Below are 72,089 nucleotides of genomic sequence, written 5' to 3' on the forward strand. Positions count from 1 at the left end.
GAAAAAGGCTTTTTTTTTTTTTTTTTTAAATCCACACCCATATTTTTGAGTCTGTTTGGACTGATCCATTTATTTTTTTTATTTTTTATTTTTTTGCATTGCAGGCTTAAATTTAACTGACTGGCTTTCATGAAGCTCATAAACTAAAGGTATTTTAAGTATTGTTTATGTTCAGGGGATGTGGCTGTCATAATCTAATGGATCTTTAAAATATTATATATATATACATATATATATATATATTTTTTCCTTAAAAAGAGGTTTCGGGCCAGCAGCATATCAGAGTGAGGGGTGAGGGGTTGAGGGCCAGGGAACTAGATTTGAATTCTGGATCTGCCGTTAAGGTGCCCTGTGGCTTGGGAAGGTTACTTTCTGCTTGTGCTACAACCTCCTTATCAGGCTGGTAGGAGGTGATTGCAAGTAAAGTGCTCAGAACATTGCCCGGCACATGGAAAGCACTGGGGAAGTGAAAGCCACTATTATAGAGAAAAAGTATGATAATCACACACATCTCAGCCATTTCCACTGGGCTCCATAAGCTTTGCATCAGGGGTCTTTTATGCTTTTTAAGTGCTAAAACAACTAAAACCTCGATGCTCCCATCCCAAATAGATTTCCAATTTCTCTTATTACAAAAGCAGTAAAACAGATTTCTCAGTTGGTCCCCGTATCGGGGAGTCGGGTCAGACCAAAGGGCGGGAGCAGCAGTATCTGTGAGCCCTGGTCGCTAGCAGCTGGGAGAACTCTCCGGCAAATGTGCAAACGTGGTAAGTTTGTGGCATGTGACATCGTCTTCCCTCTCCTTCTCTCTCCAATTGCATTTTTAAAAGTAATGCAGTTAATTTTCATGAGTATTTTAAGCCCAAATTAGATCTCATATTGTAAACACGGCAGAAGCTGAGAAAGATCTTGTTAACAAAGGCAAATTATGAAACTCCCACAAATCTGAATCAGACCCACAGAATTCAAGCTGAGACAAAGTACATGCCCACAAAATTCATGCCGGTTCATTTCTGCAGGATTAAAGTAAAGGCTGGCTCCCTAAGCTGCCAGAGGATCTGTGACCATGGCATCTAATTGCAGCTTCCTTTAAACCTTGAACAGGTCAATGGAGGCACAATGATCTCAGGGATAATTTGTCTTTTATGTATTTCTATGGTGTGATATTTAATCCCTTGCTGAAAAGGGTCCTTGTGGGTGTCAGTGTTCTGTTCCCACTTGTAATAGGATAAAGAGCTGATAAATAGGTGATTCTTTATATCTACCTCTTTTGTCCTGCATAATGTGGGCCAAGAGATGAGCCCACCTCCATTAAGGCAGCAATGGGGGCATTCAACCCGTAAATGATTCTGGGTTCCTTTATGTCGCGATTGGACTCAACAGGGTGTGCAGGTGCATTTGGAATCTTGCAAATGACAGTGTTGAACAGCCAGAGAGTGGTTTTCCACTTGACATCTTAAGTCCTACTTTTCTCTGCTTGCTCTTGAGGTCGCTCCGCCCCTCAAATGGGGTAGAGCAAAGAGATCTCAAAAGGCAATTGTGTTATTTTGGGCTGCAGGAGCCAGGGAGGGTGAAGAAACTCATTTTGTCTGTGTCTGAACATACTAGAAGTCCTCTGCTAAAGTACGGACAGTCAGGTAATCAGCACCCTGGGGTCACTGGAAAACACACAGCATAGCAGGGACAGAGCAAAACCCTGCCATAAACCCTATAGGGGTGCTGAGAATGGACAGAGTTTCTGCCCTCTTGACTCCACCATCTGCTGCCTTTGCCCATCCCTGCCCCAGGCTCTTGTAGATTTGAAGTCCTCAGGGATGGGGATGTTCCCAATAGCAAAAGTGTGGGGAACCTTAGTCAGGTGTTGCACCTTGGTGTAGTTTAGGGGGAAAAATCTCCCCTTAAGCCAGGAATATTTTTCCATCGCCCTGCCTAGTATCCAGGGTTGCATCTCTGTAGGTCCACCATGGCAACTCCATGCTGGAAGGCAGCAGAACCAAGAAGAGTGAGCCTCCCAGCCACCCCCACCCCCCCACCGCCCCCGAGTGTGAATGTGAGTCGCTGCGCATCCCGGCTCCCTCCTCCCGAAAGGCAGGATGTGCTCTATGCCTCTGGGCTGTTTTCCCTCCTCAGGGCTAGCTCTTTACCTCAAGGCTGCTCTGCCTCACAAATACCTCCTCCTGTTCTGGAAATCCATTTCCCTCCATTTTCTCTTCCCGAGCTCCTTCCCTCCGGTTTTCTTTCTTTTCTAATCATGATATAATTCAGGTAGATAAATAGCTCACATGTAAGCTATTATGTAAGTAAATGGGAGAGCCAACTGGAAACGTCAGTGATTGTGAAGAAACAATGGGCAAAACTTCAATGAGCTGACACCTTGAGCTTCTTTTAATAAAGTGGGAGGGATGGGGTTGGCTGATAGAAGGAGGAGGGGTGAACTGTGTTGATGGAGATGGTCCAGGGACGGGAGTTAGGGTCCAGGGAGCCTGGGCTCGCATCCTGGCCTCGACAGTTATTTAGCTTTGTGACCTTGGGGAAGTCACTACAGTGCTCGGAGACTCAGGCTCCTTACCCCTGCGATAGGGATCGTCACACCTGGCTTCCACCATTGTTCTAAGGATTATAATGGATTAATTCAATACTTATGGATTATTATGTGCTGATCCCTGTGCTAGGTGCCAGAAGGCAACAGTCCTAGGCTTCGCTTTCTAGGAACTTACAGGAGAGAGAGACAAATAAGTGAAGAAGCATATATTTAAGACTGTATTATGAGCCATGAAGGATGCAACAGAATAATTGTGTCGGTGTTTTTTACAGAGGGGAATCAGAGAAGGTTCCTGAGTAATGCCTATGTGGCACTCATCATAGCTCCCAGCACGGGGTAAAATGAGCTCTTGGTAGTTTATCTTATCCAGGGGACACCTGCATGAGGACGGGAGAATTAGGGAAGGGCTGTGTGGTGGCATCGGGGATTGTTGTACCCGTGGATTCCCTGCTTGCCCTTTTCTTTCTAAGGGGATAAGTTCACGTACAAGCTTCAGGAGGAGAGATTCCCCCTGGAATTTGCTGGTTCACCTGTGTCTTTGGCCAGAACACTCTCTCTCTGCCCTTAGCTTGCTGTCTGTCTATCATGGTGCGGAGCTAGAGAGGGCGCCCGTAAAACATCTCAAAACTTGGCAAGAATGCAGCCACTGTGGAGGAAATATTAATAACACGGTTACTGGGCTTGAATTGAGGGAGTATTTTCTCTCCAGTGCTCTGAGGAGAGATGGTCGTAGGGTTTGGCATTATTTTCTCTCAGGAGAGAAAAAAACAACACAGAGGCGTTGAAGGTGCTTCCTAGAAATTTCATGGATAGAATCAGCCAGTCCTTTCATATAGATCCTCGCCGCCCATTCAGTACGTTAACCACCAGGCCATTTGGTTGAGGTGGATATTAGGGCACCACCTCCTCCTCTGGCTGCTTCTTCCTTGTGACTTCCCGGCACAGCCAGCCTGGCAGCCGTGGCTCCATCATGACATTAATTTAATATAAGGGGGTCAGAGGTCAAATATTTTAAAAAGCCAATCTCTGATTTAGCCCAGATTTTAACCAAGGTAGGGTTTTTTTTTTTTTTTAAGGTTTAGGGGGGCCAGGGTAGGAAAGGGTGAATGGCCAGAATTTTCCATGGGACTTTCCTGAGCATGACCTTGTAAGAGGTGGATTAATGCCTTGCTCAAAAGTGGGTGTGGCAAATGCCAAAAGACCAAGGGAGAGTGCGGGAGGCCTCAGGAGGCTCAGGTGAAAGGCGGTAGGGCAGATCAAAGGCTCACTCAGGGGATGATGATTATTTTTAACATTTGGTTAAAAATTGACAAACTAATTGCTGAGCCCATTGTCAGAAAACTGGCAACCCATTAGGGATGATTGTAAGCAATTTCTCTCTATTATTCCTAATGAGATGGACACAGCCTCCGCTTCTGTATTTATTGCTCAGGGAGAAATGAGGGTTTTGTCTTTCTCTCTCATTCAGAGCGGGAGTGTCGTGCAGGCTGTACTAGGCCTGCTGCACGGGATGCTGGGTTTTCCCCTCCTTCCTGACCTGAGCCCAGAAGACAGATGATTTGTTTGTCTGACTGCCTGAGTGAGTCCCTTGCTGCCTCTTCATTTTCCACCTTCTCTCCCTTCCAAACACCCTTCTTCCTCCTGGCCAGCTCTCAAGATATCATTAATCTAAAAAACAAGAAAACAAACTTGAATAGGAAAACAGAACCAAAACTCTTTGGGAAGTGAAACTTCATGGAAAGCGAAAGTGACCAGGAATTCAGGATTTCACTGAGCTTTGGGGAAGACCAAAATATTCTTTAAAAACCGTTTTCGAGTATTTCCCACGTTCACATATCAGAGTAAGTGCTGGTGCGTCCGTGGAGAGTGCCCTGGATCTTGATTATACAAGAGAAAGTGTCTGCTATCCCTTCACACTGGGGTATGACACCCCTGGCCTAGTCTTCCTGAGCTAGCCTGGAAAGAGTCGATATTTATGAGTCCAGGTCAAAGGCAGGGTTACCCACACCAAGGCAGGCCCCCTAGGTCCCCCGGCTTGGTGAGAGCCTGGTCATTGTCTTCCCTCTGGGCAGGGAGGAATGTGCTCTGTGCTGGCTTCCCCTCATGCTTATTCCCATGGCCCTCTATGAGTGGGATGCATGTATCTCTTCCGTTTTAGCAACAAAATGAGTTCTGGTTTGTCTGGTCGATATGCAGATCGGGAAGTCCATTTAGTGGGGCTCTCTCCCTCATTTAAAACCCGTTTCCGTGTCCATTTCCCGCTATTTGTTAAATCAGGAAGATCAGAGGAAATGACAAAACAATGAAAATGGCTGCCAGACCAGTTTATATGAGTGGTTTTCATCATTCCCGTGGACTCTGCGATGAATTCTTGATAATTTCTTCTATAAAAAAAGAAAACGTCCAGTTGTGTTTGTTTGTTTTTGCTGGTGGTTGACACCCATAGCTATAAAGTACATGTCAGATTTTAAGTACACCCAGGAAAATCATCAACTTTGAGTGTTTGCCCACTGTTACATTGTCAGTCTTTGAGACATGGAAAATGGTAGTCATGATTCCACCCAGAAAAGAACTTGGGGACCATACTGGTTTCTTATTGCCGCTGTAACAAATGATCACAATCTAAGTGGCTTGAAAAACCCACAAATTTATTATCTTACAGTTTTGGAGGTCTGAAGTCCAAAATGGGTCTCACAGAATTAAAATCAAGGTGTCAACAGGGCTGTGTTTCCCAGAGGCTCTAGAGGAGAATACGCTTCTGTGTCTTTTCAGGTGCTGGGGTCCTCCCAAGTTCCTTGGATGGTGGCTCCGTCCATCTCCAAAGCCAGCAAGCTCTTTGCTCTTGCTTCTGCTCCCACCGTGACATCTCCTCTGAATGACTCCTTAGCTTCCTTAATTGTAGAGGAAGCCCTGTGATTACAGTGAACCCACCAGATAATCCTGGATAATCTTCCTCTCTCAAGGTCCTGGACTTAATCATATCTGCAAAGTCCCTTTTAACCATACAGATAACATATTCACAGATTCCAGGGGTAAGGAGGTAGACATTTGGGACGTTATTCTGCCTATCACAGGAACAAAGGGCAAAAGCAGCTAGAAAATCAGTTCTTATAAATAAACAATAACCAATACATTTTTGGATTTCTCTCCCTGCCCCCTTTACTTAAAACAATTGTTTTCAGTCCCATACAGGCTTGAAAATGGCAAACCATTAATTGAATTCCTGTTCAACTATACTCTGTGACTTATTTCATGTGTATGAAAGTATAGTAGTTTTGTAGGATGAAAAATTTACTTTCTAATTTCCTTCTAAAGGTCAAGTGGCAAAGAGAACTAGTTTTAAATGCAAGTTACCCACACGGAGCAATTAAGGAGAGCTATAAAGTGGTATGGATTTTCAGATGTGGCATGGGCCAGATACAAATGGAGGGGAATTGACTAAGATATTAGCTCATTTAGGAAAATTCAAATCCTACCTGTGGGAGAACACTTACATTCATATATATTTATTGTAATTAATTAAAAAAACCCTCTTCTAAACTGTTTTATCATTAAATTTGCAATTTGCTTTCTCTTTGCAGCCAGACATAAACACCAAGAGCCAACCTCTGTGGCAAATTCTTGTCCTGGGCTTCTCTTTGCCGTCAGTGGGCCCTAGTGACTTAGAGCCCACTTTCCCGGATGTATTGAAATTCTATATTAAGTTAAAGGATGCTTTGTAATATTCGATCTCTCCCAGAACAAAAAGGCCTGACCTGGTCCCAGGATCCCTCTTCAGACTAAACTAAAAGGCTCTTAATGTCATTCATGATTTTAGACCATCCCCTGGAGAGGTTGCTCTTAGTTATCAGCTTGACCTTCAGGGCATTTCTTTTTCTGCATTGGTCTACTCTCTCTGTGGTGTGGGCATGAAGGATATTTCTTTTCATGCCTGGTTTCTCTGGAGAGCCCGGCCCATGAAACCACGGTGCTGCCTTCCCCACGCATGGGCTGAGAAACAGAGATCTGCCTCTTTGGCTCTTTCTGTGGGTGACTGGGTGACAGGGGAGTGGATGGTCAGCAGAGCTGGCGGACCCTCTTCAAGCTTCACGCCGGTTCCTTCAGGCAAAAACATAACCCTTTCCATCCCTTGCTGTTTCCTCTGGTGGCTCAGTCAGGCACTCAAGGGAAACAATGAAATACAACCTGTTGGGACTGGCACCTGTTCAGTGGCTTCGGCCTGCGTGGGGACAGTCTGTGCTGGCATCTCGGGCCAGGGCTTGGCAAGACCAGAGCATACTCCATTCTCGCTGTGGCCGGGGCAGGACCTGATGACAAGTAGCCACAAAATGATGACAGAGAGAGGCAGAGAACAATGGTTTAGGGAAGGGGTGGGGGGGCGGGAGTGGGGGCAAGACTAGTACCAGCTATGCGGTTCAGAAGGGAGAAAAAAAATAGGGAAGGGCTAGTGCCTTGGATTATTCGTTTTGCTTTGTTTTCTTTTTTCTTTTTTGCTTGTTTTTGTCAGGTCCTTCTCTATGCACACAGAGAGCTCTGTGGTACTCTCAAGCCCATCAAATCTTGAGTTAGTGAATGTTTCTGCTTAATGAATCATTCCGTGCTATTGACCGATGGAGCTTTTAGAAAGAATGGCTTTGGGGTAAGAAGTACAATTAGAAATTATCGCCAGCAACGGCCAAGTGGTATTTATGATTTTGGCTGGCCATTTACCACTACTTACTGGTGGGAGAGCGCCTTGCACTGCCAAATGATATCCTTTAATTTTGTAGAAAATCAAGGCAATGTGTTCATTGGTAAATATAAGTTATTTTTTCTTGTGTATGGTTTTGTAGCTTCATAATGTTTGAGAATTCCTGAATAGGAAGATCCTCTAAATGAAAATTGAAAATTTTATTAAATTTTACTCAGTGGTTCTCAAAATTTAGCGTGCACGTAAATACCCAAGGCACTTGGTAAAATGCAGACTTCTAGGTCCTATACTCACAGTTTTGGATTTAATGGACCTGGGTTGGGCCCCCAAATTTGCATTTTTAACGAACTCCCAGGTTATCGTGATGCAGGTGTTGGGCTCAAAGCCTGAAGAAAATGCAATCGTGCACTTGGCCTTAGCTAATCATGGCGTGATGAGCTCTCACTCAATCCCTCCTTACCTGTTTTCACATGATAGAATTTTCTCTAAGATAGCAGTCGCGTTTTCGTGCATTCAGGAAGGGGTTCCTGCTAGTGCAGTATACCACCTGCATTATTTTCAGAGCTTTTGGTCTCAGGTTTATTCCTGGTACAAAGATTGAAGGATGATGTGAAATCAAATACATTTGTCTGGGAGCTGAATGTCTGTCAGACCCAGGCATTGATTTCTTGGAGCTCGAATTCTCAGTAAATGTCTTTCCAGTGAGAATTCCAATCAGGATTCTAAAGGTTATATGCAATAGGCCTGATTTCTGAGCTTTCTCTGGGGAGATTGCTTAATTTATAAGCAAAAGGGGGAGAAATCCACTCACCACCGCTGCTTATTTTATAATCAGCACACAGTTCATATTTTAGAATAAAATGCTATGTTGATTAGTGCTGTGAACTAGGCTGAGTCAGAAAATATCTCTGTGCAGAGAATCTTTAAGGATGAAATATTTGCACTTTTGAGGATGAAAAGAGAGCAAAATGAAATCTGGGCGGAACTGTAGGGAAGTTCGCCTAGGAGAGAAGGAGAGAAGCTGGATTTCTGCAGGTGCTCTTATATAATTTTATCACTAGGGGGCAGCATTGCACTGTGTTGGAAAATGCTCATTGCCGCAAGCAGCCCTTTAAAGGAAAATATATCCAAGTGAGCAAAACTAAAAACCTGAACATTAGCAAGAACCAGAAAACCAACAACACAGAACCCAAACTCTCTTTGTTATAATGTGCCCTCTTTGCTTTTCTTGGTGCACAGAGTTTAATATTGTAGAATTAAGACTCTCCAGGGCATACTTTATCGGTCCATTAATACACACTTAGGGGTGGTGGATAATGCAGGGAGATTATTTTTCTTTTTTTCCCACTTTTTGTTTGGCTCTCCCATCTCATCTCACTGTTCTTGTCTTGTCGCCAAGGAGCTACTCTCCTATCTACTTTGCTCCAGGAAGAGACAGACTGGCAGCTGGCCGTACCTTGGTAATGTTGGTCATTTGGGGAGGCCTGGTGGATGTGTCTAGAACTGGCTGGAAAACTCCCTCCCGTCTTCCTGGTATGAAATCAGCCTCAAAATGTGCACTATTCTGGGGAAGTCCTGGGGATTATAGTTACCTTTATGCACCCATACAAACACACTTATAGGAATCAAACCATCATTCTATGGAGAGTGATACAAAATAAATAGATGCTAAAATTTGCATCTTTAAAACGGACTCATATTGATAAGGTAGTGGGTGGGTTAAAAACAAACCCAGTCATCGGCTTTAGGAATGGAAGTTCCACCGATGCAGGGATTTTGTCTGTTTGTTCACGGATGTATCCCGACCTCTTAGAACAGTGTGTGGTGTAGAAGGCACTCAACAAATTTGTTGAGTGAGTGAATGAATTTAAACACAGGCATGGTGAGGGGCGCCTGGGTGGCTCAGTTGGTTAAGCATCTGCCTTCAGCTCAGGTCATGATCCCAGGGTCCTGGGATCAAGCCCCGCATTGGGCTTCCTGCTCCGCGGGAAGCCTGCTTCTCCCTCTCCCACTCCCCCTGCTTGTGCTCTCTCTTTCTCTCTCAAATAAATAAATAAAATTTTTTAAAAAAAGCAAACAAACCCAAAATATCCCACAGGTGTGATGATAGCACTCTCACCCCACCTTGGTTTTGCTTTTGAGCCATGATTCTCTCTCTCTGATCCTTCCGGAGGCTGAAGCAAGACAGGGCACCTGACACGTCCTTGTCTCAGTCTCTGTGTCATTTCTGGCCTCATGGGATTACAATGGCTGATAGTTTCTTGAAGGAAAGTTCTAAAATTCAGATCAACTATAAAACCCCAGTATTTTTGTTTCTCTGAAATTTGCATACAATTACAGTGTTAATTCCACCATTTTTGGGGGGGGGAGGCATAAAGACTAGATTTGAAAATAACTTCCTATTAATGCCCTTCTATAAGGAAGTCTTTCTATTTTGCTTCCTCCTCTCTTTTCTTCTCTTGGAAGAAACGGGCAGGTTGGGAAACTTGATTTTGAACATCAGCAGAAGTAAGCACAGGGCAGGGAATAACAGGCAGAATGAAGATTAATTACCCTCATTGGACTCTAGCTTGGCTGGGCAAGGTGAGACAGTTCAATTATTTAATCATGTTGGCGCTGCTGGCTTCCGAGGCCTTGAGTGCTGGGATAGCCCTCCCTTCCCACTTAATTTATATGAGGAATTGGTCCTCCACTCACCGCTCCCAGTTGAACCCTCAGGCCGAGAGGGAGAGGAGCAATCGATTTGAGAAGGAGATGTTTCCGTCTCTGCCTCCGCCCAGCGCCGCCGTTGTCTCCTGCAAATTCTCAGTGCTCACGCGGGAGACGCGCCCCCAGGCTGCTGCCCTCTGCGCCTTTTCCCTCCCGCACAGCTTTTCAAGGTTTTCTTTTGGCTGGAGACGGCTGCCCCTCTGAGCTACACGTCCCAGCCTGCCATCAGACCAGAATATACCAGAGCGTGCGGTGCGGTAGAACTGGTGATAGCGATGCTCTGCGTCCGCGCCGTCCCATGTGGCAGGCACTGGCCCGATGAGCCTACTGCACGGGGGATGTGGCTGGTGCAGTTCACGAACGAAAGTTTTAATTTAATTTAAAGTTCAAGAGTTACCTATAGTGAGTATATACTGTTGGGCAGTGAAAGACTAGGCTGTACCCATCCCTAATGCTAGGAGAGATGTTTCTTTTTCATTAATGACTTTTTTCTTTCCTTTCCTTTCCTTTTTTCTCTTCTCCTTTCTTTCTTTTCTTTTCTCTCTTCTCTTCTCTCTTCCTTTCCTTTCCTTTCTTCTCTTCTCTTCTGTCTTCCTTTCCTTTTTTCTTTCCTTTCCTTTCGTTTTCTCTTCTTTTCCCTTTTTTAGTGGAGCTTGATCATTGCACTATCATACAGAGAGGCTGGTCTGTACCACGGTCCCTGCTGTTATTAATGTAGTTTTTTCCCCCCCCTTAATCTCATCTCACCATGCCCTCTTGTTTCTTACCATGCTCCTCTGCTGCTTCTGAGTTGGCCCTGTCACTTCTCATTAGCATCTGAGGAGGAACAGGAGAATGGAATTTTACATATTCTGCCTTGGTTCCTTGTTTCCTGAGGTGGCGAAAGGTCTTAATCAAAATGAAAACTGCATTCTCTCAAAACAATGTGTTAGGTGGGCTTGTCTTCTCCAGACCCTTGAGTATTGTTATGTCCTGGGACTCACACAGCATGGCACTCAAACCCTATTTAGTATAGATTTTCAAAGTTGTTCAGAGACCCGTGGACAGTTTGTCTATCAAAATGAGCCCTTTAAAAAATGACCTTATGAACCAAATGTCAATTGTCCCAAGTAGACACAATAAGAAAGGTTTGGGACATGAACTGTCACAGTATTGTAACAACGAAAGACAGTGACTCAGCCATTCCCCCAGTCGTCCAGGTTGAATGATGGAGTAACAGTTAATGACTTCCAATCTTCCCTATTCTCCAAGATCCAACCTGCCTCCAAGCTGATCAACTTAATATTCTCCTGCTGCCTCCGCCACACTGACACTCGCACCTCATGTCCTAGTTGCTAAAATTATACGAGTTAGAAGGAAAAACCGAGTCTGTGAAATCACTCTCTTGGTGTCTGCAGTTTACACTGGCTAGTTAATTTGAGACTTCACGTGGGTCCCTCAGAGTGACAGAAACCATAGCCAGTCTGCTGTTGTACAAGCAAATGCATATAGCCTCACTGCTAACACCCTTGAAAAATGTCCCCAGAAATGCAGCTCACGGAGAGAGTTCTTTAAATTAAGCTAGGTTTGTAAAGAGCCCATTTACTGCCTGACTTATAGTTAAATCCTGTGGCAGACTGGAATTTGAGGCTAGCTGCCAGTGAATGGAAAACAGCTTGGGTACCAAACCATGAGCCTGGGAGTGGCAGGGAAAGGAGTGATGTTAGAACAGAAGGCATCCTGAAGTCTGAAAGGAAAGAAAAATCAAAACAGAAGGAAGTGTCTAGAGGCCAAGTGCAGAGAGGTTGTCCAAGAAAGTTGAGATGCAGAGAATGAACACGGAGAGAGAGAACAAAGAATAAGAAAGGAGAGTTCATGGAAGGAAAGCGGGAGGTAGAGGAAGGAAAGGAGAAATTGAGAAGAGAGAAGTTGTTTTCCTGCTTTATGTCAGTAAAGAGACATGGCTGGAAATCAGGTTGTTTCAATAAGCAATCAGTAGTGAGTGGGCAAAACTGCTTCCCTACCTAGGTGTCAAGTTCTGAGTTTATGAGTGCAAATAAGCAAGCCATCAAACAATCAAACGAACTCTACCCTTATATTCTGCTCTTTCTAGGTTATAGTTGCTTTGAATAGAAAGAATTTTTTTTTTTTTTAATATTCCAATACAGTTGATTTTGAATCTCTTGAAGAAGAATTTAAACAGTGATGAGAAGCCGGGGTTCTCTATAGCCAGCCTATTTCTCATGGCCTCCTGTCCAAAAGCCATCCCTCCTCATTTTCTTCACAAATGAAGACACCATGACTGTTTGATATCCAACTGCAAAATGTTAACTTGCTTTATATCTTGGGACTTTCACTTTGTGGGGGGGGGGGCTCTAGAACTTCCTGTGGAGCTTTATTAAGAATATAGATGCCTGGACTCCACCCCTGGAGATTTGGATTCTCAAGAGAAGGCAAGATCTCTAAGAGAAATGCAAGCTGGGGAATGTTGAAAAACAGGATCAAGCTGTAAAATGTGAAAATTTTAAGGCTTAGAGGATAAAGCAATCTAATTTGATGCTGGTTAAATCCCCCCAAAAGGTGGTCTCATGGAATGACATCTGTATACTTGATTAAAAATTAAGGATCAAGGAAATAGAAGATGGCTTATTTTTCTCCCACCACAATTCTTGGCTAGCAGAGTCTTCTTTTTCTTTCCACTTAGTTACTGAAGAAAGAGCAAACTCCAAACTATGAACACATGTTCGGGATGGTCCAGATGGGAGTGTATCTGTGTTCATAGATCTCTGTGGAATCTGGCTTGTGGTTCCATTGATCCTCTTAGCTGGGACTCTTTCTGAGTCCCCAGTGCCCCCTTGTCAGCTTCTGTCACATTCTGTCGTGTCTCTGGAGGGACAGCCTCTGCCCTGAGCCACTGTAGGAGGGGGAGCTGTAATATGAAAGTCAGACAAATGTAGTCTCCATCCCGCTCGGCTGCTTACTCTATGCTGTGGGGCAATGGCTCTCTGAGCTTCAGGGACCCCTGTTGTTAAAATGGGTGTAATCATTATTCCTCACTGAACTGGAATTCTTAAAAAAGAATTAAAGTATAAAAAGCGCTTGGCGGAATACATGTTCAATAAACATGACCACCCCTTGGGGGGTCTCTCTCCTCTTATCTAGCAGAGAGAGTCATCTCCCCACCACAGCACTCGAGTCTCTCTGTACCTTCTATTGTGTTCTTAGCTGTAAGCCTTACCTCCAACCCTACCCCAGGTGACGCGTCCATGTTTGTAAGCTTTGCTGGCCTTTAGGTCCTCCAGTTTGTTGTTGTTATTGTCACGTTTTCCAATACAACCTGAGAAGCCACAAGGTGCGACATCTAGAAGCCAAGTTTGGGAGGTGGCAGGTCAGCCTGGCTGTGTGTGTCAGGACCTGCAGAGCTGCTCATCCCACTAGACAAAAGAACACCAGGAGTTCACGGGATTGTTTGTTGTGAAGCACGATTACTTATTGGCTGAGCGGTATTTATACCATCATTTCAAGGATTGACATGTAAAATTTTCAACTGCGCCTTGTCCTTGATCCCTCCTGGGCAATATATAAGATGGAGAGTCTAACATCCTTGTGGGAATTCAAACATGTCATACTCAGTGACAGGCAATCATGATTCTAATGAGGGCAGAAGAATTTAATTCAATAAAAAACCTATTAGAATTGACAGTAGAAATGTAAACAGATCCCTGGTGGATAATTTGCTGGGCCTTCTCTGCTGCTGTATTTGTTGACATAGACCATAACCAAACGTGGAAGGCAGATGCTCAAGCCTGTTCCAACAGGCCCAGATGCCTCCACATTAACCAGTGACATGGGGAACACACCATTTGCATTGAAACAATGGACCGGGTTGCTGGGGGTGGTCTCGTAAAAATGGCATTGATATGGGAGGACTGGAGGTATTGTTGGGGGTTACCATTATTATTTTTTTGTCATTTTCAAGATATTCAGACAGTTAAAAGGAGTCTTCAGTTGGCTGCTTTGGTTTTTCCCTGAGACTCTTAACATAGCATGCCAAATAATTGTATGAATGTCTAGAGTTTTTTCCTTCTGTTTTAGCAACCGGATTTTAAAGACTTTTCATTCAGTTAGTTTATGAGCTATTGCCTGTTTCAGCAAATTTAAATTTCATCCAGCAATACACAGCTCCATTTTTAACAGATACAATTAATAATAAGAATTAATCAGCATTAATTTCTCAAGAGACTCTTAGACATAGCTATGTCACTGTACCAATAATTCCTTGTAAAAATTGTGTTTTTTTTTCACTCTTGTTTTCTAGTGCTTCAGAGTAGAGATACTAGGATGTTTGCTCTCTTCCTTAAAAAAGAAAAGGGGGGAAAAAAAAAAAAAGAGGCCGGAGGGAGAGATCCTTTCCTTTCCCCCAAGTTAGAAGAGTGAAAGCTCCGGGTAAAAACTAGGAACCGAGCTTCCCATCAGGCCATGGCTATGCTGGTGCCTGATCTTAGACTTCCCAGCCTCTAAAACTGTGAGAAATAAATTTCAGTTGTTTACAAGCAATATATTCATTAATTCATTATAACATCAGGGATCAATTTACTCTCAATATTTGAATGTTCTCTCCATCTTTCTATTTTTAAAAGTTGGCCTCAAAATTGACCAAATCATTTTTCAACTTCAGCTTTTTTGATGGAGATTGATTTTATTTTTAAAGATTTTATTTATTTGAGATTGAGAGCAAGAGCGAGTGCACGAGCGGGGTAGAGGGGCAGAGGGAGAGAGAGAGAGGCAGACTTGCTGCTGAGCTGAGCAGGGAGTTGGATGCGGGGCTCCATCCCAGGACCCCGGGATCATGAACTGAAGGCAGTTGAAGGCAGATCAAGTTGAAGGCAGACGCTTAACCAACTGAACCACCCACGTGCCCCTTGATGGAGATTTATATAAAAGAAGCAAGGCACTCAGTGTTCCAGGCAAGCGGTTCTTCACGTGTGGGCTTTGCACATCCAGGAGGAGGGAGGTTATGTGTAACCCTGTTGCAACGCATCCGGAAAGCTGTATTCTCACTGTATCCGCTGATGTTGAGGGATCAATAATATTTTACACACAAATGTCATGGCTATTTTTCAGTATATGTAGATACCATGGGGTTAAATATAATTCACATTTAGAGTAGGTTTTTGAGATGACAGGTTTTCTTAATTGACAGTTACGAAAAGGGCATCCTGGGTCATGTGGGGAGTTCTGTGACATTCTTGACACTGCAAAAGAGACTGCTCTCATATTTTTAAATATTGGGAACTCCTGCCCTAAGCTAAAGTCAGATGACCAAGTAAATGTTCTGAGACTAAACTTGGCGTTATACCGTGAACGTATTGGTTATGATGCTGCTGCTGTCCCTGATTCAGTTTCTACACTGTAAGGAAAGATGACCTATGGGTCAGTGGCCGCAGAGCCAAGGTGAGCGACGACCCTTCTCAGCAGTCAGTGGCCTTGCAAGGGCCCCCTGAGTAAGCTCTCAGTGAATTTGTGGGCATTTGCTCTGCCCAGTGTGAGAGGACAGAACTAAATATTAATTACATCTTTGTAGTGACCAAGAACAATTATCCATTTCTTGGGATTGCTTTCCTGTGGCCTCATTTTTACTGATTTAGTTCATTCCTGGGTTTTTGCTCCTGACTGCTCTGCCTCCATAAACTGAAGTTCAAGACCTTATAAAAAGAATTCAGTGCTGCTTCCCCAAAGCCATTCTGAAGGAAGAAGAGACAAACTCATATTTCCTGAGTGCGTGCTATATTCTAGGTTTAAACCTTTACCCCTCTTAGATATTGTGATCAGAGAGAGGGATTTGGGGCCTGGAGAGGGGGAACAGCACACTGATGGTTGCTGCAAAGTAGGTGGTGGGTCCAAGGATCAGTCTCGGGTCTGGAGATTTCCAAAACCCATGCTTTCTTTCCTTCCCTCCATCTCCTCCTTCCTTCCGTCCCTCCTTTATCCATAACACTTCAGTACTTACTAACCACTTTGGATTTTTGGATGGATTTACATTTGTCATGGATACATGAGCTTTATTTTCCACTCAAGATTTCACTTACATTCTCAAATAGGTGCCAATCCTTTGTCTTTGATTTTTTTTTCCATAGCTAGGAAAATCCAAACATAGGATCTGATATTTTCAGGTTTACGTCTTGGAAATCTACTGATAAACGGTACCTAATATATTAAAAAGTAAAGTTCTTTGGTTTGTGTTCCCAGCAAAGAGAGTGCTCCTATGAACAACAGAAACAAATTCCAAATGCAGACTCTTTGATCCAACAACTAACCCTTTGCTAATAACATTCACCGGTGTTTTACTATTACTGTCCCAAGGGACTAAAGTGTTGCGTGCGTTGCGTTTACCTGGGCTCCCTTTCCGTGTTCTGATACTCCCTTAGTCTTGGCACCCCTCCGCATGGATGGCGAGGAGCAGTATAACTAAGCACACTCTCAAGCCTTGCTTGTTTGTCATTTCCCCTTTGTTCTGTCTCCTGGTTCATCATTAATTCTGTCATTTTCCTATTTCTTGTCCACTTGGAGCCGTGAGCAGTAATGGGCAGCTCTCAAATCTGACCTTTTCCGCTTCTCACATTCTTTGGCAGAAGCACTTAAAATAGTAAACAGTCGGTTTGAGAATTCCCATTGGCAGGAGAGCGCTGTGGCCTTGCTCTCGCAGCCCGCGGGCCTGTTCGCTGGCGGTGGTGCTGCCCCGCTCCGGCCCACTCCTCCCGAGCGCCCCCCTCCGGCTGGGCCCGGGAGCGCCGCAGCCCCGTCAGTGGCTGCGGCTCTGAGCGCGCTGCGCACCTGCGCTGCTTGTCTGGGGGGTGGGATTTCCTGCGACCTTGCCCTCTTTGCCGCTTAGCGGAGGGCGAAACGTTAGTGATTTAGGGGACAAAATCCAACGTCTTCCACAGGAAAGATGTGCACCTGAGAGGAAAGGAGTGGTGTGGAGGTCAAAGTGGGGAACACAAAGGTCTTTCGGATCTCTTTGTGAGCATCAGTGGAGCCTCCGAGGGCTTCTCTCTGAATAGACACACTCACGAGCGTAGAGTTGCTGACCGTAGGCTCCTGGAAACCTCTGGCCTGGAAGCTCTACAGCTCCACAGGACTTCCTTCTTCGAGCCTTCCAGAACACCCAGTGTTTCCCTGCCCCACGGGGGGCCCGTCGACCCTCTCTTCTGTGCCGGTTTTCTATTTCTTTGTCCTGGTGGCTGGAAGAGTTCAGACCTTTGGCCACCCAGGATCATTCTGGTGGCTCAGGAAAGTGAGAGCTAGGAGCAGATCGGATGGTGCCCTCATGAAATGGTGACCTGCCCCGTTTGCTAGAGTCGCAGAAGTGATGCTGGCTGGTGGCTGGGGGTGGGGTGGAGTGGGGCCGGGAGAGCTAGGCGCACACAGGAACCCAGCCGAGCTCCTAGATGCCTTGTACTAGTTAGCCGATCATTTCCCTGTATTCATTTGTCACTACGAGGTCCTATTCTCTCTGCTTCTGGTCTCTTCTCCAGCTCCTTAAGGCGTTGTAAGAGCAAAGTTACAAAAGGCGGGAGAAACATGATGGAAGTGTCAGGAAGAACAAATAAATACTTGAGACTATATTGAAGCAAAATTTCTATTCCTTTCTTTAACATTCATTTGTTCCCTTCTCAGATACTTTTTTTTGAGCCTGTTCAGTGTGCCTAGAACCATGCTGATTGCTCAGATTATAAATGTAACCCAACGATATAAAAAGCTTTTAGCCTTCAAGGATAACTCTTTATTTTGTTAGCCAAATAAAGTGACTCCTGCCCTTCATCTTATGAACCACAGGAAGTCCACTCACCTTCTCTGAGGACCACATGAAGACGCCCGTACACCTGCCAGTGTCAGCTCGTTCTCTGGGAGCTGCTCTGGCGTGGGCTCCCCTTCATTGCTGCCCCTCTTTTCCATCTACTTCGGCTGCTCCGGCACTCTGGGCTCTGGTTTGCCCCAAAGCACGGATACATTTTCCTCCTTCATTCCCCAAGGCTGCTATTGGGACATAGAGGTGAGCAGATGACAGGGATATCTTAGAAGTCATCGTGAAAGAATTACAACGTAGAAAAGGAAAGCAGAAGTGAGAGGTTAGCTATCAGTGCTCCAACAGCATCTTCCGCAGCCCTGGCCAGTAGCTGTCTTGCTGTTGAGGTCCGCTCCCCCCACCTAGCTTTCTCTTTCCCCGGCCCCAGGCTCCTCACTGCGGAAGAATAGGGAGACTTTCTTCGCAGTCAGGTATGTCTCTTTGGGGATGCACCAGACTACCCAAAGGCTTGATCTTAACACTGTTTGGTTTCTTATGATCTTAGTCTCTCTTTTCCTATCAGGCTTTGGGCACTTCCTTTGTAAATTAAAAAGGACACTGCAGTGTTTTCCCCAATTAAAAAAAAAACCAAAACAACAAACCTCCAAATCTTCCGCAAAGATAAATCTGTTATACCATCTTGAATGCAGAAATAGCTATCCATAATAGCTTTTAAAGTACCAGTTGCCTCATAATTAAGATGACAGGGCTCCTGCCCACAACCTGAGCATAGTAGGAGAGGCAATGAGAGAAGCAACTTTGTAGTAGAATGTTATGAGTGATGTGACAGAGGTGTGTGTGGGCTGCTATAGCACCACACAGAAGGAAGCATTTAATTCCACCCACTGGTCCCTGAAAGGCTTTGCAGCCTCACTTGAGTTAGGAATTTTCCAGGAAGGTAATGGGCACATAGCATTCCAAGCAGCTAGAGGAGGATGTGAAAATTGCGGAGGCATTCAAAAGCCTGGCAGGTGGGGGGAGTAATAGGTGTTGGCAGGACAGGAGCATGGGATGGAAAGATGGGCAAGGACCACATGGCATGCTCAGGAGTTGATAAGTAACCTTGTATCGGTGGTGCCACCATCAGAATCGTGCTGTAAAGACCGCGGTGGGGCAGTGCGGAGGATGGGCTGGGGACAAGGGAGACAGGGGCACAGATGTGGCGTCTGCTGTGCAGTCAGCTCCAGGGATGAAGGCCTGATCTCCAGCAGGGCATGGAGATCAGATAAACGGCAAGCCAAGAGACTTCATCTCTAATGTGGGGGGGCTGGGGCTCCCCCGCTAACTCACTGCTGTAGCCAATTTGTCTAGAACGGTGTCTGTGTTCAGCACATAGAAGTCAACCAGTAAACATTGGCTGAAAGAATGAACGGTGCAGTTGGACGTTGGTGTCCAAAGATGTCCACAGTGACCGTTATGTCATATAAATGTGGCTGAGGAGTCTTCACTGTACTGACATGCAGAACATGAGTTTTTGAATAAATGTAACACCTTTTACTCTGCCATTTTAAAGGGATAATTTGAGGGGGGTTGAATACACAAGTTACAAAGGCGTGGGTGGAGTGTGGGGAAAGTTTAAGTGATAGTGAAGTGTCTAGTCGTTGTCATCCCTCCAAGCCCCAAGAGACGTGGGGAGGTGGTGTTCCTAGAGCCTGAAAGGAGGAAGCTATGCACAGTGGGCTGCCTTGACAGACCTGCAACCTTTGGTGGAGGTTTGCCATCAGCTGGAAGAAGCTGAGGGAGCGAATACCTTGCCATTTCTTTCCTCTTGCCCTCAGTCTGCTAGCAGGCCTTTCTATTGGCCAAATTTGACCAGAAGCAGAAGGTCAGGGGGGCCTGTGGCCCCTCCCAGACAGAGGACAGAGTTTCCTTGCCACTTCCTACAGTTCTGCCTTTTTTTTTTCAAGATCAGAATGCATGTGGAGGCAAATAGATTAGACTCTAGCCTGCCCTAATCTTATGCTTCAGCTGCTGCCTCAAAGCTACCCAGGCTTCAAGTAGACTTGAGGCAGTTACGTGTTCCTTCTTTCCATAGCTGCAGCCCACTTTCTGACCTCTATATAACTGAGCGGTAACCACCTGACTGACGAGCCCGCGTCAGTAGTTGAGAGAGAGTCCATTTAGTTGGGTGCTTTATTCACACAGTAGCAAAGCAGAGATATCTTCTTATCTGAAATTTGGTTAGAAAACAGAAAATCTCTGACATAATTTAAGGCTTTGTATAAAAATCCATGCCATGATTGAATAGAAACCCACAGTGTGGTCAGCTTGAATGGCAAGGGAAGTGTTATTTGTTGGAGGTCTACTATGTTCAGATTCTAGGTCAGGTGCTTTACAAGACCAAGGCCCTCAGGTAGTTGAACTTGGGGGGTCCACATCAGTCATTACCAGTCTGTCATAGTTCTGTAAAAATGACCTTGATCAAACTTCCCATCTCTGTGTATTACTTCTGTTAAACTAAAAAAAAAGAAAAAAAAATCGTAGAACTTTGAAAAATTAAACTAATGTAAAACCTCTGTGGGGAATTGTTGCCACAGCTGGATGGAATGTGTCAACTGTTAAATAACAACACTTCACAAGGCAGCCAAGCGTAGAGCATGGTGTCCCACTGAAGCCACAGAGAAATCTAAATAGAATGCAGAAACTCAGTAGGAATTTGACTAGGCTAATAATATGGTTGGATATATAAACCTATAATTTAGCCTCAGGATTTCTGCCCTTTGTTATCCTTCTCTGCTTGGTTTTCTCATGTACTTTCTGACAAGGAAAATAAGGTTGTCATAAACCTTCCACCTTGGATGGTGGATTCATTGCAAGCTGCACAGACTTTCACTACAAACCACAATTAGGAGACAGTGGGGGTCAATGTTACTATAGGATTTTATGCAGTTGAACTTGGCGGCCATTTGATTTGTTGGGAGTCTCTTTATGTTCATGAGCCCCCACTTCTGGGAATTTTGTTTTTCCAGGTGAAGCCAACCAAAGAGAATCTAACTTTGATCACTTTCTTCAATAAAATCACAAGAAAGGAGGTGAATGAAATCATGTATCTCTTTGGTAGACTTTCCTACCCTGCAATTCCTTTGCCTGAATGAAGACGACCGCCTACCAGTTTTCGAAGAGACAGAAGTACGCATCTCTTTAACACGGTGTGATTAGAAGAAACATACTGACCAGATGCTAACATTTAATTATAGCCTTTCTGGCTTAGATAAAACCAAATTGAAATTGCATTGCAATCAATCAGGAGCTCCCCTTCAAAAATATTACTCTTCTAGGAACCTTTTCTTTAACTGTGACTTTGGAAGCCCTAGTTACCCAGTCAGGCGTGCACACACACACACACACACACACACACACACACACACACACAAGATCATTATTTTTGGAGACAATGTGTATTGGCTAACTCTTGCTCTTACCTGCTATGATATGTACTCCATGGAGCTCCTTGTGAAATCACTCCCATCTCCCCCAATAATTTCTGAAAATTTCCATGGTGTGACTTAAGTGTTGTCACGAACCACGGCAGTCACCGACTCCTTGGTATCTGGTGGGCACCATACTTCCTGCTCCTGCTTTTTCTGGGCATCCCTGTATCCACCAGATGCTGCTACTTATGTCACATCTGTTGATGTAATGGAACACTTTGTCATCAAAGCTTTACTGCATTTTCTGAGCCATCGGTGTACCCAGCTATGCTGTTTAGGCTGGGAAATAAGGATAATGTTAGTCCCTATTAGCCAGGTAATAAGGCAGCATTGCTTATGCTACAAAAACCAAAAACATTTAAAAAATGAAAACAGCTCCTTCGCTTTTAATTTGAAGTCTATCTTTTCCCCCGAGGACCATGAATTTATAGGGATTGGAAGAAACATCCAGGTGACAGACACTGTGTTCTTTCCCACTGGCCACTAGTCTTCCTGTCCCCTTTGTGTCAATTCACTCCACGAGGGCACTCATTCTCTCAGGTGAAAATAAGCTCTTGGCAGTCCCGCCTCACCAGACTTTTAAGACACACTCGTATGTGAGGCTTAGCAGTGGATACCATTTGGATTTCCTCATTATAGGAGTGCTTTTAGACTCTCTCCAGCTCAGACCAAGTAGACAGTGGGATGAAGTAAACTGGAGGGATGGCGTCTGTTATGGGTGTTGTGTGCCCCTCACCTCTGCTGCCATTCATTTGTTGAGAGCCTAACATCTCAGTATCTTAGAATGTGACCGTATATGAGATGGGGTCTTGACAGAGGTAATTAAGTTAAAATGTGGTCATTAATGTGGGTCCTAATCCAACCTGACTGATACTCTTATAAGAAGAGGAAATGTGGGCACAGAGACACACAGAGGGGAAATGTTGTGTAGACATAGGGAAGAGATGGCCATCTACAAGCCGTGGAGAGAGGCCTGGCCGAGATCCTTTCTGCACAGCCCTTAGGATATAGAGATTTCTCTATTGTATGTTACTATAGGATTTTATGCAGTTGAACTTGGCGGCCATTTGATTTGTTGGGAGTCTCTTGATGTTCATGAGCCCCCACTTCTGGGAATTTTGCTTTTCTAGGTGAAGCCAACCAAAGAGAGTCTAACTTTGATCACTTTTCTTCAATAAAATCACAAGAAAGGAGGTGAATGAAATCATGTATCTCTTTGGTAGACGTTCCTACCCTGCAATTCCTTTGCCCGAATGAAGACGACTGCCTACCAGTTTTCGAAGAGACAGAATATGCATCTCTTTAACACGGTGTGATTAGAAGAAACATACTGACCTAGGGTTGGAGTGCGGGGAAAGTTTAAGTGATAGTGAAGTGTCTAGTCATTGTCATCCCTCCAAGCCCCAAGAGACGTGGGGAGGTGGTGTTCCTAGAGCCTGAAAGGAGGAAGTTATGCATGGTGGGCTGCCTTGACAGGACCTGTAACCTTTGGTGTGGGTTTGCCATCGGCTGGAAGAAGCTGAGTGAGCGAATACCTTGCCATTTCTTTCCTCTTGCCCTCAGTCTGCTAGCAGGCCTTTCTATTGGCTGAACTCTACCAGAAGCAGAAGGTCAAGGGGGCCTGTGGCCCCTCCCAGACAGAGGACCTAGAATCTGAACATAGTAGACCTCCAACAAATATCAGTTCCCTTGCCATTCAAGCTGACCACACTGTGGGTTTCTATTCAATCATGGCATGGATTTTTACACAAAGCCTTAAATTATGTCAGAGATTTTCTATTTTCTAACCAACATACTTCGATCTCAGACTTCTGGCTTCCAGAACTGTGAGACAATGCCTTTCTGTTGGTTAAGCCACCTGGTCTGTGGTCCTTAGTTATGGCAGCCCCATTGCCCTAAAATATCCTAGGAACTGTTTACACCCTTGTGGTAGGGCAGGTCCCGAGAGGCTGAGTCTGCCTGCAGGTGTGGAAGCAAGCCACCCTGCTTGCTATGTGTGGTTTCTGAAGAGTGTGGTGGCAGATTGGAGAAGAGCCAAGGTGGGCCAGCAAGAGGTGGGCAGGTGGTCTGCTTGCAAGGAGGTGGAGCCCAGTGGTGAGGAGTCTGGAAAAGGCAAGATGCTCAGACTCAGGAAGGCATACGATGATTTTAGAGAGTCTGTCAGAGCCCAGCCTGAATGAAGAAATAATGATAGGGCTCTGGTTTTGAGGAAGCTGAGGATGGGGTAGAGAGCAGGCTGGGACTCAGTGGCTGGAAACAGGAGGAATGTGGGCACCTGGTCATGGGAGAGGGGTCATGTTCAGTTACTAGAATCTGATCATGAGGTCAGACTGGGACTACCAAGGTTATTTTCCATCCCAAGCACATTTCTGAGCTGGATGTCCCTAAATCACCCCTGACTAGGAATATATGGGGTTCTAATGTCTAAAGCAAGCCTCAACCTGTAAGAAATAATGTCAGATGGCTTCAGCAATGAGTGGTAGTGGCCCAGGGAGGCAGGAAGGTCATTACGCTGACAATACAATTCTGCTGAATGAACCAGAGGATACATCTTCCATAGGAGCCATTTGCTTGGTAGGCTTATTAATTTCCAATGTGCCATTCTGGGATCTTTCCCAGAAATGTCATCCATGACTCCTGGGAAGAATTTTTCCAAGCAGGTGTCACTGCTTTGCTGCTTATAGAGGGAACTTCTGAAAGCAACAGGAGTTGCCTTTCATGTACCAGGTATCCCAGGCAGAAGCAAAAATGCCCAACATAGGAGAGATTGTAGAAAATGTAACTAGGGTTTCAGTTTAGCTTTGCCTGTAAATGGAAAACAATTCAGGCAGTTGCTCCACTGGTTCGTGAAAATAATCAGAGCTACTAGCAGAGAACACAGCCTCAGAGTTGCTGGGCTTAATACTCTAGAACAGCACTTTTCAAACATTTTACAGCTATAGGATCCTTTGTTCAAATGAATTCTTGAGGGGAACTCATAATACGACAGTGGGGGGAAAAGGAACAGCTTTAGTTGAAGCTGGGGCATGAGGCCCACATCCTTGCCCTCCACCCAGAGAGAGTTTTTGGTAGAGTGCAGTTTGAACACCACACAGAGCATGGTCAAGGGGGTCAATCAAAAAGAGTAGCTTATTCATTAACTGACCAAATTAATATATTACGGATATTGAAAAATCTAGGAAATATTTAGATTTTAAAATATGAGACATGTAATCTTAAAAGAAAAAAAGTTAGCTCAGTCGTTGTCCTAATTATTTTCTGTTCTTTAACAAACCATCCCAATGATTAATGGCTTGAAATAACAACACTCATTTAATTTGCTTGTGCATTGCCATTCGGTGAAAGCTCTGTCCCACTGGCCGTGGGCTGGGGTGGCTCAACTGGGGCTGGAGATTTTACTTCCAAGATGGTTCACTTATATGGTTGGTAAGTTGGTGCAACTGTCAGCTGAGAGCTGCTGGAGCCTTGATTCACTTTCATGCTCTTCCCTAGCCTGGTAACTGGGTTCTAAGAATTAGTGTTCCAGGGTAAGCAGTGGAAGTTAGTCTTGTAAGAACTTGGCTTGGAAACTGGCACAGTGCCATTTTTACTTTATTTAATTGGTCAAAGTAGTTACAGAGCCTACCCACATTCAAGGGGAGGGAACACAGACCACACCTCTTCATAAGAGTGTCAAAAAATTTGTGGCCGTCTTGATGGCACTGTAATGGTCCTTTCTCGTTTTCCTTTTCTCTTTTTAATATCAACATCTTCTTCCTCCTCCACGATGATGAAAATGTATGGAATTATTACTGTCTACCAGACACTCTGCTCAGTGTTCAGCAACACATATGGGAGAAGAGAGAATCACACATTCGCAAGAGAAGCTTTACTTCCTGTACAATCTATCACTGAAGAGAAAGAGTCACTATGATTCCTTACATTTACCAAATACCTCAATACTGCCTATTACGTGTGCTGGCTGCTGGAGGAATAAACAGGATCATTAAGACCCAGGACTTACTTCAGTGAATTTATAGTCAATGGGTATTATGCAAGACAGAATTTGGCCAATTTTGTCATAGATCTATAAGCAGTGTGTCAGGAAAGCATGCTGAAGAGGAGATGGATTTTGGCTGGAGAGGGGTAGAGAAGGATTCATGGGGGAGGCAGCAGTTGAAGGAGTCCCAAATGAGCGCTGAGAATGAAGAACATTCCAAGACAGAGGAATCTGGTGAGCATGTGCTCAGAGGTTGGAAAATGCGGGTTTTTTAGAGAACAATGCTTCAGGTGCTTTGGCAGGAGTTTTTATACACATGAAGGAGAGTTAAGGATGATGATGTTGGAAAGATGGGTTAGGGCCTTGTCAGGAAGTTCCCAGGATTATTTAAAAATTTTTATTATTTATTTATTTTAAAAGACTTTATTTATTTATTTTACACACACACACATACACAGAGGGAACACAAGAAGGGCGAATGGCAGGCAGAGGGAGAGGGAGAAGCAGAATCCCTGCTCAGCAGAGAGCCTGATGTGGGACTTGATCTCAGGACCCTGGGATCATGACCTGAACTGAAGGCAGACACTTAACTGACTGAGCCACCCAGGTTCCCCTATTTAAAAATTTTTAAAACTCTGTTTTGGAATACTTAAAATTTCTCATATTTTATTTGAGAATAAAAATTTGTTCTGAGCTCACAGAGCTGTAGAGTTCCGGAATGCTGTCCACAGCTGTCAAGAAAGGAAATGTCACTTCACAGAGGAGACTAGCTGGAGATGTGGGGCAGTTCTTCCTGCGTCTTTGTCCAGTGCTGGTGTGGCGGTGTGCTGAATGCTCTTGGAGATATTCCATCTCCTACTGCAAAATTTATCGCCTTTTCCTATGCTTTTCTCTTAGAATCTCAAAGGCCTGCCTGCCGGGGTAAAAAAGCTTTCCAGAATAGCTATTGCTCACTTTGGGTGAGATGCCTGTGGTCGGCTAGAGAAAAGTAAGCAGCATATGGACCCGAGAATCTGTAGAAGAGATTGCTGTTCCTGGGTCTGCTGCCAGTTGACAGCAGGATCTTGGAGAAGAACAAAGAAGCAGATAGATGTGCTGGGGATGACATGGGAAAGTATTTTTCAAATTAGAGGTCAGGGTCACTGGGGGTCCTTTGCAGTTTAGGCGCTGAGAGGAGAGGAAGAGAGTCGGTGATTATTTTGAGTTAGAAGACATTGCCATCACCAGAATTGCTGCATAGGGAATTTAAGAAATCACTTCAAAGGGAAATAAGAAGGCCAGCATTAGGTGATTAGTAGGTGATAGCAAGGCCTGCAAACATTTTGAAGGAAAAGATAAAATGCTTCGAGAGCTGTAAAGACACAGAAAACGAAGGAAAAAAGAAACAGTCCTTCAAAACTTTATTTTAATATCCCTAAATTTGGATAGAAAAATTGAGGAGGGTCTTCAGGAATGAGGTAGGACTCATGGTAGATAAATCGTGCATTTTTAAATTTTTATTACTTTCTTGGCCTGTATGCTTATGAGTGAACAAAAATATAATTAATATATTAAACCTCAATTTTTGGCATTTTGTGTACAAAGAGAGAGGTCATTTCATTTGCTGGGGGAACTTCCCACCCCCTGGATGATGTGATCACAAGCAGGACATCCCTCTGCCCAGCAGGAAGGAACACACATGAAGTCACTTCTTGAGGAGTGGAGTAGTCACTGCAGGGTGACTGTGGAATTTGTTATGTACGTGTTGCCGTTGCCTCCTCCCCAAAGTTCTGACCTATTAGGGGCTTGTGCCACAAGTCTATGTGTAGGGCTCATCACAATGTGTAGTTATCTGGTTTATTTTCATTTCCTTTCCTACTCTCTCTCTCTCTTTCTCCGGTCCTCCCTTCGAATGAGGTTGTAAGTTGCCTAAGAGCAGGGATGTTGCTTGTGTCATCCACGGCTGAATATCAAGTTCCTAGCACAGTGACTGGCGCAGGCCCTCACTCTGCCGAGCGTTTTTTTAAGATTTTATTTGTTAGAGAGATCGAGCACGAGCGAGGGGAGGGGCAGAGGGAGAGGGAGAAGCAGACTCCCCGCTGAAGAGGGAGCCCGATGCGGGACTCGATCCCAGGACGCTGGGATCACGACCTGGGCTGAAGGCAGATGCTTAACAGATTGAACCACCCAGGTGCCCAAGAGAGTGGTTTATTGAATGAAAGGGAGCTGCCTTCACACAGACCTAGTTTTTCCATAACTTTTAGAGGAAACACTTTCCCCCTTGCTAGTCATGTGCTGTAACTTTCTAGAAATTGTGTCTCCATTTAGAAACATACACAAGGCCTGAGAATGCAGAGGAAAGGGGAGTGTCGTTGTGGATGGTAATAGAGCCATAAACGTCCAGGAAGAAATGGTAGTTGGACCCCAGGGTGGGTGAGAGGTATTGTCTTTGGAAGAGTGACAAGTCCAAGAGGATAAAAGGATTGGAAACACCATCCTCTTGCATGATGTTGTTCAGAGTCCTCAGAAGGAAAGCAGGGCAGGCCCGGCATCCGTGCCAGTTGACACAGAAGAACAGGCTGCCCAGAGTTAGGAGACGCTGTTGGTGGAGCTTGATTCAGTGTTTTCCCCAGCAGTTAGGACATATGCGAGGGACTGACCTTCTTTCCTACTATATGACACCTTGTGTCTACAAGATGCACAGTGAGAATTTGAAGGAATTGCTTCATGGAGGACGGCAGGAGATTCCTGCTGTCTGTGTGATGGAACAGTTAGTGGTCCCCAGGGCAGAGGGCCAGAGAGGTGAATAATCAAGGAAATTCCTAGCTTTCCGACTGAGCTCAATTCAGACAGGCGAGTGTTGCCTTAAAAATATGAACCCGCTTCTTTCGTTCCCCCCCTTTTTTTTAACTTAAAAAAATATGTCCACAGAGCTGAGTGGGGGGGCATGTGGACACCTGGTTTCTTGTCATTTCTTGCCATTTCCTTTACAAACATGAAATACCCAGGCAAATTATTTGTCTATCATATTTCTCTGCTGAAAGCTGTCGGTTTCTCTGGGACTAAGACCCCAAGGTTTACTCGGTGTTACTTGTACTTGGTAGAAGAGTCATCTCTCCAGGCTCCGTGGTGTGACCGGGCCTGGTGTGAGAAGCAGAGGGAAGCTCTGTGTTTTCACTGGTTGTGCAAAGGCCACATTGTCTGGCAAGAGCTTCAGAAGCCACTATAAATACAAATCCACCACGATGTCACAGTAATCCCATAAATTCAAGGTCATGGAATTAGGGGGGGCAGGGGTTCTCTCAGTTCAGCCAAGTACACACCCTGCAAATGTACATGAAGGTTTCTCTTCCCTACCACTAATAGCCTAGATGGATCCTTAGCAGGAACATGGGAAGAGCTAATTTCTGTGAGGAAATTTAGTACAGTGGTGGCAGGCTAGCAAGTTGGACTTTTATTTTTAAAAAGTTGTGTGGCATTTTAACTTACTAGCAAAACAATTTCAGTCAAGATGAGGTCTTTTGAATTACTGTTGATTTGCATGGTTTCTTTTCGTCACGTCCTCATGTGAAATATGGTAGGGCATTCTCTGTTCCACATTTTAATTAATCTTTCAACTCCATTTATCTGTGAGAGAGCAGAGATTTTCAATTGCTTTAAGCAGAAGACAACATTAAAACCCAGAGCAGGCCAGAAAAGTCCAAGCTAAGTGAGTGTTTCACTTTGAATGAGGTTGTTTAGGATTTTGAAGTCCTCTAACTTGTGATCTTCAGATGTCTTTTGAAGATGAATTGTGGGCATGCCAGTATAATAGGGTCAGTCCTCAACTGACTGTGGGTAATTGAAGTGCACAGACAATAATACCATCACCTCTCCATCCAGTTGTATGTAATCCCTCCACACACCCACCCCTCACCTCATATTTGTTGGAACTCTTAACAGGAAGCAAAATGACATCGTTCAAGTTTCCCGATGAGGTTGTCTTAGTCTGTTCAGGCTGCTACAACAGTACGCCACGACCGTGTGGCTCGTAAACCACATAAATTTAATCTCTCACAGTTTGAGGCTGGGAAGTTCTAGATCAAGGTGTCCGCAGACTTGGTGTATGGTGAGGGCCCACTTTCTGGTTCAGAGACAGCAGAATTCTCTCTGTGACCCCACATGGTGGAAGGGGCAAGGGAGTTCTCTGGAGTCTCTTTTAAGGGCACTAATCCCATTTACACGGGCTCCACCTTCAAGACCTAATCAGCTCCCAAGGGCCCCACCTCCAAATTCCCTCACCCTGGGGATCAGGTTTCAATATAATGGCGGGGCGGGGCGGGGAGGGGGGGCAACAAATTCAGCCTGTAACAAGATTTGTTCTCTGGTGTGCAGTGAAATAGAGGACAGAGTAAATCCTAGGAGGGAGGGGAGAAAATGAGACACAGAGTAGGCGGCTGAACTGTCTACATTGTCCTGGTCACTACCGTGTTCGGTCCTGGTTGGAGCTACCCACACCCCAGGCTTTTCCTGCCTGGCCCACAGCTCTTATCAGCTGAGAGGGGCTTTTGCTTGTCCTGGCAGGAATAACCCTTGAGCACCCGAATTGGGCTGCTCGGTTGTCAAATGGACACACACAAATATTGCTGGCTCTTTGGTGTTCTGGAGACTCTCATAGGCCTTTGTTCGAGGTTTGGACCTTTTGTGGAATCTGAAGAATCAATCTACCTTCTCCTTGCTGCCTGCCAAGCCAGGCTCTGCACTGCTCCTTTCTCTGGTAGGAAAGATAAACGAAAATCCCATTATTCAGCGCATGGTATTGTGATGGCAGTTTCCTTTGAGCCTCCTTGCAAAACCCTGCTTGCTTTAGAACTGTACATCATATTGGATCCATTGAGAGCCATTATTTATCTGACAGGATATTTATAAAAGCCAGCATTAGCTGCAGCTCCAAGTCAATATGTTTCTCTCTTGCTGACACACATCACACCAATAGGATTGAAATATTTAAATACAGTAGTCCCTTCAAGAAATCATTAATTTTTCTATCACCGATAGAAGTGATAATGTGATGGAAATGGATTTAGTTGAAATAGTTGAGCCGACCGGAGTGGATACTTTCAAGTGTCTGGACTTCAGAGAAGCCTGCACCAAACGCAGTGAGGGTCCAGTGAGGACCAGAACCCAGAGCCCCAGGCTTGCCCCCCAGCGCCATCCCACCCACTTCTGTCAGAAGGACTGTGCCCTCCTGAGGGAAACATTTAAATATCAAGGAGAGGAAAAGAAACAGAGGACGAACCACCTCGTTACTGCCCTGTCTGTCTCTTTCTGTCCCAGCTTGTCTCCCTCCAGTTTCTCTTCTCCCTCGCTCTCCTTTGCCCTCCTCTCTCTTTTATCCCCCCTCTCTATTTTTGTCTGCCTCTTCCCCGGGCTTCATCTGTTGCTCTTTGATCTTCCCCTTCCCTTATTCACATTCCCTGCTGTGTGTGGCTGCGCTGAAATTGAGGACAGTCTTAAGTGTCTGCGCCACTGTCAGGGCTCTGGAGAGGGGAGGAGCGGTGTTGGGGAACGGGGTGCGTGTATCCAGGCGATGGCTCGATCCGGCCAGCGTGCCTCACACGAAATGAATGCAGAAAGTCCCCCTGACCCTTCACAACGCGGGACAGGGAGTCAAACTTTGAAACTTTCTGGACTGATGAAGGACTTGGACCTTAACTACATGGGCAGTACCTTGTGTTCCTGGATATGTTTCCTGACCGGAGGACAGAGGTCTGTGCAATCCCCAAGCTAACATTATGTCCTTTACCAAAGCAGCTTCATACTAGCCTTTCTGTACCAGAAATCACTCATCCTTGCCTTGAAGGTGAGGCAAGCAGTAAGACAGGAGCCACGTTTTCCTGTGGTTCTTGATGACAAATCTTCCTTGAGCCAGGAAAAAGGGGGAAAAAAAAAACCCAGTTCATTGTAGAATTAAATTATCATGTTGGGTCAGCCTTGGCATTTTTCTCTCAGCCAATTTTACAGCGAAGAAGGAAACCAGAAGCCCAGAAGAACTGTAAGCGGGACGGTGAGGAAGATCCTCTGTTGCCTTCTGCAATGCTGTCCACCCTGGTGGCAGCGCCACTGGGACTACCAGCCCCGCTCCTCCCCTCGCGCTCCCTTCTCAAAACAATCTTCTCTCGTATCCCATTCCTTTTGTTCTTTCTTCTGACCTAATGTCAACAATCATTGTAATTAACTCTTAGCTCTAGGCCATTCAGAAAAAAAAAAAAGAATAACTACCTAAATTCTGAGTTCAAAGATTGTACAACATACTTGGGATTTAGCTGGAGAGAGAGAAGAAGGCTAACAAATACAAGCGATCTATGATGAAAAGTGCAAGGAGGAAGCAAAGAGAGAAGCTCACTCTACGCTGTAGTGGAAAAAGGTTCGGCTGGGAGGTGGGCATTTGAATAGAACCTTGGAGGGTGGACTGAATTCTAGCACGTGGAGAGGAGAGAGCAGGGCATCTCAGGGGAGGGGTAGGGAGGCAACAGAGCATCAGCAAGGGCCCAACGTTAGGATAGAAAATGTAAACCTCTCCCGGAGTATTTGCTCACAGGGAAGGATTGGAAATGGAATAATCAAATCATTACTGGTGTGAATTTCAGGCTCCAGGACAGGTGGGTGGGAACTATGCGCATGGACAGGTGGTCCTCATTTTAGTGTGTTGACGGTGATTCTCCACCAATGCTTACAGTGAATTCTGCAGAGCAGCCTATCTGGCGAGCCACTTACCATGGCTTCTTATCAATGAAGTCTTGTAAAGGTAGCGTTCCTCCCTCTCCTTGCCTTGGAAAATGTCGTTGAACTCCACAGGGCTTACTTAGCGCCAGTTGTGAGATGTATCTCCTGTTATTCTTGCTGAGAAAGCCATTTAATCTCTGGATTCAACCTCAGAGTCCATGAAGAAAGAAGTGATTTAAGGTTTAAGAGTGTCGACGGTAGCATTCAGGCATCAAACCATCTTTCTGGGTTGACTTACCTCAGTTCACTCAGAGGCATAGAACATCCGAGCTGACAAGGACCTTAGAGACCACTTAATTCACAGTTTCTCAAACTAGTCACAGTCTTGAAGATCTGTGAGTTATGCACAGAATTCTTAAATTTTGAGTTTTTACTTAGATAATCTAAAAAAATCAGGCCATATTCTAAATGACCACCTTATTACCAAGTCCTCTTCTTTCCATGCCTGATGGTTTTGATGACCAAAGTGGCAGTAAGCAGTACGACTTTGATTGTGCTGGCTGGTGAGTAAAGAAGAGAGGTAGCCTTCATATGGAAAAAATACATTTGGATTGGTTGGAGGCCAGGTGGCATTATGAACTCACATGTGAACAACGATTTAATGAGGTTTCAATATAAATGCCTCCCTCCCCTCCAATATCCTCAGGTGAATTTTGAAGATACCTGTTTGATATTACCCTCCCGTCGCTTTCTCTTATAAAGATTGGGTTAATCAGCTGGGTGTAGTAAATGATTTCGAAATGGAGAATTTGCATTAGAAAGAGCTCAGATTGGTCCAACTGGGAAAGAAAGGGGAAGAGGGCCGAAGGAACAGAGGAAATACCTGAGTCTTTGGAGCCTCTTAGAGAGTGTGGGTAGGAAATTGAGGGTGAGGAAGAGAAAAGGAAAAGATTTAGGCCAGTGTTGGTATGAAAAGTCTGGAAAATAAAAGGAATAAAGGAAATGGGATTTTAAAAAGAGCTATTCACAGTGATAAATGGGTTCTTCTTATATATTCTGGGGCCCCAGAAGAATGAAAACTCTCAGCTAGAAGCTCAGCTTCACCAGGAATTAAGTAGTGATTGTGTTGGTTCACATCTTTCACTCATACTATCTGTGTGAAATTTTAATGAAGGCTGAGCTTTTAAAGCTTTAAAGGGGCTTGGGATAGTTCCCTTGCATGGCAGAGGGATGGGGGTGGGGCGAGGAGGGGTGAGGTAGACGAGCTGGCAAGGAGCAGGCTGCATACCAGCGAAGTATGTGGCAGGGCACAACACACGAACATTTATCCAAGGAAAAGATTAAGATGTAACTCAAGTAGAAAGAAAAGTCTGCTTAGCTTGGGGGGATTTTGAACACAGATTGGGGCTCATTAAGTAGATGACCCTTAGATGGGAAAATCTGCCATTTCAAGTTCATTTTGAAGCCCGGTACTTGTCATGTTTCCACTGCTGGTGGCTAGTTCTTCGTATAATGGCATTTTTTATTTTTAGGGGCTTTAAAGAGAAGAGCAGAGTGTTCAAAACCACTGAAACTGCTCCAGGAGGCTGTAGAGCTTTCAAAGAATGGCTTTCTCCAAGGGGAGGGAATAAAAGAAAGCCCTTCTTTTCCTAGATTTTTTAAATTGGAGCCACTATGCTTTGTACTTTTGGGGACTCCATAACTGTCCATAGTTATATGATTGTTTTGTAATCCAGGCAGGTTGACAGGGTTAGTTTGATTCCACAAGTTATCTTGGTCGGAGTGATAAAATGCTTGGCACGGGTGCCTATACCAGTTCTGTTTACCATGGAATGGAAGGATGCTTTGAAACTGGCCAAGAACTCGGCAACAACACAACGCCATACTTCTTGGATAGCTACATGGAAGCTCCTAAGATTCCTCCGCCAGTTATGAAGTGACTTTGAAGTTGGTGATTTTTTTTTTTTTTTACACTATGGTTGATAGTTCTGGTGAGTGCTTTTTTTCTGAAAAGCAACCGTAAGACCATATTAAAAAGCTACAGAAGAAACTAGTTCTTGCTAGACACAATTATGTGGATATGCCCAGTTTTCCTTTTCTTTCTTTTTTAAAGCCTCTGGATTTTTCTGTTTTTGGAACAGTAACACATATTTGTTAATGAAATGCCTACAGTCGGGGATTGGTATTTCTCTAAATGCATGACTCCTCTGACTACTGAGATTCCAAACACTGGAAGCAATAAAGAAACTGTTTCAAATGCCTCTTTGTCATTGCCTGGAAGTGCACATTTTCAAGATATCGGCCAGAGGCAAAACCTTGTCTAAGGATGTTGCAGGCTACTTTATCTACTTTTTCTAACGTTACAGCGTCCTGTGATGTCATTTGATCTTTACTTTGTCCCAGCGTATCATTTATGTCTTGTCTGCCTCCTGGTTTTTTTTTTTTCTTTCCTCAGTTTTCTCATTAGCCGTGACAAAAAATAATGGCATTTGGCATGATTTCCATCATAAATATGGATTTAAACATAGTCAATGAAATCATAAAGCATTTCTTGCTCAAACAACTCTAAGATGGCTGTCTAGTTCAATATTTAATTTATATCAATAAGTTATAATCAATATGAAAACAAAAAATTTTAAATTTAAAAGTTTTTATAGAGAACTTGCAAACCACTGAGAATATATCTGTAAAACCCATTGCTAGTTGCTAACCCCATATCCATTCTACCCTTTTTCCTTGGAGATTTTGATTTTTGAAAATTCACCAGATTACTTTACATTAAGGGGTACCTCTTGGCATGGTTCTGACTAATGAGATAGAAGCAGAAAATTGTTAGAGATTTCAGGGAAAGTTTTGTATTTCTTTTCTCCTTCACTCCTTCTTTCCTTCTTCTTGTATGGAATTTGGATGTGATGACTGGAGGTGCAGTAGCCATCTTGCAACCATAAGGCAACAAGCATGCGAACAGAGGCCCATATGCTGGGATGGTAGAGTGGAAGGATGGATGAGGTTGGTCTCTGATGACATCATCGAGCCACTTCATCAGCCCTGGATTGTCTACTCCTGAATTCTAGTTGTCAAGACATCTATTTATTTCATTTACTATAGTAAGGTTTTCTGTTATTTGCAGCAGAGTACAATCCTAAGTGATATTCCCAGATTGTTTGAATTTGCTTGCAGTTGTTCTTTCTTCAAGGAAAAGAAGGAAGCAACAAAATGATTGATAGGCAGCTTCTGTATTTGATCTTTTCTTAAAGTTATATATCATTAGTAGCTACCCTCAGCACCATTTCTCTGAGTCAGCTGATGCCAGTACCCTTCTGACTTCCTGCTCTTTGGCATGGCACTATCTAATGTCTTCAAACTATTTGTAACAAGAGTCAGGATTCAGGTTAGGAGCTATCTAAAGCTAAGCATAATGGATTGTTGTAGTTTCCACATGCTGTCTAATTGGACACCTGGAGTCATTGTTATTTCATTAAAAGAAGCATTTTGTGGCTGATTGGACATAGCTAAATTATCTTATGGCATGTCCATATGTCATGCTCTGTTTGATTTGCATATCATATTTTTTCTTCCTTAGTATAGTCATTATTTACACATTTAATATTTTATTAATATGTCCTCAAACCTGAATGGATGTAAATACTGACAAAAGATGCATAACTGAGATTTAATCATAGTGATTTGGGACTATAGTTGCTCCATATTGAATGAACTATTATTGTGTTCCTTTGGTTATATTAATTATTAGAAATATTAAACATTCTTATACTCTGACATGATAATTCTCTTATCTTTCTTGTTTTGAATTTTTTAAAAATTTGAGATAACCTTATTGGAAGTGTATACCTTGAAACTACAACAAACATACTTCATTTTAATATGAAATTTTGTTATTCAGTTAAAAAAAAACCCATAAAACTTAGAAGGCAAATCTGATGGTTATTTCCTCTTTTTAAAAAGGGCACATATCAGTGACAGTTGGGGTATAAGGAAGGTTGCAGCAGAATGCTTCTTTTGTCATCAGAGTATATGATAAGGAGGACTCAGGACTGAGGCAGGGGGCAGGAACTGGAGAAGACGGGTTTGCGCTCCATAATAAAGCCAGGGGAATTATTTTTCTGTTGCTGGGGGGGAAGAAGAAAGGGAAAGAATGGGGACTGAGCAAATTAGTGCATGTCTGGAGGCTAGCTTGTGGAAATATCTGAGAACTTTTTTTTTTATATAGAACAGCTTTATTGAGATATAATTCACATACCATAAAATCCACTCTTTTAAAGCATGAAATTCAGTGTTTTTACTATATTTATGGTACTATGCAACCCTCACCACTGGGTAATTTTAGAACATTTTCATTACTCACAAAGGAAAGCCATACCCACTGCAGTCACTCCCTACTCTCCCTCCCCACAACCACTAATTTAGCTTTTGTTTCTATGGATTTGTCTTTTCTGCACATCTCATATAAACAGAATCATACAACATGTGGTCTTTTGTCACTGGCTTCTTTCACTTAGCATAATGTTTCAGGGTTCACCCGTGTTGTAGCATGTATCAATACTTCATTTTTTTTTATTGTAGACTACTATTCCATTGTAGGAATCAATCATATTTTATTCACCCTTTCATCAGTTCATGGGCATTTGGGTGTTTCTACTTTTTGGCTATTATGAATAATGCTGCTATAGACATTTGTGTGCTAGATTTTTTGTGGACTGACAAAGACTCTCTCCTTGACCAAACTTTATAGTTAGGCTCCTCTGAGTCCTCTTCTTGACTAGGCCTTGACCTTGGCTCTGTCCTTGCCAGGCCTGCATAGCCCAGTGGTTGTAAGAATCCTGCCAGCTGAGTTTGGCCAGAATCTCCCCACCCTTGATATCTGATTACCCCTGATAACCGCTCAAGTTCCTCAAAGCCACTTTTGATGTGTAAGTCCGTGATCTACCTTCAGAATAATTATTTAAATTAGTTTAGCAAGAATCCCTCTACCTTTGACACCTCCTCCTGTCTTTCCATCCATTGACTCCTTCGCTCTGCTCATTGACTATAAATCCCCAGCCGTCTTTGCTGGATTTGGAGTTGAGCCCATCTTTCTCCCTATTGCAATAGTCTTGACAGCTATAGCAATAGTCCCGAAGAAAGTCTTCCTTATAGTTTTAGCAAGTGTCAGAATAATTTTTTCTTTAACAGGACATATATTTCCATTTCCCTTGGGCGTACAAGTAGGAGTGGAATGGCTGGGTCATATAGTAATTCTATATTTAACATTCAGATTAGTTGTATCATTTTACATCCCACTAGCAATGCATGAAAGGTCCAACTTCTCTACATCCCTGCCAACACAAATTATTGTCCACTGAGAAATGTTTTAAGGATAGAAAAGCCAAATAATTAATTTTTGAATTTTATGGCTTATCTGTGATATGATTGCCTCTGACCTCATGAACCTTCAGTGAAGTCTTCTGTGTCATAAATGGTGTATACAGTGGGCTTAGGGAAAGTGTTGGGTGCCAGACCCTGCTTCTGCGGAGACCTGGTCCTGGGAGAAGAAACTGGGGCCATGAGTGAGGCTTGGCTGAGGTTCCTGTCAGGAACAGATCCCAGGGGAAGAGTGCTCAGAAAACTGTGGAGCATTGGGACGAGCTGTTTCATTTGGTATCTGGGTGACAACTTTAAGACCTGTGGAAATTCACAGGGAAGAGTTGCTGTTGACTCCTAGCTGCCCAGTGATTCACTTCCCACATTTGCAATTATCCTTAAAACAGAGGTCCTCTCTTATTATGCTGAGCGAAATAAGTCAGTCAGAGAAAGACAATTATCGTATGGTTTCCCTTGTATGTGGAATATAAGAAACAGTGCAAAGGATCATTGAGGAAGGGAGGGAAAACTGAAAGGGAAGAAATCAGAGAGGGAGATGAACCATGAGAGACTCTTAACTACAGGAAACAAACTGAGGGTTGCTGGAGGGCCGATGGGTGGGGGATGGGCGTTAAGGAGGGCACGTGATGTGATGAGCGCTGGGTGTTATACGCAACTGATGAATCACTGACCTCTACCTCTGAAACTAATGGTGTGCTGTATCTTGGCTAATTGAATTAAAATAAAAACAAAAACAAAAAAGACTGTCTTCCTGAGAAAGGTACCTGACCCACACATGTTTTAAATAAAATGACTTTAATTTTGCTTTGCTAAGTTTTTGTATATCTTGTTCTATTGTTGGAATGATTAAATATACTACAGGAGGTAGGCAAAACCGAGATTAAGAATGACTGTTTTGCATAATATTCAGGCACAATCCGACTCTCCGGGTGCCTGTTCTGTTCTCAAAGGACACCAAAGAACTAAGAGAGAGGAACAAAGGCCTGTAGGAATAGGAGTTAGTGCCCTCCCTTCCACATGTTTGCTTTACCAAATGCGCTTGTATGTGTGTGCGTGGACATGCAGGCACTGGAATGTGTTTTCTAAGCACCGTGTGTGCAAGATTAGAAAAACTCTTCATAACCTTCACGATGCTCTCCACCGCTGTGGGGTTGGACACACAACAAACACAGTTGATTGATTCTCCCAGCTTCTGCTCGCTCTGTTGTTAAAAGCCTCAATACCTAAACAGCTTTCTTTCCGTAATATATATTTTTTCATAAGTCAGACACGGAACATTTATTTTCTTTTGAAATGGGCTCTTTTATGGACAAAATGTTGTAGATCAATTACTTCATTTAGAAAGATCTGTCTTTTCAGAAGTTGAAGAAGAGCAACAACAAAAGAACCTATAATCTTATTGATTAAAATTTTTAACTGGGGTAAATTTTTCTGTAGCACTGAAACTCAGTGCCTTTGAAGTAGGAAGTAGATGGTTTTCCATGAAGACACAGAGCTTTTAATTAATATTCATAACAATTGATATGTATAATTTTGGTCCCCGGAGGACTACTCCAGTTTCCCATTGATGCAATAGAAATATACTGAGGACAACGGAAAAAGTAATTAACAACTGAATATGAGGGTCATAAAGTTAAATTATTCCCTAGTTCATAGTAAGCTCTACATGCATACAGAATTATTTTCTGAAAGTAAGACAATACTGAATGTCATGTTTTTCTTCTCTAAACTGTGTATTTAATGCTTTTCTTGAACACAGATGACTCTGGGTGCAGTAAGGATAATTAGATGCTGAGTGGATCAAGCTTGAGTGTTGAGACAAATTTAGGAATACTGATAAGAGATATAATAGATAAACGAAAAACTCTGCTCTACTTAAGTTTCCCACTTCTGAAATATAAATAGTGTTATTATAACTCAGAAATCAGGAGCGTTTTAGTGTTTGAAATAGTCATGTGGAAATCTCTGATCCCATTCAAAAAAATCAGAAATCCCTGATCCTTTTTCTATAACTGACTAAACTGGTGAAAATTGATAAGCTCTTTATGTGTTTGTAGGCCAGCAAATAAATACTCATTCATTTCAATTTAGTTGAATTCAACATAGCTAGAGAGCACCTTGTTTTGTTTGAGGTTTCTGGTGGTTCTGAAAGTCCTTTTCCGCAAGAAGCTTAGGAAGAAGCCTGTGGGATGGGATAGTTATGGTTTACAGTGCCAACAAGCATTCGACATCTTTTCTCCCTTTGGTTTCCATTCTTTCACTGTGCTTTTCAGAATAGTTTTTTTGGATAACAAGGATGCTAGATAAAATATAACTTGTGGCATATGACAGTGCCCATTTGAAAATACGTTCTCTTTTTAGATGCAGATCTAACTCTTCTGTCCCTACGATTTGCTAATTACATTATAAAAAAGGTGAAAAGGCATGATTCTCCTAGGTGCTGGATGCCACACCAGAGGCTGGCTATGCAGAGATCTTCTTACACAGACTGTAATGTGCTTAGAGTCAAGCTGCAGCTTTTGAAGCATAATATTTAAGAGAACTTACGAAAGTAGGGACTTGTGTTTTGCAATGTGTATGTTTGTTGTTTTTTAACAAGGATTCCAAGGATTCCAATCCTTCTCTCCCAGAGATGACCTTCCTCGTTTTATTGAACGCCGTGTCTGCGGCCTAAGTGAGTAGTAATGTAGGCTTTGAGTGGGAAGGGGAGGAGGAGATGCAGGATTAAAAAGAAGCCTATATATGTTAATTTTGAAAATCCAGCATGCTTGTTGGGGGATGGGACGGACAGGAAGGGGATGGTGATGAGTTGAAGTAGAAGGTGCAAAAACCACCCAAAAGACCAACCCTTCTCACTTCTATCCCCGGTCAACCACATGTTCTATTAATTAGAGAGTGATTTTAGTTATTTAGCTTCTCTAAAATGCTATTTATTCTGAGACAACCAAAGCTGGTTATTCCAATAACCACGTAATCAAAAGAGGAGGGGGATAAGAGACACATAGAACATGAGTTTGGGAAATGGAGGATAGGTGATTGAGACTTTCCATGTGGACAGTTGGACAGTGAACTTTGAACATGGAGAGAAGAGGATGTTGGGTTGAGTGTCTTGGGGTCAGAGAGTAGGTATTATAATCTGAATTGTATCCTTCCCAAATTCATATATTGAAGTCCTAACTCCCAGTACTTCAGAATGTGACTAAATTTGGAGACAGGGCCTTTCAAGAGGTAATTAAGGTAAAGTGAGGTCATATGGGTGGGTCCTAATCCAATTTGACTGGTGTCCTTATTAGAAGAGGCAGTTAGGACACAGATAATGTACAGAGGGGGAAGACCATATGAAGACAGAGGGAGAAAATGCCAGATACAAGCTCAGGGGAGAGGCCTCTGGAGAAACCAAACCTACTAGCACCTCGACCTGGGACTTCCAGCCTCCCTAACTGCGAGATAATAAACTTCTGTTGTTTAAGCCGTGCTCTTTGGGGTATTTTATAATGGCAGCCCTAGAAAACTAACACAGTTGGGGACAAGGAAGGGAGACAGATCATAAGGAAATAGGAAGATGATAGTGTTGGCCTTCTTTGCAGTTTGTCTAAGATCCTCAGAGCAGGTGGCGCGGCTGGCCACAACGGGTCGATGGCTGTGGTCTGAAGCCCGAGGCTGCCAGACTAATGTGGGAGGCTGTGGAAACTGATCCCTGACTCCACAGGCGAGGCTACTCTAGCAATGCTCTGCAGGAGAGCCTTGCTTCTCCCTGTTCTATACCTGCTCTTTGTCTCTGAGAAGGAAGTGAGGAGAGGTTATAATACAATGGAGAAACGAGGAAGGAGACATTTCCTATGAACTTCACTGGGGCGGCAATAAAGAGATGTATTGCCTATAGAGAATCTAAAACCTATAATAAAACCGATGATGAGTTGGTGTGCTTCTTGTCACCATGCCCCGGCAATCTTAAACAATGCCTGTGGTAAAATACTTCCCCTCCCCCTAAAAGAAAATATTTGGTTGGTTAAGTACTAAACAATTGCTGTGATTACTGTCAGTTTTATGAGTGTGTATCTTAGCATCCGGTGGAACACGTTTTTATCACCTCTCTAATAAAAACTGCATTCTACGTGGAAATTGATTTGGAAGAGTCCCAGCTATGCAGTAGGCCCTGACACAGACCAAGGCAGCTGGAGGTGTTGGCTGGGGGCGTAGGTCTGCTCGGGCTTGGAACCTCCTGGGCCCCCTTGGAGCGCAGTTTTTGCCTCCTGGCCCCATGGTACTTCATATTCCTGCTTTTAAACAGTAGGCTAGAAAGTACCAAGGAGAGCATGCCATTGTGAAGATGGAGAAAAGGAATTTGAGTTACCTCAATTCTGTCACCCACGTGACCACGTAGAGTTTTTGTGTTTACTATTTTAAAGGGGGAGCGGAGTATGAATTTCGAGGTGTAATGCTTTTGCTTGGTAAGGGCACCTTTTCATTCTTACCTGCATTATTTTACTGACTTTGAATACTACCGTGAACATGAAAATGTGTTCTTCATTTTAAGCTGGAAATTTCCTAAAACGACAGAACACTGTAAGAAAATAATGATTATTATGGGAGAGAATTTTATTGTATGGAGGAGAGGGATATTAAGAAATGATCTGCTCCAAGTGTTAAATACATCAGCTTCCCCGCTGGGCCGCTCCTTGTTTCTATTCCTCTCTCTTATCCCTGAGGAGAGTAGGACATTGATATTGTTCCTGTATTCAAGGCAATATTTAGACCTCATGCCCTCGGAGCTTAGATGCTAACCAACTTGGGGAATGTAAATCCTATTTCCTCACATTAGCATTATCTAGACATTCAAACGTAGGGTGTGCTAAGGCCCAAATTAATGTGAGATTAATTTCACTCCTTCTGGTTCATTCCACAAACTCTCCTTGAGGGCTGACTGTGTGGCAGTTTGCTTAGTACTGAGAATACAAAGATGATTACACCTACGCCCTGTTTTGGGAACTCCTAGTCTAGTAGGGGAGATAGACACTGAAGCAAATAATTGCAACACAAGGAATAAACAGAGTATAGGATAATGAGCAAGTAATATGCCCTATTGGGTTGAGACTGGATGGTGGTTTTTAAGCGGTTTTTGTGTGTTTTTAAAGGAGTGAGTCTTTGCCAATGAAGACAGGACAGAACACTGCAGGGAGGAGGAAGAGATAGGGAGATAGGGAGGCATGGAAGCACAGAGAGAGATTAGGGGAGAGTGAGCACTTCTCTGTTGAGTGGGCACCGTGAGCAGGCTCAGGAGACAAGGCTGGGTGGGTAGTAGGGACTGGGTTTCATTCTGAAGTCTGGGCGGGGCCATCAAAAGATTTAGAGAAGAAGGAGGACTTGATTCACTTTGGGAATAGTGCTCAGGTAGCAATGAATCAGAAGGAGAGGCCAGAGGAAGGAAGAAAAGTTGTTAGGTAAATTCTCTGCCTGCAAACAAGGTCGGCCAGGTGGCTGGCACCAGGGCCACTAAGACCCCCTTTCCACAGATGATACACTCCCAAGTGAACACCGTTAAGCGTGTGTGAGTCTGCCCTGGCTGGGCTGCTTCAGCCTAAAAATTCTAAATTGCGTATGTCATTCTGCGTAAATTTTATTATATTCCTTATCTGTTAAATTAATCTTGTTTAGCTAATAAAATCAAAAGTGGGGAGACAATATTAACTCTTCTGAATCTATACCCTGGTTTCTTGGAAAAGTGAATTTTTAAAAAAATATGTTTTTTCAAAGTAACAGATATAAGTGACTTATTAGTAGGGTTTTACTGCCTATAAAGGAGATTGCAGCCCTACTGGGCAACCCCTTTTAACAGTTGCCTACCGGGCAACTCCAAACACTTCCTGTTCTCCTGGTATTTACTCCCATATTTCTAAATCACTGAGGAGAGCATAGGCAGGGCTTGCCCCCTGTTTGTCTTGGTGGTATATGTCAGATAGTCAGGAATTTCAGGCGTGGAGTAGAAGGGGCACTTCAGCATTCAGTATTTAGGCCTATGCATAACTCTTGATTTCTGTCCACTGTTTCCTTCTTTCTCTATATTGTGCCTGTTACTGTGAGACAGGCAGGGGCTTCTCACAGGAAAGGACTGCAGGAGGCCTAACTGCTCCTGCTTCTCAGACTTCTACTAATGCCCAGAGTCGAGCCCCTCCCTGCTCTCCACCGCCACCGCCCCCCCCCCCCCCGCCGTGAGATAATGAATGCCTGAAATTCTCAAGCCTTTCCTAGTTTGGGGGTATAATTGATTTTTTCTCTAGACACTTGGCACTCAGCTTTCTCCTCACCCTGCTTCCTTGACTAGCTTTATATCTTCTAAAGACTTCCTGGATATTTCTCTTTCCCTGCTGTTTCTTTGATTTTTGTGAATTGTGGATTTGTATCTGTTAAACATTTAGTATTCTTTGGTGTGATTTTAGGGAGTAGAGGGAAATGCATGTGTTATTTCACCTGGTGAACTGGAAATCACCAAAAAGCAAATCTCATAACAATGACAACAGCCATGACAATCAATTATTGGTGTAAACTGTTGAATGAACTTTCACACCGTTCATTTTGTTTGATGCTTAGAAATCCCTGCGAGGATGTAGGAAGGGTTTAGTATGCCTATTTCATGGATTCCTGTAAATGGGTAAAGTAACTGGTCCAATTTCATGGGATGGGTTAGTTGGTGGAAGAATTAGGACTGCAACTTGGTTTTCTGACTCCCAGCCAAGGCACCTTCTCTTATCCTGGCAGGTTTTCTGGAGGTTAATATTTTGAGTAAAGTATTTGTATCTCTTTTAGACATGAAACTGCAGATAATTTTAACAAGAAATAGGTCAGTTGTTCTCCTCCATGACTATTACCACTTTACATCATTGCATATTTCTACAGATAAGCATCTTTTCAGCATTTGTAAGGTACTACTTGCTGAGTAGATCCTAAAAACAAATTCTCCCTGTGGGCTTATGATCTAATGAGACATAGATGACTGTAAAGGCAGAAAGTGAATAAGGAGAAGTTGAGTAATTGTCCTTGGGTAGACATATTTGGCATCTGGCATGATGTTTGGAGGCATTTTGTTGTTCTCCAATCTTCAGGCCCTCCCCCACAGCCACTTACTTATGGAAAGGACTTCTGAGAAGTTTAAAGGAGGCAGAAAAAAAGGAATCACTGTAGACTTGGATATGGAGCAAGAGTTTAGGCTTAAGTTAGGTGAAATAAAGCATAAACTCTGCTTGTTTACACACGACAAAATAACCCACATAGAAATGAAAGCTCAATTAACACAGGGCAGATATTTCCAAATGTTTCATAAATGTTTGTTTCAAAACATTTCTTCCTTATTTATTATCTCAAGATAGCTAGAGTGTTATTCTGAAGACCGCTCCTATATGGTGCAGGAACATTTTCAAGCAAAGATGGAAAAATAGTAGGAAGCTGGTTGCCACTTTGAGAGATTCATGAAATAATCACACTAATTTCACATCTGTTTTCCCAGTCCCTCATTTGAATGTGCACTTTAATATCAGGATAAAAACTACCGAAGTAATATAGGCTCCAGTGCCATTTTTAGGGCAGTTTTTGAGGTTTATTAAAGTAAGGGACAAGGGAGGAGGTTGGGGCCTAAACAAAAGAGCATTGGATTGGAAGGGACAGACTTCATCACACCAAGTACTTCAAACCATAAATTTGCAAATTGCAAGGGTTTTCTTGTACTATCAAATGCCTTGTTGCATAATGGCTGTCCAAATTCTCCCCTTGCTTTTACTCCCTATTTCTAATTAACATGCAATATTTTTCTTGGAACATTCTGGGGCACTGCCTCTAGTGTCAGCCCACACTAGTTTACTTCCCTTTTCAGAGTCCTTGCCTTGTCATCATAGTTCTCCCAAAAAGCAGTTAATGAGGAAGGACATAGTGGGACACAGTTGAGAGAGTATGAGCTCAAGTATCAGACAAATTTGGCTTTGATGCCTGGCAGTTGCGCATAGCTCTGTGATCTCTATGGTCTGGGACTAATCACTGCCCCGAGACTCAGTTTCTTTATATGTGAAATGGATATAAAATAGTATTTGCTGTGTTGCACAGGTTTCTTTAGGAGATTAAATGGTATAATGAATGCATAATGCTAAGTCAGTGCCTGGCAAATAGTAGATACTCAACAAAAGGCAACCTTATTGTTAATATAAAATGTGTAGCTTTTAAGAGCCAGATTTATGAACAGAATTTTATTATGCTCCATTTCCCTCCAAGTTAAAAACAAAGCCCACAGATATGCCTAAGCCTTTTAATTGTAATACTTTTGGGTAAAGCTTGAAAGCTAAAACAATCAAAATATAAAATAGTACTAAGCTCATATCAGATACTAACTTCAATGCTGATATGAATTATTCTATCAAACTTAAAATAAATGTTTACTCAACAGCTAGTATATGCCACATATTATATATGTAGAAAGAATGTAAACATGAATAAAATTAGTCTCTGGCTTGGAAAAATATTATCTTGAGGGCCATAAAGCTTTATCTATAGCTGTGTTACAAAGTGTGATAAGTCCAATATTAGGGATAGGGGGTACCATTAGAGTACAAAGAAGAAATGGCTAATTCTAGTGAGTGACGTGAGTGAATCTTCATAAGGTGATGGGTGTGGTTTGGATGAGTAGGGTTTGGATTTAGTCAGACAGGGAGGATGAAGGGAAGTCCAGATCTAGGGAGAAGCATTAACCAAGGGTATAAGTGCTAGAAACTCATGTTCAAAGGTGAGGCCTGGTCTGGCTACAGTGAAGTTTTAAAGAGGGAGATGAATGGAGAGGAAAGGTTGGAAAAAAGATGTTTAGGTCATGTTCTCAAGACTTTAAATAACTTGCAAGACATTCCTACTTTAGTTGGGAGGTAATGGGAAGCCACCGAAGGTACCTGAACCTACTGATGACATGATCCAATCAGAGTTTAGAAGAGATAGTTTTGTGGAAGAGTTGCGAAGTGCTGAAATAGAGTCGAGAAATTTCATCAATCAGCCAGCTTCTGGGGTTGCTCAGTTAATGTCTGAGAAGTCCTGAGCACGGGCAGGGGTGAGGACAGCAGTCAGGAATGGCTAGATGCGAACATCATTGCAGAAGTAGAATCCATAGTGTTGGATGACTAATTGGATAGAGGCAAAGAATTGTTGACATTTGGAAATCCTCACTGTTTTTCTTAAAAAAGTAATATATCCTGAATGTAAAAATTCAAATATCATCAAATATAAAATGAGGTAGATTAAAGTCCCTCAAAGACACCCTCTGGGTCTTTGGGAATATTTTGGGAGAGAAACTCTTAAAAAGAAGAGGTATCTTTTTAAGACCGTGGGCCTGTATGGTGTGTGAGGTTGTGTCTGTCTGGACTGTGGGCTTGTATGTTGTGTGAGGGTTGCTCTAAGATATATTTCTGGAAATGGACCTGTTGGGCTAAGGAGTTACTTCTATTTTGTGAAGAAGCAGGGTGGGAACAAGGAGAAGAGACACCACAGAGACAGTGGGGAAAAGAAAAATGGGTTGACTGATGCACCTGATCCTGAGTGAGCCAGGAAGGGCTAGGACTGTGATATAAAGGACCTGGTTAGCTGGGGAAGGAGTGGGCCCACTACTTCTTCTAAGGCCAACAGGAAGGAGGGAATGGTGGATGGAGGGATGGGAGCTGCAAGGTGAGGGATTCTGACATTATCTCTTATTTCAGTGAAGAAAGTATTTCAGGCCAAGATAATTGGCTAAGAATTAATAGGGTTGGAAACGTGTGGGTAAAAAAAGGAAAAGGCTTGAAAAACTCATTTGGCAGGATAGACAAGAGAATCGGTTGGGCGTGAAGTGAAATATTTTCAAACAACAGCTGGTTGGGACCCAACTGAGGTTGTAATGCATGAATTTGTAGAACATCCAATATGCACGTAAAATCTGAACAGAAGTGGGCTATCATTCTCAATCCTATAAAACCTTGAAAAGTAAGCCTTCAGGCTTATCCTGAAGGTCTCTTGAGAAGGTAGAAAGGAAGAAATTATATCATACAACATACAGTAAAATTTTCTAAAGATAAATTTTAAGATATTTTTCCTTCTGTGTTACTTATTATGGCAGCCGCTGCCCCCCCGCACCCCCTCCCCCCAGTCTTTCCTCTTATAAAACCCCACCCAGCTTGGTTCTTGTCCTTATTTCTTCTGTCCCTTCTTTCCTACTGCCTCCTGGAGCCTCTTAGATTTTTCACTTTACTCTGAGGATAACTCCATGGCCTATTTTGTAGAAACCAATTTTAGCTTTCTGGACTTTCTCCGGCTGCCTTCTCTATCCATTACCTTGGTCATTTCAGCAAATGCCCCGGACTTGGACATCACAAGCAGAGAATTCTCTGGAGAAGGCAGGACAGAGGGAGATTGTGGACACTTGGTATTTTAGTATTTTTGCCTGACATACAGCGCTTCTCAGCAGCTGTGGAGCAGCAACAGAGAAAACTGGTGGTTTGAGCTGATCCAAGGGGATATGATCAAGCAACACAAGTATTAGACGTGTAATTATCGAAGATATATCTGAAGCTATAGAGTTATAGGGATCAACATATTTGCTAGTACTCTAGTTATCATAGTTGATGTATACGAATATGTCAGGGGTACGGCATGTATGAATTACTTTGTGTGATCTTATTCTCAAATGTTTCTTTCACCATGCTTTTATTTTACAGCACCTTCTCTGGCACCTTTCTGGGCATGTTACAGATAGCTCTAGTATTTTGAATTGCTGAGCTTTTACTTTAGTCTCGAGATAGATTTGCTTTGACTGATGGCCCTTGTTCCTTTTGATCTTTGGGATGTTGCCCTTGACCATCCTTTCCCTGAATTGTTCTTTCTCCAGGTCATAACTGGATAATTCTCATCCTTCTGCTTCTAATCCAAATATCACTGCATCAGAGGGGCTTTTCTGACTAGCTTATCTAAAAGAACACCAAACTTTCTCCTGATCTGTTTAGTTTGATGGTTTATTTGTTGGCTTATTACGCATCTCTTTTCACTAGAATATAAGCTCCATGAGGAACGGAATCTTTCTTGTCTCATTTGCCTACACAGTCTAGCCCTGTGTGAAGGACAGATATATTACAATCTCACTGTGAATGTGGTTTCAGTTTGATGGATTCTTTATGGATGTTGAGGTTGTTTATTTGGTAATTATGAAAGGTTGAGTTTTGATACTTTCTACACTAATATGTTCATAAACTTATGCTCCTTTTATTCTCCTTTTTTAAAAAAATTTATTTATTTTGTTAGTAATCTTTACACCCAACATGGGGCTTGAACTCATGACCCTGTGACCAAGAGTCCTATGCTCTCCAACTGAGCCAGCCAGGCACCCCTATTCTCTTCCTAAATTAAAAGCCAGTAGATAGATTTATAATAATAACTTACAGAAACATTTGAAATTCCTTTTATACTCCTGCTATTAAAAAAGTTTTTCTGAATTCTATGATTCTGTGATATTATTCTTCACTGAGGCAAAAAACCTAGATATGATATCAACCAGGTAGTTGTTTTATAAGAGAAAGTTGACTCCAAAAGGAAAGGCAGTTCAAGAGGGATGGGCCCTGGAGAGGAAATTTGGAATGCCCAAGTATGGAAGGTACGGTGTACGAGTTGTTCTGTGAACACAGATTTTAAAGGAGACCGTATAGTAGAGAAGAGAAAAATATGACAAAGAAGCACAAATCATGGGGAAAGAAACTGCTAAGTTTGTGAAACACAACAAAGAGATTCTTTTGGAGTTACGATAACAATAAAAGAAATAATCAAGATTTTCCTGCTTGTTATAGATGGTGTGATGCAAACAGATGAAAGGCAGGAGGGAGAGACTGTTCAAATTCTATTTTGATTCTCTTTTCTCTCTCAAGGAGAATGTGCTTAGACTGGGGAAACTGGAGCAAAAATAGGTAGTTGCAACCTGTGGTAGAAGAAAAATCATTTGATAATCTCTGACTACTCAAAAATAAAACCTTGATTTTTGATGAATGATATTATCCCAGGCCACTAAAAAACCTAGCACGTGTAATAGTGGACTTTTGTTTTGGGCAATTATTTTAAAACCATGGAGCAATAAAGACGATCCAAAAGATTAAACATGGGAAGATGATATCTGTGTTATCAAAATGGGCAAACCTGTCAGATATGTGGATGTTCAGCACAGTTCTAGAAATACACCGTGAATGTGAGTAGGGGGATTTATGACTAGTTGATTTCTATTCCCAAAGAATTTTGTCTAATGAGTGACTCATTCACCTGGAAAGCAGTATTTAGAAACTTTTAACAGGGCTTTAAATCTGTTTAAATATTGTTTAAAATCTGTCTTGTACATGTTTTTTTAATCTGTGACTTGTATTAAGATGTAGAAGTTTTGCTTATCAAATTTGTGGATGACAGAACCTGAGAGAGATAGATAATATGATGGATGAGAATCATCATTCAAGATGATTTCATCAGGTTGGAAAGATAGGTAGAACTCAACAAGGTAATATTTCAAGAGGATAACAGTTTTAGGGTTTAAAGCAAAAACAGTTTTGCAGGTATTGTTGGGCAAACACACATGATGAAAACACCTGAGACATTGTGTCCGCCCCAACAAAAGGCAATGAAAGTTTGCATTTCAGGCAAGCATAGAATCTAGATCAAAGTTGGCAGCAATACCTATGATAATCTGACCATATCTGGAATGTTGTATTCACTTTAAACGGGACACTGACTAAACTGGATGGAAAGACAAAGAAGATAAAAGTCTCACAAATCACATCCCATGTGGAATAATTGGGGGAACTCTGCACGTTTAGCCAAGAGAAGAGGACCTATGAGAACTTGAAGATTCTTTCTCAATGTGTGAAAAGTCATATGAAAGATAAGGTAGTAGATATGATACCATAGAGTAAGAGCTTATGGCAATTATGAATGTAATATTTCAGTTTCCCAGGAAAGACTCATTGGAATTACTTGTGAATCCCTTGGCACATTTGCGTCCCATTTTTGCCTCTTATAGCTTTTTTAGTATACCATCATCATCATACTTCCTTATGTTATATTGGGTTTTATAGGCTTGGATAACATTATATTGATTTGATTCTTATAACAAATGTGGGAGGGGCACCTGGGTGGCTCAGTCGGTTAAGTGTCTGCCTTTGGCTCAGGTCATGATCCCAGGGTCCTGGGATGGAGCCCCACGTTGGGCTCTCTGCTTAGTGGGAGCCTGCTTCTCCCTCTCCCTGCCACTACCCCTGCTTGTACTCTCTCTCTCTGTCTGTCAAATAAATAAATAAAATCTTTTAAAAAACCCCACAAATGTGGGAGATGGTGAGGGCATTGTTAGCATTCCCACTTTGTGTAGGGAGAAACAGTCTAAAAGAAAGCAATGATGCATTTTCTTGGAGGAGAGATGGCTCATGAGTGATGGAACTCTAGCCAGAATTTTGGGTTTCTGATTCCTAGGGCTAATGCTGTTTCCACTAACGTTTACTTCTAAAAATAATGCCTTTTCAATTAATTAGGACTCAGGTAGTATTTTTTTTTTTTTTTTGACAAGAAAAATGAGCAGTTCATACTCTTTCCAACAAGTCTTTCAGTTGGTTGCCTTGGGCATGTGGCATGGCATACACCCTTAATAGTTATTAACTGAGGTGACAGAATGCCTTGGGTGAAATGTACAAGTAAACAATGAGATAGCACACAATTTAAAAAAAAATGGGAAAGGCTCCCTCTTAAGGAAAGCCGGGTCAGTGTTGAGAGCAGAAAGAGCTTGAGAATGATTAGTTAGCCTTGTTTTCCGATTATACATTTTTTTTTTGTTTCAGCACCTTTTCCCTTCTTTCAGCAAATTGTCCTCTTTTGAAAGATGAATCACTTAGAGCATGTAAATCCTCTTGGAGTATGTAAATACTGCAGCAAAGACAGAGACAAATGTTCAAATTGTTGCTAATTGCCTGTGTTTATAAATTATAACTCATGCTATTGTCCAGCTTCCAAAATGTTGACATTCACTAATATTATAGTGGTGAAGAGGGTGGTCTCTGGGCATTTTGGTGCATGATTCCCCCCAGTTTCTATCAGTGCGGCCCTAAGCAAGCTACTCAGTCCCTCCAAGTCATGGTTTCCTCATCTGTGAAATGGGTACAATAATATTTACAGAGTAGAGATGTAGTGAAAATTAAATGAGCTATCCTCTATAAAATGCCTGGAGTAGGGTAAGGGGTCTATACATATTAGCTATTTTTATTGCTTACTAGTTCTTAATTTTTTTTTATTTGAGTATAGTTGACACACAATGTTACGTTAGTTTCAGGTGTACAGCTTAGTGATTTGACAAGTTTATATATTACTGTGTGCTCACCACAGGTATAGCTACCATCTGTCCTATTGCTCACTAGTTCTTAATTAAGATTGGGGCAACAGTGAGGAAAAATAATGATTAAAGAGTTTGCTCAATTAAAAAAATTTTTTTTTTAATTTGAATTCAGTTTGGGATGCCTGGGCAGGTCAGTTGGTTAAGCATCTGCCTTTGGCTCAGGTCGTGATCCCAGGGTCCTGGGATCGTGTCCCATATCGGGGGGGGGTCCCTGCTCAGTGGGGGGTCTGCTTCTCCCTCTACCCCTCCTCCGCTTGGGCTCTCTCTCTCTCTCTCTGACAAATAAAATCTTTTAAAAAAATAAATTCAATCTAATGAACATACACTCTATTATTAGTTTCAGAGATAGAATTTAGTGATTCATCAGTTGCTTGCCCATGTTTTCTTTGTGTATGGGGATATAGAGGATTAGTGATCCTAGAAATGCACCCTGGACCTGTCCATTAGTGTTTAGGCAGAATATGTGGAAAGTTCATTTGTGCATACTGAGATTTGTGCGGTCTCTGGTAGAAGCCAGATCACCAACAGAAGTGCATTTTCCTAATCTGTTTTGACACACAGAGGGGTAGATTCCCCCATTATGGGGTTTCATAGCAACTTACCTTTCCAGAATGCACTGATATTATTTATGACTTTATTTGTTCCTCATAAAAGGTAGGCTGGTACAATGACTTAGATTTATATAAAGGCAAGGAGCTGAAGACAGCCCTCTGTTAACTGACTTGCTAGACGATGACACTCTAGAGCGTCACCCAGGAAGTTTTTCAGGGAAGTTCAGCATTCTAATCATACAGGAAACTGAAAAACAGAGCTACCTTGAGTATGGTTGGTAAAAACAGCAAGAACCATCCTGAAATGTCAGGCATTAATGATGAACTTAAATAGTTTTTTTTTTAACAACAGAGTTATATTTTATTTATTTATTTATTTATTATTTTTTATTATTTTTTAAAGATTTTATTTATTTATTTATTCATGAGAGACAGAGAGAGAGAGAGAGAGAGAGGCAGAGAGAGAAGCAGGCTCCTAAGGAGCAGGGAGCCCGATGCGGGACTCGATCCCAGGACGCTGGGATCATGACCCGAGCCGGGGCAGACACTTAACCATCTGAGCCACCCAGGCGACGAACAGAGTTATATTTTAGATATGACATTTGTAAATGAGCTCCCAACCCAGGTGATTGCTTAAATATTTTTTCTCTCAACTGTAATTTTTCTCATAGCAGATATTGATATTCTGGATGTCCTTGTTGCTTAGCTTCTGACACAGTGACATATTTAGTATATTTTAGTCCTGGAACAAATCTTCTTTTTCCATTTGTATGGGCCCACTGCCATTCCTCCTTAATGGTCTGTGACCCATGGGTACTCAGCGCATGGAACAGTGAAACATCGTCCACCAGAAAGCACCAGAATTTAAGAGATTGTAACAATCTCTGATGAAGTTTGTGTAGCAGTGGTTGCATACTTCCTTGCTTTCCTAAATAAAATATGCAGAACATAATTTGAACACTTGTTGGGAGATTCAGAATCATTGGAAACTGAGTCAGTGTGTGGTGTGTATTGATGGGGAATCGTCTTAGGGTTTATTGGTTGGCACAGGTGGCAAGCCTATGACATAATTGGCCCCACTTTGCTGAAGTTGGCTTTGTCTGTCTTCCTTTTCCCTCTGCTGCACGGTCATACTGCTTCATTTGCTATTGGTGTGACTATCTTTAGTGGTTTCTGTCTCCTCACTTGCTTTTTTTAATCACCTGTGGGCCAGGATAAAAGATAAGCACACATTTTAGGACATAAAATATGGGACAATGGGCACTGAATGAAGGTACATGAGGCCCTCCAAATACTTGAGTTTCAGTGTTCAGAATTCGTTACATATCTTCCGATCATGAGACCTTTTTTTTCTTTCTTTCTTTCTAGCTCTTGAGTGTGTTTTGAATACCAGTTAGCTGGGTTTTTGAAAGGTGCTATCTATGTTCCTGTGTTGTCATCATTTCCTGAGCTTTTTTTCACTGTCACTATTGTTTGTGGCTCTGTTACAGAACTCATGCTTCTTTCTCGCATTATAGTTAAGTGTATGTCTGATGTAAGCTGTGGGTTCAGTAAGCATTTGTGGAATGAATGAACGTTTCTCCTATTTGTGCCATATTAGGTTGTAAACTCTGTGAAGGGGGCTGCCGTCTTATTCATCCCTGCTTCCACTCAGTGCCATGTATACATTCAAGGTTTGCTGTGTGACTGACTGAATAAAATTGTTAGACTACCCAGGACTGTTGGTATTATATAACTCCCAAAGATTCCCAAACATATTATTATAGAACTTTATTACTAACGGTAGAAAGCTATAGGAGAGAGGAATATATGGAGAAACATCACAAATGGAAGAGTTTACAGTAAAAAAAATGTTAAATGCCTTCTCAGTACTACTGAACGTTCTAGAGATGTATTTCTCTTTTCTTGGGTTGGAGGGTGGGAATGGGTGAGGCTGGAGGTTTGGGGAGCAGAGGGAGTCTGGACTTAAGCTAAAAGGGAGCATGAAGAGGAAATCTATCCACCAGGTAGAAACATCTAGGACAGGGTAAACTCCAGGTCCTGGAAGAGTTGTTCCTGCTGTCACTCCCGTTCATCTTTACTTAACATCTGTAGCTGCTAGAGAATCAGAGAGCTTTCACAGATCATTCTTTATGGTCTATGTGATTGCTTGCCCTTTTTGGGAGTAACATCTTTATATCATTTCCTAGGGCTACTATACCAAATCACCACTAATTTAGTGGCTTAAAACAAAGTAAATTTATTATCTTCTAGACCTGTAGGTTGGAAGAATAACACGGATCTCACTGGGGTACAGTCAAGGTGTTGGCAGGGCTACATTCCTTTGTGGAGACTAGGGGAAAATCTATTTCTTTGCCTTTTCTAGACAAATAGACTTGTAGTCTCCTTCCATTTTCAAAGACAATGGCTGATCAATTCTTTTTCACATTATATCATTTAGACACTAAGTCTTCACCTACCTCTTCCAAATTTAAGGGACCCTTTACATTGGTCTCACCTACATAACCTACACAATGCCTTTATATTAAGGTCAGCTGATTAATAATTTTCATTCCATTTTGTCATTTTACCATGTAATGTAACATATCATAGGTGTGGGACTTGGGACATGGACATCTTTGGGGGGCCAATATTCTATCTACACAATCACCAAACAGAATATAAAGAGCTGAAGTTGAGAATATAAATAATGATAGATTTTTGAAGGTAGAAAAAATGGGAGGACAGAGAATTTGAGCAGCTGGGGTTAGAACAGGGGACAAATGTAGCCCATTGTTAGAAAGTCAGAGGGCCGGCGATTAGCAGGCATGTGACCAGCAGAGCAGGCACGTGCTCTTTGTCTCTCAGACCCTTGTGAAACTAGCTGCTGGTGCAGCCAGTCTTTTCTCAGGATTTGGGCGGTAAGAGCTCCAACTGAGGTGCAGCAGGATCTTCAGATGAGAAGATGGCATGTTTCTGAACAGGAGTTTGAAATGAAAAAACCACGAGTTCCTTATCCATATATAATACCATTTTCTTGTTTAATATTAAGGAGAAACTGAGAATCTCAGAAATGAAATAACCAAAGATAATTAGTGCTGAATTGAGATACAGAACTTATGAATCTTGTTTTCCAGATGCTCGCCAGGTATCATGCCACAGTAAGTGGAGCAGAATGAGTCGCTTCCACAGGCTTGATTCAAGTGGAAGGATGAATTGCTGTGTAGCTAGTAGCAAATGTAATGCCAGCCCTCTCTCAGGAACTGTAGAGATTTCAGATCAATATGTAGTCAAAGAGTACATGGTGATGACTTTCTGAAAACTTGATCAATAAGTATACATCACCAGGATCAGAATTTATTTAAAATTATGAACAGCCTGGAAGACCGCCAGTGTCTGAGTAATAACTCCAGGCAGTCCAAATTCATGCCAGCTTCCTCCGTTTATAGAAATTGCTGGAATCCCTCATGCCTGACCCTTCTGAAGTATCAGCTTTGTTATGTCAGTTTAGATATAGGTAAATTTCCTATGGGCATATATTAGCTTTATTAAAAAAGAGGCAATTGTCCAAAGGCCTCTGGGTGTATGCACCCAAAACATAAAACAAAAGAATGAAATTAAATACTAGGGCTGCCAAACACTTCATAAAAAAGCCAGGCCAGTCCAGCCTACTGAGGCATGCCAGATTGGCAGGCTTGAGCTTGTGTTTTTTTCCCTGAAGGTTCACAAACCTTTCTACTGTCTGGTTGGATGGAGAAATGAATTACAAAGGCAAAGACCATCAGCAACCTTGTTTCTGGGATTCATATCTGGAATTCTTTATTAGAAGTAGAATGGCTGATATTAATATATTTGAATGAACCAGTGGATAGGAGAAGCCTTCAGAGGGAATCTGGGTCTTTATTAAAATGTGATCCACCCAACACTCTCTGATTTAAAGTACCACTTTATTGAGGGGCTTTTACCCCTAGACTTCTTTGTCACTTTCACAAAGCCTGACACTATTCCCTATTCGCCTTCTAGAACAATTACTCAGAGACCCTATTGCTCTAAATCAGTGATTTCCGGCCCAGAGTGATTCTGCCCCCCGCCCCCCCATCCCAACTGGGGACATTTGGAAATGTATGGAGACATTTTTGGTTGTCACAGTGGTGGGGAGCAGGGAAGCTACTGGCATCTAGTAGACAGAGGCCAGTGGGCATTGGCGTGTTTACCAAACTTCAGTTATCATCTACCACCTTCACTATCTTTGCCAAACCCATGTACCACCTGTGCTACTTTCCCTGGAACAATTTTTTCCCCCCAAATGGAACTCACTTCTAAAAAAAATTAAATATATTTATTTTAAGGAGAAACTTTATATTACTGTCACAAACAGAACAATAATCATAGCTGCCATAAATGGAAAGCCACGGTGAAAGTACATACAATGAAGACAAACCAGTATTATTAAATTACAAGTTGATAGCTGATGGCTGCTATCTTTTTGATAAAACAAGAGATTAGCAAGTTTTAAAGAAGTATGAAAGAAAGAGAAGCAACCAAACTGAGACTCTTTCCTTTGTTATGTAAAATGGGTTGATGGATTGAAAAGAGAATAGCTTTCTCATTCTGTGACTCACTGGTATTCAGGTCCTTGTTTTACATCCATTTACTACTGAGAACCATCTCCTACTTTAGTTAAGCCTATTGTGAATACATGCCTTCCATTTTAGGAAACACTGCTATATACACTCTTCTGCCTGGAATCTTATTTTTCTGTTCGGTTGCCACAGGTTTGAACAGCTGTTCCAGGGCTATTTTTAGGATGTGGATTTCACAATGATGCATCCGGGTAATAGCTACCCGTAACAGAGGATTCGGAGGGCTGTTCCTCTGAATCCAAGAAAATCAGAGAAATCTTAGATGGCAAAGAAATCTAGAATCTGCTCTTGACAAAGAATGACAAATGCTCTCAAGGAGTTTTATTGCCCAGTCCCACCCCATTAACAAGACCATCTAAGATGTACTCATAATCCTTTTTGTAGAATTCAAGTGACTCTGCTTCAGAGTGCTTATTAATGTAATTACTCTGGGTCATCATATTCTAGAGAGGAGGATTAAATTCTTCGATATTAACTGATTGCCCATTAAATGTTCCAGCGCACGTTGATGAGTTAGTACCATTATGCACAATACCTACTTTTGGTTCTAAGTTGTTACACTGTGAATCAATTCACAGGGTAGTGTCATCTTTGTGAAATGCAACATACACAGTAAGTTATGCTGCATCCTGGCCGCTTTGGCAAAAGGATGGAAAATTATAACAGGCATTTAAGGCTTCGGAGTTCCTACTTGCTGCCTGGTGCCCTAAGTCGGACTCTCTTAGTCCAGGAAACCGCCACAGAGAATTTCTCCCCCTCCGGGAAAACCCGTTAAGGTTTCACGTTAAGAGGGAGCTATGCTGCATTATGAAAACACTCTGGGCTTGGCTGAATTTTTTCTTTCTCTGGAATTGGTTTCTATACCTATAATTATCTTCAAGCACCACCATAAAAGCCCTCCAATCTTTACCTCATGTTCTTCTTCCTTTGGGGCACTGGTTCTGGACCCATGAACTTTTATACCAAGCCATAATTAGTCGAATTATATTTAATAATTCCCCCTCATTCTGAAGGGAGCAGAGGCGGCATCAAGCGAGTATGGCAGCAGATAATGAGGGCTACAGAGGTTCTCCGTGAATTGTATCATCACAGTTCAGCAAGCAATATGCTGCCTCTGTCAGCCAGCATCAGCCTCAACGGCTCAGCAGCCTCTGCCTCGGTGACAGATACGAGGGAAAGACGCACACTACGCCTGTTTTTTCTTCTCCCTTTGACTTAAAAAGCCATACACTTGAAAGAACATGCATGGTGCTGCTCTGTTCTGCAGCCACAAGATTTTTCTAGGTGTGAAACAAGGTATTTCCAAATTTCCTTCCTTCAATCATGTGTTGCATTATTGATTCATTTTATCAGTGGGATTCAGGCCCCGTCAAAGATACGAGGTTTAGAGTAAGATGAACAAAATAAGATCTTAGTCACCCGAGAGGTTATTATCTCACCCTTAATGTTCACCAACATGTCTGTTACTCTGAATGCTTATTACAATCTTATTTTTGTAGGAAATCAACAGTATGAAATAATTTCCCCAGCAGTAAAAATTATATATTTAAGGGCACGGATGCTTCCATTTCTGCATTCTTACAGCAAAAGAAAACATATTCAGGTACTTTTTTTTTTTCTATTTGTTCTAAGAGGAATCTAAATAAAATGGTTTTGTGTTTAGATTCAGAGGATGTCCCATCTGAAATAAGCTCAGATAAGAGAAAAGCATTTGTGTGTAATCTCTGGCAGAGAGTGAAACTGGTTCTTACATAAAGACATAAATTTTACTGCTGGAAAGGACCTTAAGGAACATTTAGTTCAACCCCTTGTGGGTGGTAAATGGAGGCAACCACATGATACCTTCAAGATTGAAGTTAAAATCACTTTCTGAGAAGCAAGTTAGGAAAAGCAAAGCAAAACAAACAGTCAAAACATGTAATAAATGTGATCATTCATTTATAGAAGCACTTGACCAAAAGAGATAATCTGTAAATGGGCAGCTGAAGCCCAGTACTTAAATCCAATTCTGGAGACCTGGTATTATACGAGGCGTGCATGGCTTGGAATATTAAGTCTAACGCATTGTATTGTGTTACAGACTGGGGTAACACATGGGATGAGGGCAACATGCAGCAGAGATAAAGAGGAGTTGAAGGGGGGGTGGAGCAAGACGGTGGAGGAGTAGGAGACCTGGATTTCGTCTAGTCCCAGGAATTCAGCTGGATAGGGATCAAACCCTTCTGATCACCTATGAACTCAACAGGAGCTCGAAGAAAAGAATAGCAACAACTCTGAACAGAAAAGCGACCACTTTCTGGAAGGTAGGACGTGCGGAGAAGTGAATCCGAGGCAATATTCGGGAGGACAGACGGCGGGGGAGGGGTCCTCCGTCGGCCGCTTCTGGCAAGTGATAGTGCCGCGGAGCACAAAATCGGAACTTTAAGAAGTCAGCTCCGCTGAGGGACATCGCTCCAGTGGCTAAGCAGGGGGTGGAATCCTCCCGGGACAGTGTGGTCTCAGGACCCTCGGGGTCACAGAAAGACCGGGGGTGCCTGAGTGCAGCAGAGCTCCCAGGTATGGGAGCGGGGAAGCCGGCTGCAGAGACGGAGCAGAGGTGTGGGCTCTCAGCTTGGGGTTGCCATAAACTGTAATCCGTGGCACCGTCGCGCCACTGCTCTTCCAGCAGGGACCCGACAAGCGGCAGATCCGGGGAGACTCCCCTTCCTCCCCCAGGAGGAGCGTTGCGGGAGCGCACTTGGAGACTCCACACCGAGTCGGGTGCCATAGAAACGCTTGGTCACAGGCCGGGTGAGCACGGAGTGCGGCCGGAGACCGGGGAGACGGGAGTGACTGACTGCTTTTATCTGGGGGCGCACTGAGGAGCAGGGCCCCGAGTTCTCAGCTCCGCAGGGGTAGAGATTGGGAGGCGCCATTTTCCCTCTCATCCTCCAAAGCTGTACGGAAAACTTGCAGGGAACAAAAGCTCCCGAGAGCAAACCCGAGCAGATTACTTAGCCCGGACCCAGCAAGGGTAGGGCAATTCCGCCTCTGGCAAAGACATTTGGGAACCATGGCAACAGGCCCCTCCCCCAGAAGATCAACACGAACAGCCAGCCAAGACCAAGTTTACTGATCAAGGAGAATGGGAGAACTCCAGCGCTAGGGGAATACTGCACATAGAATTCATGGCTTTTCTACCATGATTCTTTAGTCTTTCAAAATTAATTGTTTTTTAACTTTTTTTTTGAATTTTTCTTTTTCCCTTTTTCAACCAACATCTTATCAATCCCTTTTTTAAAAAACATTTTTATTTTTCATTTTAAAGTCATATTCTATCCCTTCATAGTAGTTACCCCCTTATTTTTGGCATATATATATAAGTTGTTCTCTCTTTAAAATTTTGAGATACACTTTCTTCTAACAGATCAAAATATACCCTAAATCTCTAGTGTATGGCTTTGTTCTGGTCTCCTGCCTGATCACATTCTCTCTCTTTTTTTTTTTAAATCCTCTTCTTTCTTTTTTCAACTTCTTATCAATTCCTTTTATAAAATCTTTTATAATTTTCATCTTTACAGTCATATTCCATCACTTCATTGTATTAACCCTTATTTTTGTACATATATAAGTTTTTCTTTCTTTAAAATTTTGGGAGGCACTTTCTTCTAACAGACCAAAATACACCCAAAATCTAGTGTGTGGCACTGATCTATGCACCAACCTAATCATATTTGATCATATTCTGTTATTTTGTTGTTGTTGTTGTTTTGTTCTGTTTTTGTTTGTTTTTATCTTTTTCTTTTTTCTTTCTTTCCCTTTTTTCCCCCCCATTTTCAGATCTTTTCTGATTTGTTTAGAGTATATATCTGGGGATGTTGGTACCCTGTTAGCATTTTGTTCTCTCATTCATCTATTCTGCTCTGGACAAAATGACAAAATGGAAAAAATCACCTCAACAAAAAGAACAAAAGGCAGTACCGTCTGCCAGGGACCTACTCAATACAGATGTTAGTACGATGTCAGAACTAGAGTTCAGAATGATGATTTTTAAAGATACTAGCTGGGCTTGAAAAAAGCATGGAAGTTATTAGAGAAACCCTTTCTGGAGAAATAAAAGAACTAAAATCTAACCAAGTCAAAATCAAAAAGGCTATTAATGAGGTGCAATCAAAAATGGGGGCTCTAACTGCTAGGATAAATGAGGCAGAAGAGAGAATTAGCAATATAGAAGACCAAAATGATGGACAATAAAGAAGCTGAGAAAAAGAGAGATAAACAATTACTGGATCACGAGGGCAGAATTCTAGAGATAAGGTATACCATAAGATGAAACAACATTAGAATAATTGGGATCCCAGAAGAAGAAGAAAGAGAGAGAGGGGCAGAAGGTATATTGGAGCAAATTACAGTAGAGAACTTCCCCAATTTGGGGAAGGAAACAAGCATCCAAATCCAGGAGGCACAGAGAAATCCTCTCAAAATCAGTAAAAATAGGTCAACACCCCGACATCTAATAGTAAAACTTATGAGGCTCAGAGACAAAGAGAAAATCCTGAAAGCAGCTCGGGAGAAGAGATCTGTAACCTACAATGGTAGAAACATTAGATTGGCAACAGACCTATCCACAGAGACCTGGCAGGCCAGAAAGGACTGGCATGATATCTTCAGAGCACTAAATGAGAAGAATATGCAGCCAAGAACACTATATCTAGCTAGCCTGGCATCAAAAACAGAAGGAGAGATAAAAAGCTTCCAGGACAAACAAAAAATAAGGAATTTGCAATCACGAAACCAGCCCTCCAAGAAATATTGAAAGGGGTCCTCTGAGCAAAGAGAGAGCCTGAAAGTAACATAGACCAGAAAGGAACACAGACAATATACAGTAACAGTCACCTTACAGGCAATACAATGGCACTAAATTCATATCTTTCAATAGTTACCCTGAATGTAAATGGGCTAAATGCCCCAATCAAAAGACACAGGCTATCAGATTCAATGAAAAGGAAAGACCCTGGATATGCTGTCTGCAAGAGACTCATTTTAGACCCAAAGACACCCCCAGATTGAAAGTGAGGGGGTGGAAAACCATTTACCATGCTAATGGACACCAAAAGAAGGCTGGGGTGGCAATCCTTATATCAGACAAATTAGATTTTAAACCAAAGACTGTAATAAGAGATGAGGAAGGACACTATATCCTATTTAAAGGGTCTGTCTAACAAGAATATCTAACAATTTTAAATATCTATGCCCCTAACATGGGAGCAGCCAATTATATAGGCCAATTAAGAACAAAAGCAAAGAAACACATCAACAACAATACAATAGTAGTGGGGGACTTTAACACCCCCCTCACTGAAATTATCTAAGCAAAAGATCAACAAGGAAATAAAGACTTTATATGACATACTGGACCAAATGGACTTCACAGATATATTCAGAACATTCCATCCCAAAGCAACGGAATCCACATTCTTCTCTAGTGCCCATGGAACATTCTCCAGAATAGATCACATCCTACGTCACAAATCAGGTCTCAACTGGTATCAAAAGATTGGGATCATTACCTGCATATATTCAGACCACAATGCTTTGAAACTAGAACTCAATCACAAGAGGAAAGTTGGAATGAACTCAAATACATGGAGGCTAAAGAACATCCTACTAAAGAATGAATGGGTCAAACAGGAAATTAAAGAAGAATTAAAAAAATTCATGGAAACAAATGAAAATGAAAACACAACTGTTCAAAATCTTTGGGAAACAGCAAAGGCAGTCCTAAGAGGAAAGTATATAGCAATACAAGCCTTTCTCAAGAAACAAGAAAGGTCTCAAATACACAACCTAACCGTACACCTAAAAGAGCTCGAGAAAGAACAACAAATAATGCCTAAACCCAGCAGAAGAAGAGAAATAATAAAGATCAGAGCAGAAATCAGTGAAATAGAAATCAAAAGAACAGTAGAACAGATCAACGAAACTAGGAGCTGGTTCTTTGAAAGAATTAACAAGATTGATAAACCCCTGGCCAGACTTGTCAAAAAGAAAAGAGAAATGACCCAAATCAACAAAATCATGAATGAAAGAGGAGAGATCACAACCAACACCAAAGAAATACAAACAATTATAAGAACATATTATGAGCAAGTATATGCCAGCAAATTAGATAACCTGGAAGAAATGGATGCACTCCTAGAGATGTATCAACTACCAAAACTGAACTGTTCAGAAAACCTGAACAGACCTATAACCACTAAGGAAATTGAAGCAGTCATCCAAAATCTCCCAACAAACAAAAGCCCAGGGTCAGATGGCTTCCCAGGGGAATTTTACCAAATATTTAAAGAATAATTAATACCTATTCTTCTGAAACTGTTCCAAGAAATAGAAATGGAAGGAAAACTTCCAAACTCGTTTTATGAGGCCACCATTACCTTGATCCCAAAACCAGACAAAGACCCCCATCAAAAAGGCAAATTGTAGTCCAATATCCTTGATGAACATGGATGCAAAAATTCTCACCAAAATACTAGTCAATAGGATTCAACAGTCCATTAAAAGGATTATTCACCACGACCAAGTCGGATTTATCCCTGGACTGCAAGTTTGGTTCAACATCCGCAAATCAACCAACGTGATACAATACATTAACCGAAGAAAGAACAAGAATCATATGATCCTCTCAAGAGATGCAGAAAGAGCATATGACAAACTACAGCATCCTTTCTTGATCAAAACTCTTCAGAGTATAGGCATAGAGGGTACATACCTCAATACCATAAAAGCCATCTATGAAAAATGCACAGCAAATATCATTCTCAATGGGGAAAAACTGAAAGCTTTCCCCCTAAGTCCAGGAATGCGGCAGGGTTGTCCCCTATCACCACTGCTATTCAACATAGTACTAGAAGTCCTAGCCACAGCAATGAGACAACAAAAAGAAATCAAAGGCATCCAAATCAGCAAAGAAGAAGTGAAACTCTCACTCTTTGCAGATGATATGATACTTTATGTGGAAAACCCAAAAAACTCCACCCCAAAACTGCTAGAACTCATACAGGAATTCAGTCAAGTGGCAGAATATAAAATCAATGCACAGAAATTAGTGGCATTCCTATACACCAACAACAAGACAGAAGAGAAATTAAGGAGTCGATCCCTTTTACAATTGTACCCAAAACCATAAGATACCTAGGAATAAATCTAACCAAAGAGGCAAAGAATCTGTACTCAGAAAACTATAAAATACTCATGAAAGAAATTGAGGAAGACACAAAGAAATGGAAAAACGTTCCATGCTCATGGATTGGAAGAACAAATATTGTGAAGATGTCAATGCTACCTAGAGCAATCTACACATTCAATGTAATCCCCATCAAAATATCCACTTTTTTCAAGGAAATGGAACAAATAATCCTAAAATTTGTATGGAATCAGAAAAGACCCCGAATACCCAGAGGAATGTTCAAAAAGAAAAGCAAAGCTGGTGGCATCACAATTCCAGACTTCAAGCTCTATTACAAAGCTGTCATTATCAAGACAGTATGGTACTGGCACAAAAACAGACAAATAGATCAATGGAACAGAATCAAGAGCCCAGAAATGGACCCTCAACTCTTTGGTCAACTAATCTTTGACAAAGCAGGAAAGAATGTCCAATGGCAAAAAGACAGTCTCTTCAACAAATTGTGTTGGGAAAATTGGACAGCCACATGCAGAAGAACGAAACTGGGCCATTTCCTTACACCACACACAAAAACAGACTCAAAACGGTTGAAAGACCTAAATGTGAGACAGGAGTTCATCAAAATCCTAAGTCTTTACACAGGCTGCAACCTCTTCGACCTCAGCCGCAGCAACTTCTTCCTAGAAACATCACCAAAGGGAAGGGAAGCAAGGGCAAAAATGAATTATTGGGACTTCATCAAGATAAAAGGCTTTTGCATAGCAAAAGAAACAGTCAACAAAACCAAAAGACAGCCGACAGAATGGGAGAAGATATTTGCAAATGACATGTCAGATAAAGGGCTAGTATCCAAAATCCATAAAGAACTTCTTAAACTCAACACCCAAAGAACAAACGATGCAATCAAGAAATGGGCAGAAGACACGAACAGACATTTCTCCAAAGAAGACATCCAAATGGCCAACAGACACATGAAAAAGTGCTCAACATCGCTCGGCATCAGGGAAATCCAAATCAAAACCTCAATGAGATATCACCTCATACCAGTCTGAATGGCTAAAATTAACAAGTCAGGCAATGACAAATGTTGGTGGGGATGCGGAGAAAGGGGAACCCTCCTTCACTGTTGGTGGGAATGCAAGCTGGTGCAGCCACTCTGAAAACAGTATGGAGATTCCTCAAAAAGTTGAAAATAGAGCTACCATATGATCCAGCAATTGCACTACTGGGTATTTACCACAAAGTTACAAATGTAGGGATCCGAAGGGGTACATGCACCCTGATGTTTATAGCAGCAATGTCCACAATAGCCAAACTGTGGAAAGAGCCAAGATGTCCATCGACAGATGAATGGGTAAAGAAGAAGTGGTATATATATATATGTGTGTGTGTGTGTGTGTGTGTGTGTGTGTGTGTGTATATATATATATATATATATATATATATATATAATGGAATATTATACAGCCATCAAAAGGAATGAGATTTTGCCGTTTGCAAGGATGTGGATAGAACTGGAGGGTGTCATGCTGAGCAAAATAAGTCAATCAGAGAAATACATGTATCATATGACCTCACTGATATGAGGAATTCTTAATGTCAGGAAACAAACTGAGGGTTGCTGGAGTGGGGGTGGGGTGGGAGGGATGGGGTGGCTGGGTGATAGACATTGGGTAGGGTATGTGCTATGATGAGCGCTGTGAATTGTGCAAGACTATTGAATCACAGATCTGTACCTCTGAAACAAATAATACAATATATGTTAAAAAAAAAGATGAAGATAGGAGGAGGGAAAGTATGAAGGGGGGAAAATCAGAGGGGGAGACGAACCATGAGAGACTATGGACTCGGAGAAAGAAACTGAGGGTTCTAGAGGGGAGGGGGGTGGGGGGATGGGTTAGCCTGGTAATGGGTATTAAAGAGGGCACATTCTGCATGGAGCACTGGGTATTATACAGCGACAATGAATCATGGGACACTACATTAAAAACTAATGACGTAATGTATGGTGATTAACATAACAATAAAAAGTAAAAAAAAAAAAATCTGAGCCAAAAAAAAAAAAGAGGAGTTGAAGAATGTATCCCTTATAGTTATAACCAAAGTTAACTTGCTCACATAATGAGAAGACAAGAAGACATCATCTCACCTAGCGAGGGTCCAGAGGCTGGGCAGGCCTCAGACACAGTACCTCAGGCTCCAGGCCTCCTACCTTCTCTTATCTTCCACTCTCTGTTGTAGGTGGCTTCATCCTGGGGCTAGATGTAAGAAAGGTGCAGTTGGGGATGCCTGGGTGGCTCAGTCAGTTAAGTGTCTGCCTTTGGCTCAGGTCATGATCCCCGGGTCCTGGGATGGAGTCCCACATCAGGCTTCCTGGTCAGCGGGGAGCCTGCTTCTCCCCCTGCCTGCCGCTCCCCCTGCTCATGCTCTCTCTCTCACTAGTACTCTAAAAAAAAGAAAAAGAAAAAAGAAAGGTGCAGTTGCCTCACATAAATATGGGAATTTTTGTTTGTTTGTTTTCAGCGAAAATCAAGAAAACTTAACCATGGTACAGATTGGTCAGGTTATTCATAATCTGAATGCAATAAAAGTAAAAACTTGGAACCATTGCTGTGAAATGTTCTGAGACTTTGCAACTATCATGGGGAGGCTTCCTCTGGAGAAGTAATGTAGGCTTGAGCCTAGCTTATCTATTTTATTTTTGTCCATGGGGCTGGTTGGCCCCAGATGACATCTGAGATACAAGGGAAAATTTGTACATTTGCTTTCTTGGGGGGAAATCAAGAACATGTCTTTTGCTATACTGTGAACAATAATCTTCTACCCTTCATCTCAAGATGAGATATACATGATATTTGGTAGCATGTAAGCTACAGAGAGCTTGTAGATATGGAGTATGGCTTGGGGTCAAGGAGGGGATCTAAGTTTTGGAGAAGGATAATGACCTAGAACAAGTTGTTTAGAACATGATTTTCTCCAGATTCTCAGGTCAGGAAACTGCCCGAGCAGGTTGAGAAAGTCTGCAGGGGTTTGTAGGAGCAGATTCCTAGTTAACAAAAAGTGAAATTTGTAGCAGCTGGGAAGATGGGTGGAGGAAGGTGCCTGATGCACGTTCGATAAATTACCATTTTAGGCTTAGCGGAAAGTATGAATGAAACATGCTGGAGTTACAGAAATAGGGACTAACAGAACTGGAAAGGAGCATAGGATGGAGCCTTCCTTTAAAAGAACAATACAAAAGACGGAAGGAAGGTTAATTAACCAACAACTGAAAAAAAAATGTTAAAAAACTGAAAATGTAGTTTAGGAAACCTGAATTTCAGAAAGATGTAGAACGATTCTAAATAAAGTTTGTAGAACAGGTCCAAATGAAAGAGCTGCTCCAATGTAGCCTGAACCGAAATGTTCAGTTAATCCAGACACACACTTTGACAGACTGTTCGGCTTTGCCTGGAGCAAGGACAGTGTGGTCAGGCAGTCACAGTGCCAGGGGCAAATGGTATAATGTTGATCTGATGACCAAAAGGAATGCACAACTACACAATTCTGAATTTTCTCCTCTCCTTTCCGTAAAGGTAATTGGTTTCGAAACGGAGAAGGGTAGGAAATACTGGGAAAGAGGGAACTGAAGAGATAGTGAGAGGATCTCTATTTGTGTTAAATGAATTTTAAGCTTTCAGCCTGGAGGAACCACGTCCCACCACGCTGAGAGTTCTTGAAGACATGGTCATGAAACACACTGTTGGTGACCTTGGAGGAAGGGTTGCAGAAGAGCAAAAATGTGCTGACTTTTAGAAAGTGGGAAGATGTGGGCTCTCAAGTCCTCAGCTGTAACTTGGTGTTAATTGCCATACAATTTCAGAGATGAACATGTGGAAAGGTGCCTAAGTTCGCCCCAAACATGTGATGTTAAACTAGCCTTGAATACCATTTGATAGAACTAAGGAACTTAGATATGAGAAATGCTCAGGCAAACCATTTTCTAGGGCTTTTCAGGATACCTCATGCAAGTGGGCTGTAACCAGAAGATTACAGAATTTTACGCCAAGAAGAAAGATTAGTGGATTAGTGTCAGCCTGGGGGCAGGTCTTTGGTGACATCCTTCAAGATTTTGTTCCTAGGTTTTGTTTTGGTTTGGTTTTTGCTTTTCTAACAACGTCGATTAATACATAAAATAAGTGCTTTATTGCATATGGCATATTATCCAATATGTCAAAACAACCAATATGCCAATGTCTCAGACTGAGATTAGCAATACCAGAGTAAATGACAGATTCAGAATCCAAGATAGACTTATGGGTCTAAATGAGTAAGGTTTACTAATGGAAGGAAATGAAAGTATCACACCTAAAAAGGAAAAGAAAAAGGTAATAAACAGGAGAGTGAAAAGAATAGCTTTCATTAATTTATTACCAAAGATACAAACCAAATCAAACACAACCTGGGATTTTTTTGGACAGTTAGTTAAATGTAAGGCTTGTGTTGTGGTTCCTAAATATTGACTCCCAAAAGGTTAGTTAATGCCACTGGTTGGACCACCTCTATGATATTATCTTTAGTCCTCAGCACCACATTTTCATGAGGAGATTAAAGACATTTAGTGGGCAACAAGCAAGGGAAAGCAAGAGTCTGAAAATCATGTTGATGAAGAATAGCATATTTGTTTAGTCCTGATCTCAGCAAGTGTTTTTTGAGTGCCTGGTATGTGCCAGTTACTGTGCTAGGCATAAATTAATGCATATCGTTTGCTAGCTAAGGAAAGCGTCAGGGCAACTGATATGGAGGCCAACAATAAAGAACATAATGCCCAAAGAGTGGGGTGGGGGGACAGCACAGAGATGAGGTTACCCTTCGGTACATTCTTGATGGACAATAATAATGAACCAGGTAGAGACAGAGGGAGAGGAATGGTTGCCCTGCAGAGGGAAAAGCATATGAGAAGATCATGTGGGAAAACACAGTGGCGTAAAAGATCTTGGTGTGCTCGGGAGTGGGAAGTAGTTTGGTGTGGCTGGAGTGTGAGGTATGCGTGAGGATGGCATGGGATCATGCTTGGCATAGACTGGTGCCACCATTGACCAAACTAAGCGCTTTCCCTTCATCCTGAAAGCATGGACAACCAATGAAGAGGTTTTAGTAGGGGATGCGATGAATAATGTAATTGAGAATGATTGCTCTGACTTCAGTTGGGAAGACAGATTGGAAATGATAGTCAAGAAGACCAGTGAAATGACTGATGGAGTTGTCCAGGCGAACAGTGCTGAGGGCCTGATCTGAGGCAGTGGCTGTAAAGGTAGAAAGGTGGGGTCAGATTCTCAAGTTCGTAAGGAGCTAGCACTAACAGAACTTTGATTAGGTTGGAGGGAGAAAGAGGGAAGAATCCAATTTGATTTCCAGATTGTTACCATTTTGACTTGGCGGCTAATAATTTGATAAGAGAGGAAATTTAGGGGGAATAGATTTGAGAAACATGTTCCACTTGAGGTTCCTTGGGAAGATACCTATTGATGGCCAATTGGCAGTTGGATATATGGGTCCGAAGCCCAAGAAAGGGTCCAAGAGTGGAGATAAGACTGTGCGGTTAACCTGAGGTGCTATCTGGAAGTAAAGAAAGAAGGAGTTAGACAGAAATACTGAAAACAACAACACTGACATGATAGAGAAACGGTAGCAGTAAGAGTCTCCTAAGTGATTACTGAGCAGCCAAAGGGAAGGGAAGCAAAATTTCAAGCAAGTATAAGACAAGGAATGACATTAGAAATACAAGGATAGAGACTTGCCGTCCTATGGGGCCACCTGCAGGTCATGGGGGGCATGCTGAGAACAGATTGCTTGTGTGGGAGGGTGTGAGTATCCTCGGAGGGCGAAGTGAAGGAGAGCTGAAGAAACTACCACCCTGAAGGCTGGCTGTTCGGAAGCTGGAAAGGAACCCAGAGCAGGCGGAGCAGGATTGGTTCCGGCTCTGCTCCTGCTGTTTCTTTGACCAGGCACTCCTGCTCCTTCACCTGGCCATTTCTGCCCGCTCAACTCCTGTTAAATCGTCAGAGCTCAGATGACAGAGAAAAGTAAATTTAGGCTGGCGTGTCCTTCTCAAGGTGACCTTGGATGTTGCATTTTCTTTTTTGCCTCACATTCTGAGAGGGTCACGGACAAACTCCTAAGTGTGAAAAGTGATCCTAAGCTCCACTTCTTGCTCTGGGCTCCCTCTGTGAGCCCACCTATCTTTGCATCACTATTTCTTTTCCTGTCTTTCTGCCCAAGGCCACTGGGCATGTCTTGGGAACAAGGATCATGCTTTTTTTGTTCGTTTGTTTTTATTATTATGTTTTACATGTTGAGCACCTCGTTTACTGGCCAGCCCCTAAATTTCTCAAGTGCACTAATGTGTCATTAAGCCATGTTATGTAAAGAGTTGTTGAAGGAACTGTGATGTTTATTCTGGAAAATGCAAACATATGCAGTGTCACATCATGAACACATTCTCCCAAGGTAGTGCTTTTTCAGATTAGGAGAGCAAACGGGAAGTGAGATGTGCACAGAAGACCATCTGAAGATGGCATCTTTTGACCGAACTGGTAGATCCTGATTTAGCTCATGGCCTTTGCCTTAAAATGTTTGATGCTACTATCTGAGCATTGTTTATATATTCTACATCCTGTATAATAGTAAGCTTATTGGAGGCAGGGGTCACATTCCACAGATTTGCAAATCTCTTTGTGTTCTTCATAGTGCTTAGCAAATTACCTGTATAGCATAGAGTTGATAAATCTGAGGTTGAATCTGCATGGACTACAGGGCATTTAGCTTTATTATAATTAAGAGTAAAATCCCACTCTAGGATGAAAGATGGCTAGAATATTGTTATTAACTAGGAGCCTCAGTTTCTTTATCTGTAAATGGACTGATAACGATGCCTATTTCCAGCTATGAGGATTAAGTGAGATGATACATTTACAAGGCTTCTCAGAGGCGTGACATACAGTAAACACTTAATAACACCTATTTTTGTTATTAGGAGGAGATGTCAAGGAATCTGCCTCAGTCCGTAGACTTGCATGGACCGGCAGGAGGATCTGACATATCTCAGGTGCAGGCTGTGGGAGCCAGATCTGCAGAGAAAATTTCCGACTAATGAGTTTCCACATTTTGCTGCCTCTCTCCCTGCACGCCTCACGTTCCACCTGCCCTTGCCTTTCCTTGCATGCTCTCATGACCTCATCCAGCGCCTCATAACCCCTTGCTCTTAAGAGATTTTGTAACTGTGCTCCCCTTCAGTCACTCCTTTCTGTCAGGAATCTTCCACAAGCATAGATCTGATGTTAGCACTCCTTGGTTTAAAACTTCCAATGGCTTTCCATTATCTATTTAATCTCCATAAGCAGTCATTTGAGGTGTTCAGGGCTTCTCTGTCTGTGGCTTACTGAGACAAATGCGGGCTTTGGTATTAGATGGGCTCTTGTTTAAACATGACTCTGGCACAAGTATTTGACCTTGGTCCTTATCTAAATTACCCAAGCCTCTATTTTCTCATTAATAAAATGGGGATTATGGTATTTGCCTTATGGGTTGCTATAAAACTTAGAGATGATGAAAGTACAGTTGGTAGTGCGATGCTCCAAAATGACAGTGATTATCCTACTGAAACTGTTTTTGTTCCTCCCTGTCTTTTCTCACCCTGGTGCCTCTTTTCGTGCCCCAAACATAGGTTACCCACTTTACCTTATTCTACACTTTCCCCACGCCCGCCTTATAAGCATCCCTAATTTTAGGAATCGAACATCATTATCCTTGATGATCTCTACCCAGACTGATATCAAATCTAAACATGACATGATAGTAAAGTCATATTCTTAGGTTTTAATGTCATCAACAATAAGATTTAACAGTTTTTTCATTTGCTTTGATTTTAATGGGTGTACTTCGTCATATCAGAGATCCAGAATATATTTGAAAATGGGGAATAGAAAATACTGGATTCAGGAAAAGCAAACACAGACAGGGATTCTGCCTGTAATGATTGCCAAGAAGACAACAGAGGATCAAATTTTCTGTCTCTTTCACTTGACTTTTCAGCCTACTAGGTGTCCCCTTAACTTAGTAAATAT

Source organism: Eumetopias jubatus, unplaced genomic scaffold (assembly GCF_037043125.1).
Source record: "Eumetopias jubatus isolate StellerSeaLion01/CBP00866 unplaced genomic scaffold, mEumJub1_p1.0 scaffold_2, whole genome shotgun sequence".
In the NCBI taxonomy this organism is placed as follows: Eukaryota; Metazoa; Chordata; class Mammalia; order Carnivora; family Otariidae; genus Eumetopias; species Eumetopias jubatus.